Raw genomic sequence first — 70,246 nt, 5'->3', positions numbered from 1 at the left:
CCACGCGGGAGACCCGGGTTCGATTCCCGGCCAATGCAGGCTAATTTTTTTAACAATTCATTTCATAGCAAACACATCACATGAGCATAAATAATTTATTAGCTGTACCTGTGCAAGTGGATCAAGGGTATGAATGTTCTGCTCCTGTTGCTGTGCAACAGCTTTGAGGGGCTGAATGGCATCCTGTTCCTGTGTAACAGGCTCGATTCTTACTCTGACAGACATTGCATTGCTCACTTCCTCGTTAGTCTCGTTGTGAGTCTCCCCGCCTGACCGGGGTGAAATTCCCCGACGGGAAGGAATTTTAACATCCCCAATTTTAAACGTTTTGGCAGCACCTTAAAGCGCTCCTTCGAAAAGATCAACAGCGAAAGATTGAACCTAAAACAATTTTAAACGGTGAGGAACTGCATAAAAACCTCCTGCATCAATTGCTCGTTAGCATAGTGTTCTCTTTCTGTTTGTCGTTTGTGCGGGGCACTGCGGGACGAGAGAGGACAGGGAAATGCAGATAACAGCGGGAGAAAGCACGTCTGATCTTTCAAGTGCACAGCACTGGCACGATTGGCCGAATGGCCTCACACTGTACTGCACGCCTCCATGAATCATATGGATATCTGAGACATACTCACACAAAGTGAGCACACATCTGTGTTCGTGCATATGTTTGAGTATTTGTCTCTAGCAGTGCATTACTGTTTCCTCTGTATTGTCCTTGATATTTTGGTGCTGATTATTCAATATCCCGACGGCTTTTCTCTGACTGTGTATCTCTGAGAGAAGCACAGAAGCAAATAGATTTCAGGTGGACGCCTACACGCACTTGATGCTGTGGTTTCCTGAACATGTCCTTTGTGATCTCGCCTAAAAAATGTCATCTTGTCCGAAAAGTTTGCCTGGCGTGAAAGTGACCTGAATTTCAAAGCAGCAAGGAGGAAAGACTGCCTTGTTCTGCTTGCTGGCAGGCCGCTTCTCACAGCTTCCCTGGTGGTCTAGTGGATAGGATTCGGCGCTTTCACCGCCGCGGCTCGGGTTCGATTCCCGGTCAGGAAACCAGTGCGTTTTCTGGCTGTTTGAAATGCCAGCAATCAAAACACCCGCGCGAAACAATGCTTGCACCTCATCAACCTTTCAATTTTCCACACCGCTGCTGTTGCCTCAACAGTCAGCAGCGCATCATTCGGTACCGAGGTGCAGCATTCGCTTCCTTGCCTCGCAGTGTCAGAACAGTCACGGTTATTATCCGTCTTCCATGTATTATTTTGCCGACTGCATCTCCCTAACAAACTTAGCTGATCACAGCACGGCTATCAGTCAACTCATTGCCAGTGTGAAAAATGCCACATTAGCAACGTGTGCAAGACTCGAATGACAGAGTAACTGGGCCGTGATAACTTATCCTGATATTCATGAGCCTTAACTTTCGCTGCATAAGACAATTCTACCTCTGGTTACCATCCCTCCTGTCATTGGAAAGCGTTTGTCTTTATTTCCTCTATCAAAACCCATTGTAATTTTGCAAGCCTCTATTAAATTTCCTCTTAGCCTTCAGAGGAAAGCAATCCCAACTTCTCCACACTGTCCCTCGGGCCACACTGTAAGACGTCAAACGCGTTCTGTATGTCTGATAGACATATATTTCAGCTACAGGGGAGTCAAAGGTTATGGGGAACGGGCGGCAAAGTGGCGTTGTGTCGAAGATCTCATCAGGCCACGAACTTTTTAAATGGCGGGCTCGAGGGGCCGAATGGCCCAATCCTGCTCCTATTTTTTCTTTTGGGGAAGGTTAGTTTCTTAATTATGTAATTTTTGAGCAGCTAAACAACGTTGGAAGCAAACTCCCACGGGACGTAGAAAAGTGCAAAATCTTAGCTCTACCGAGAGCTCATGCACCTGAGAGGTTAACCCTGTGTTTCTCTGTCCACAGATCTTCCAGGACCTTCGAAGTGTTTCCAGCATTTAATCAACAATTCCAGATGCAGTATCTGCTGCATATTGCTTTTTATGTTAACGCAGTGTCCCCGCTTGTATTAACAAAAGTCAAAAATAAATTGTAGCTACCAGAAAATAGAATCGATTAAGTATGCGTGCATTGGTGGTTCAGGGTAGAATTCTCGCCTGCTACGCGGGGAGACCCGGGTTCGATTCCCGGCCAATGCAGGCTAGTTTTTTTAACAATTCATTTCATAGCAAACACATCACATGAGCATAAATAATGTATTAGCTGTACCTGTGCAAGTGGATCAAGGGTATGAATGTTCTGCTCCTGTTGCTGTGCAACAGCTTTGAGGGGCTGAATGGCATCCTGTTCCTGTGTAACAGGCTCGATTCTTACTCTGACAGACATTGCATTGCTCACTTCCTCGTTAGTCTCGTTGTGAGTATCCCCGCCTGACCGGGGTGAAATTCCCCGATGGGAAGGATTTTTAACATCCCCAATTTTAAACGTTTTGGCAGCACCTTAAAGCGCTCCTTGGAAAAGATCAACAGCGAAAGATTGAACCTAAAACAATTTTAAACGGTGAGGAACTGCATAAAAACCTCCTGCATCAATTCCTCGTTAGCATAGTGTTCTCCTTCTGTTTGTCTTTTGTGCGGGGCACTGCGGAACGAGAGAGGACAGGGAAATGCAGATAACAGCGGGAGAAAGCACGTCTGATCTTTCAAGTGGACAGCACTGGCACGATTGGCCGAATGGCCTCACACTGTACTGCACGCCTCCATGAATCATATGGATATCTGAGACATACTCACACAAAGTGAGCACACATCTGTGTTCGTGCATATGTTTGAGTCTTTGTCTCAAGCAGTGCATTACTGTTTCCTCTGTATTGTCCTTGATATTTTGGTGCTGATTATTCAATATCCCGACGGCTTTTCTCTGACTGTGTATCTCTGAGAGAAGCACAGAAGCAAATAGATTTGAGGTGGACGCCTACACGCACTTGATGCTGTGGTTTCCTGAACATGTCCTTTGTGATCTCGCCTAAAAAATGTCATCTTGTACGAAAAGTTTGCCTGGCGTGAAAGTGACCTGAATTTCAAAGCAGCAAGGAGGAAAGGCTGCCTTGTTCTGCTTGCTGGCAGGCCGCTTCTCACAGCTTCCCTGGCGGTCTAGTGGATAGGATTCGGCGCTTTCACCGCCGCGGTCCGGGTTCGATTCCCGGTCAGGAAACCAGTGCGTTTTCTGGCTGTTTGAAATGCCAGCAATCAAAGCACCCGCGCGAAACAATGCTTGCACCTCATCAATCTTTCAATTTTCCACACCTCTGCTGTTGCCTCAACAGTCACCAGCGCATCATTCGGTACCGAGGTGCAGCATTCGCTTCCTTGCCTCGCAGTGTCAGAACAGTCACGGTTATTATCCGTCTTCCATGTATTATTTTGCCGACTGCATCTCCCTTACAAACTTAGCTGATCACAGCACGGCAATCAGTCAACTCATTGCCAGTGTGAAAAATGCCACATTAGCAACGTGTGCAAGACTCGAATGACAGAGTAACTGGGCCGTGATAACTTATCCTGATATTCATGAGGCCTTAACATTCGCTGCATAAGACAATTCTCCCTCTGGTTACCATCCCTCCTGCCATTGGAAAGCGTTTGTCTTTATTTCCTCTACCAACACCCATTGTAATTTTGCAAGCCTCTATTAAATTTCCTCTTAGCCTCCAGAGGAAAGCAATCCCAGCTTCTCCACACTATCCCTCGGGCCACACTGTAAGACGTCAAACGGGTTCTGTATGTCTGATAGACATATATTTCAGCTACAGGGGAGTCAAAGGTTATGGGGAACGGGCGGCAAAGTTGCGTTGTGTCGAAGATCTCATCAGCCACGAACTTTTTAAATGGCGGGCTCGAGGGGCCGAATGGCCCAATCCTGCTCCTATTTTTTCTTTTGGGGAAGGTTAGTTTCTTAATTATGTAATTTTTGAGCAGCTAAACAACGTTGGAAGGAAACTCCCACGGGACGTAGAAAAGTGCAAAATCTTAGCTCTACCGAGAGCTCATGCACCTGAGAGGTTAACCCTGTGTTTCTCTGTCCACAGATCTTCCAGGACCTTCGAAGTGTTTCCAGCATTTAATCAACAATTCCAGATGCAGTATCTGCTGCATATTGCTTTTTATGTTAACGCAGTGTCCCCGCTTGTATTAACAAAAGTCAGAAATAAATTGTAGCTACCAGAAAATAGAATCGATTAAGTCGGCGTGCATTGGTGGTTCAGGGGTAGAATTCTCGCCTGCCACGCGGGAGACCCGGGTTCGATTCCCGGCCAATGTAGGCTAATTTTTTTAACAATTCATTTCATAGCAAACACATCACATGAGCATAAATAATTTATTAGCTGTACCTGTGCAAGTGGATCAAGGGTATGAATGTTCTGCTCCTGTTGCTGTGCAACAGCTTTGAGGGGCTGAATGGCATCCTGTTCCTGTGTAACAGGCTCGATTCTTACTCTGACAGACATTGCATTGCTCACTTCCTCGTTAGTCTCGTTGTGAGTATCCCCGCCTGTCACGCGGGAGACCGGGGTGAAATTCCCCGACGGGAAGGAATTTTAACATCCCCAATTTTAAACGTTTTGGCAGCACCTTAAAGCGCTCCTTGGAAAAGATCAACAGCGATAGATTGAACCTAAAACAATTTTAAACGGTGAGGAACTGCATAAAAACCTCCTGCTTCAATTCCTCGTTAGCATAGTGTTCTCCTTCTGTTTGTCTTTTGTGCGGGGCACTGCGGAACGAGAGAGGACAGGGAAATGCAGATAACAGCGGGAGAAAGCACGTCTGATCTTTCAAGTGGACAGCACTGGCACGATTGGCCGAATGGCCTCACACTGTACTGCACGCCTCCATGAATCATATGGATATCTGAGACATACTCACACAAAGTGAGCACACATCTGTGTTCGTGCATATGTTTGAGTCTTTGTCTCAAGCAGTGCATTACTGTTTCCTCTGTATTGTCCTTGATATTTTGGTGCTGATTATTCAATATCCCGACGGCTTTTCTCTGACTGTGTATCTCTGAGAGAAGCACAGAAGCAAATAGATTTCAGGTGGACGCCTACACGCACTTGATGCTGTGGTTTCGTGAACATGTCCTTTGTGATCTCGCCTAAAAAATGTCATCTTGTACGAAAAGTTTGCCTGGCGTGAAAGTGACCTGAATTTCAAAGCAGCAAGGAGGAAAGACTGCCTTGTTCTGCTTGCTGGCAGGCCGTTTCTCACAGCTTCTCTGGTGGTCTAGTGGATAGGATTCGGCGCTTTCACCGCCGCGGCCCGGGTTCGATTCCCGGTCAGGGAACCAATGCGTTTTCTGGCTGTTTGAAATGCCAGCAATCAAAGCACCCTCGCGAAACAATGCTTGCACCTCATCAACCTTTCAATTTTCCACACCTCTGCTGTTGCCTCAACAGTCAGCAGCGAATCATTCGGTACCGAGGTGCAGCATTCGCTTCCTTGCCTCGCAGTGTCAGAACAGTCATGGTTATTATCCGTCTTCCATGCATTATTTTGCCGACTGCATCTCCCTAACAAACTTAGCTGATCACAGCACGGCAATCAGTCAACTCATTGCCAGTGTGAAAAATGCCACATTAGCAACGTGTGCAATACTCGAATGACAGAGTAACTGGGCCGTGATAACTTATCCTGATATTCATGAGGCCTTAACATTCGCTGCATAAGACAATTCTACCTCTGGTTACCATCCCTCCTGCCATTGGAAAGCGTTTGTCTTTATTTCCTCTACCAACACCCATTGTAATTTTGCAAGCCTCTATTAAATTTCCTCTTAGCCTCCAGAGGAAAGCAATCCCAGCTTCTCCACACTATCCCTCGGGCCACACTGTAAGACGTCAAACGGGTTCTGTATGTCTGATAGACATATATTTCAGCTACAGGGGAGTCAAAGGTTATGGGGAACGGGCGGCAAAGTTGCGTTGTGTCGAAGATCTCATCAGCCACGAACTTTTTAAATGGCGGGCTCGAGGGGCCGAATGGCCCAATCCTGCTCCTATTTTTTCTTTTGGGGAAGGTTAGTTTCTTAATTATGTAATTTTTGAGCAGCTAAACAACGTTGGAAGGAAACTCCCACGGGACGTAGAAAAGTGCAAAATCTTAGCTCTACCGAGAGTTCATGCACCTGAGAGGTTAACCCTGTGTTTCTCTGTCCACAGATCTTCCAGGACCTTCGAAGTGTTTCCAGCATTTAATCAACAATTCCAGATGCAGTATCTGCTGCATATTGCTTTTTATGTTAACGCAGTGTCCCCGCTTGTATTAACAAAAGTCAGAAATAAATTGTAGCTACCAGAAAATTGAATCGATTAAGTCGGCGTGCATTGGTGGTTCAGGGGTAGAATTCTCGCCTGCCACGCGGGAGACCCGGGTTCGATTCCCGGCCAATGCAGGCTAATTTTTTTAACAATTCATTTCATAGCAAACACATCACATGAGCATAAATAATTTATTAGCTGTACCTGTGCAAGTGGATCAAGGGTATGAATGTTCTGCTCCTGTTGCTGTGCAACAGCTTTGAGGGGCTGAATGGCATCCTGTTCCTGTGTAACAGGCTCGATTCTTACTCTGACAGACATTGCATTGCTCACTTCCTCGTTAGTCTCGTTGTGAGTCTCCCCGCCTGACCGGGGTGAAATTCCCCGACGGGAAGGAATTTTAACATCCCCAATTTTAAACGTTTTGGCAGCACCTTAAAGCGCTCCTTCGAAAAGATCAACAGCGAAAGATTGAACCTAAAACAATTTTAAACGGTGAGGAACTGCATAAAAACCTCCTGCATCAATTGCTCGTTAGCATAGTGTTCTCTTTCTGTTTGTCGTTTGTGCGGGGCACTGCGGGACGAGAGAGGACAGGGAAATGCAGATAACAGCGGGAGAAAGCACGTCTGATCTTTCAAGTGCACAGCACTGGCACGATTGGCCGAATGGCCTCACACTGTACTGCACGCCTCCATGAATCATATGGATATCTGAGACATACTCACACAAAGTGAGCACACATCTGTGTTCGTGCATATGTTTGAGTATTTGTCTCTAGCAGTGCATTACTGTTTCCTCTGTATTGTCCTTGATATTTTGGTGCTGATTATTCAATATCCCGACGGCTTTTCTCTGACTGTGTATCTCTGAGAGAAGCACAGAAGCAAATAGATTTCAGGTGGACGCCTACACGCACTTGATGCTGTGGTTTCCTGAACATGTCCTTTGTGATCTCGCCTAAAAAATGTCATCTTGTCCGAAAAGTTTGCCTGGCGTGAAAGTGACCTGAATTTCAAAGCAGCAAGGAGGAAAGACTGCCTTGTTCTGCTTGCTGGCAGGCCGCTTCTCACAGCTTCCCTGGTGGTCTAGTGGATAGGATTCGGCGCTTTCACCGCCGCGGCTCGGGTTCGATTCCCGGTCAGGAAACCAGTGCGTTTTCTGGCTGTTTGAAATGCCAGCAATCAAAACACCCGCGCGAAACAATGCTTGCACCTCATCAACCTTTCAATTTTCCACACCGCTGCTGTTGCCTCAACAGTCAGCAGCGCATCATTCGGTACCGAGGTGCAGCATTCGCTTCCTTGCCTCGCAGTGTCAGAACAGTCACGGTTATTATCCGTCTTCCATGTATTATTTTGCCGACTGCATCTCCCTAACAAACTTAGCTGATCACAGCACGGCTATCAGTCAACTCATTGCCAGTGTGAAAAATGCCACATTAGCAACGTGTGCAAGACTCGAATGACAGAGTAACTGGGCCGTGATAACTTATCCTGATATTCATGAGCCTTAACTTTCGCTGCATAAGACAATTCTACCTCTGGTTACCATCCCTCCTGTCATTGGAAAGCGTTTGTCTTTATTTCCTCTATCAAAACCCATTGTAATTTTGCAAGCCTCTATTAAATTTCCTCTTAGCCTTCAGAGGAAAGCAATCCCAACTTCTCCACACTGTCCCTCGGGCCACACTGTAAGACGTCAAACGCGTTCTGTATGTCTGATAGACATATATTTCAGCTACAGGGGAGTCAAAGGTTATGGGGAACGGGCGGCAAAGTGGCGTTGTGTCGAAGATCTCATCAGGCCACGAACTTTTTAAATGGCGGGCTCGAGGGGCCGAATGGCCCAATCCTGCTCCTATTTTTTCTTTTGGGGAAGGTTAGTTTCTTAATTATGTAATTTTTGAGCAGCTAAACAACGTTGGAAGCAAACTCCCACGGGACGTAGAAAAGTGCAAAATCTTAGCTCTACCGAGAGCTCATGCACCTGAGAGGTTAACCCTGTGTTTCTCTGTCCACAGATCTTCCAGGACCTTCGAAGTGTTTCCAGCATTTAATCAACAATTCCAGATGCAGTATCTGCTGCATATTGCTTTTTATGTTAACGCAGTGTCCCCGCTTGTATTAACAAAAGTCAAAAATAAATTGTAGCTACCAGAAAATAGAATCGATTAAGTATGCGTGCATTGGTGGTTCAGGGTAGAATTCTCGCCTGCTACGCGGGGAGACCCGGGTTCGATTCCCGGCCAATGCAGGCTAGTTTTTTTAACAATTCATTTCATAGCAAACACATCACATGAGCATAAATAATGTATTAGCTGTACCTGTGCAAGTGGATCAAGGGTATGAATGTTCTGCTCCTGTTGCTGTGCAACAGCTTTGAGGGGCTGAATGGCATCCTGTTCCTGTGTAACAGGCTCGATTCTTACTCTGACAGACATTGCATTGCTCACTTCCTCGTTAGTCTCGTTGTGAGTATCCCCGCCTGACCGGGGTGAAATTCCCCGATGGGAAGGATTTTTAACATCCCCAATTTTAAACGTTTTGGCAGCACCTTAAAGCGCTCCTTGGAAAAGATCAACAGCGAAAGATTGAACCTAAAACAATTTTAAACGGTGAGGAACTGCATAAAAACCTCCTGCATCAATTCCTCGTTAGCATAGTGTTCTCCTTCTGTTTGTCTTTTGTGCGGGGCACTGCGGAACGAGAGAGGACAGGGAAATGCAGATAACAGCGGGAGAAAGCACGTCTGATCTTTCAAGTGGACAGCACTGGCACGATTGGCCGAATGGCCTCACACTGTACTGCACGCCTCCATGAATCATATGGATATCTGAGACATACTCACACAAAGTGAGCACACATCTGTGTTCGTGCATATGTTTGAGTCTTTGTCTCAAGCAGTGCATTACTGTTTCCTCTGTATTGTCCTTGATATTTTGGTGCTGATTATTCAATATCCCGACGGCTTTTCTCTGACTGTGTATCTCTGAGAGAAGCACAGAAGCAAATAGATTTGAGGTGGACGCCTACACGCACTTGATGCTGTGGTTTCCTGAACATGTCCTTTGTGATCTCGCCTAAAAAATGTCATCTTGTACGAAAAGTTTGCCTGGCGTGAAAGTGACCTGAATTTCAAAGCAGCAAGGAGGAAAGGCTGCCTTGTTCTGCTTGCTGGCAGGCCGCTTCTCACAGCTTCCCTGGCGGTCTAGTGGATAGGATTCGGCGCTTTCACCGCCGCGGTCCGGGTTCGATTCCCGGTCAGGAAACCAGTGCGTTTTCTGGCTGTTTGAAATGCCAGCAATCAAAGCACCCGCGCGAAACAATGCTTGCACCTCATCAATCTTTCAATTTTCCACACCTCTGCTGTTGCCTCAACAGTCACCAGCGCATCATTCGGTACCGAGGTGCAGCATTCGCTTCCTTGCCTCGCAGTGTCAGAACAGTCACGGTTATTATCCGTCTTCCATGTATTATTTTGCCGACTGCATCTCCCTTACAAACTTAGCTGATCACAGCACGGCAATCAGTCAACTCATTGCCAGTGTGAAAAATGCCACATTAGCAACGTGTGCAAGACTCGAATGACAGAGTAACTGGGCCGTGATAACTTATCCTGATATTCATGAGGCCTTAACATTCGCTGCATAAGACAATTCTCCCTCTGGTTACCATCCCTCCTGCCATTGGAAAGCGTTTGTCTTTATTTCCTCTACCAACACCCATTGTAATTTTGCAAGCCTCTATTAAATTTCCTCTTAGCCTCCAGAGGAAAGCAATCCCAGCTTCTCCACACTATCCCTCGGGCCACACTGTAAGACGTCAAACGGGTTCTGTATGTCTGATAGACATATATTTCAGCTACAGGGGAGTCAAAGGTTATGGGGAACGGGCGGCAAAGTTGCGTTGTGTCGAAGATCTCATCAGCCACGAACTTTTTAAATGGCGGGCTCGAGGGGCCGAATGGCCCAATCCTGCTCCTATTTTTTCTTTTGGGGAAGGTTAGTTTCTTAATTATGTAATTTTTGAGCAGCTAAACAACGTTGGAAGGAAACTCCCACGGGACGTAGAAAAGTGCAAAATCTTAGCTCTACCGAGAGCTCATGCACCTGAGAGGTTAACCCTGTGTTTCTCTGTCCACAGATCTTCCAGGACCTTCGAAGTGTTTCCAGCATTTAATCAACAATTCCAGATGCAGTATCTGCTGCATATTGCTTTTTATGTTAACGCAGTGTCCCCGCTTGTATTAACAAAAGTCAGAAATAAATTGTAGCTACCAGAAAATAGAATCGATTAAGTCGGCGTGCATTGGTGGTTCAGGGGTAGAATTCTCGCCTGCCACGCGGGAGACCCGGGTTCGATTCCCGGCCAATGTAGGCTAATTTTTTTAACAATTCATTTCATAGCAAACACATCACATGAGCATAAATAATTTATTAGCTGTACCTGTGCAAGTGGATCAAGGGTATGAATGTTCTGCTCCTGTTGCTGTGCAACAGCTTTGAGGGGCTGAATGGCATCCTGTTCCTGTGTAACAGGCTCGATTCTTACTCTGACAGACATTGCATTGCTCACTTCCTCGTTAGTCTCGTTGTGAGTATCCCCGCCTGTCACGCGGGAGACCGGGGTGAAATTCCCCGACGGGAAGGAATTTTAACATCCCCAATTTTAAACGTTTTGGCAGCACCTTAAAGCGCTCCTTGGAAAAGATCAACAGCGATAGATTGAACCTAAAACAATTTTAAACGGTGAGGAACTGCATAAAAACCTCCTGCTTCAATTCCTCGTTAGCATAGTGTTCTCCTTCTGTTTGTCTTTTGTGCGGGGCACTGCGGAACGAGAGAGGACAGGGAAATGCAGATAACAGCGGGAGAAAGCACGTCTGATCTTTCAAGTGGACAGCACTGGCACGATTGGCCGAATGGCCTCACACTGTACTGCACGCCTCCATGAATCATATGGATATCTGAGACATACTCACACAAAGTGAGCACACATCTGTGTTCGTGCATATGTTTGAGTCTTTGTCTCAAGCAGTGCATTACTGTTTCCTCTGTATTGTCCTTGATATTTTGGTGCTGATTATTCAATATCCCGACGGCTTTTCTCTGACTGTGTATCTCTGAGAGAAGCACAGAAGCAAATAGATTTCAGGTGGACGCCTACACGCACTTGATGCTGTGGTTTCGTGAACATGTCCTTTGTGATCTCGCCTAAAAAATGTCATCTTGTACGAAAAGTTTGCCTGGCGTGAAAGTGACCTGAATTTCAAAGCAGCAAGGAGGAAAGACTGCCTTGTTCTGCTTGCTGGCAGGCCGTTTCTCACAGCTTCTCTGGTGGTCTAGTGGATAGGATTCGGCGCTTTCACCGCCGCGGCCCGGGTTCGATTCCCGGTCAGGGAACCAATGCGTTTTCTGGCTGTTTGAAATGCCAGCAATCAAAGCACCCTCGCGAAACAATGCTTGCACCTCATCAACCTTTCAATTTTCCACACCTCTGCTGTTGCCTCAACAGTCAGCAGCGAATCATTCGGTACCGAGGTGCAGCATTCGCTTCCTTGCCTCGCAGTGTCAGAACAGTCATGGTTATTATCCGTCTTCCATGTATTATTTTGCCGACTGCATCTCCCTAACAAACTTAGCTGATCACAGCACGGCTATCAGTCAACTCATTGCCAGTGTGAAAAATGCCACATTAGCAACGTGTGCAAAACTCGAATGACAGAGTAACTGGGCCGTGATAACTTATCCTGCTATTCATGAGGCCTTAACATTCGCTGCATAAGACAATTCTACCTCTGGTTACCATCCCTCCTGCCATTGGAAAGCGTTTGTCTTTATTTCCTCTACCAAAACCCATTGTAATTTTGCAAGCCTCTATTAAATTTCCTCTTAGCCTCCAGAGGAAAGCAATCCCAGCTTCTCCACACTATCCCTCGGGCCACAGTGTAAGACGTCAAACGGGTTCTGTATGTCTGATAGACATATATTTCAGCTACAGGGGAGTCAAAGGTTATGGGGAACGGGCGGCAAAGTTGCGTTGTGTCGAAGATCTCATCAGCCACGAAGTTTTTAAATGGCGGGCTCGAGGGGCTGAATGGCCCAATCCTGCTCCTATTTTTTCTTTTGGGGAAGGTTAGTTTCTTAATTATGTAATTTTTGAGCAGCTAAACAACGTTGGAAGGAAACTCCCACGGGACGTAGAAAAGTGCAAAATCTTAGCTCTACCGAGAGCTCATGCACCTGAGAGGTTAACCCTGTGTTTCTCTGTCCACATATCTTCCAGGACCTTCGAAGTGTTTCCAGCATTTAATCAACAATTCCAGATGCAGTATCTGCTGCATATTGCTTTTTATGTTAACGCAGTGTCCCCGCTTGTATTAACAAAAGTCAGAAATAAATTGTAGCCACCAGAAAATAGAATCTATTAAGTCGGCGTGCATTGGTGGTTCAGGGGTAGAATTCTCGCCTGCCACGCGGGAGACCCGGGTTCGATTCCCGGCCAATGCAGGCTAATTTTTTTAACAATTCATTTCATAGCAAACACATCACATGAGCATAAATAAGTTATTAGCTGTACCTGTGCAAGTGGATCAAGGGTATGAATGTTCTGCTCCAACAGCTTTGAGGTGCTGAATGGCATCCTATTCCTGTGTAACAGGCTCGATTCTTACTCTGACAGACATTGCATTGCTCACTTCCTCGTTAGTCTCGTTGTGAGTCTCCCCGCCTGACCGGGGTGAAATTCCCCGACGGGAAGGAATTTTAACATCCCCAATTTTAAACGTTTTGGCAGCACCTTAAAGCGCTCCTTCGAAAAGATCAACAGCGAAAGATTGAACCTAAAACTATTTTAAACGGTGAGGAACTGCATAAAAACCTCCTGCATCAATTGCTCGTTAGCATAGTGTTCTCTTTCTGTTTGTCGTTTGTGCGGGGCACTGCGGGACGAGAGAGGACAGGGAAATGCAGATAACAGCGGGAGAAAGCACGTCTGATCTTTCAAGTGGACAGCACTGGCACGATTGGCCGAATGGCCTCACACTGTACTGCACGCCTCCATGAATCATATGGATATCTGAGACATACTCACACAAAGTGAGCACACATCTGTGTTCGTGCATATGTTTGAGTATTTGTCTCTAGCAGTGCATTACTGTTTCCTCTGTATTGTCCTTGATATTTTGGTGCTGATTATTCAATATCCCGACGGCTTTTCTCTGACTGTGTATCTCTGAGAGAAGCACAGAAGCAAATAGATTTCAGGTGGACGCCTACACGCACTTGATGCTGTGGTTTCCTGAACATGTCCTTTGTGATCTCGCCTAAAAAATGTCATCTTGTCCGAAAAGTTTGCCTGGCGTGAAAGTGACCTGAATTTCAAAGCAGCAAGGAGGAAAGACTGCCTTGTTCTGCTTGCTGGCAGGCCGCTTCTCACAGCTTCCCTGGTGGTCTAGTGGATAGGATTCGGCGCTTTCACCGCCGCGGCTCGGGTTCGATTCCCGGTCAGGAAACCAGTGCGTTTTCTGGCTGTTTGAAATGCCAGCAATCAAAACACCCGCGCGAAACAATGCTTGCACCTCATCAACCTTTCAATTTTCCACACCGCTGCTGTTGCCTCAACAGTCAGCAGCGCATCATTCGGTACCGAGGTGCAGCATTCGCTTCCTTGCCTCGCAGTGTCAGAACAGTCACGGTTATTATCCGTCTTCCATGTATTATTTTGCCGACTGCATCTCCCTAACAAACTTAGCTGATCACAGCACGGCTATCAGTCAACTCATTGCCAGTGTGAAAAATGCCACATTAGCAACGTGTGCAAGACTCGAATGACAGAGTAACTGGGCCGTGATAACTTATCCTGATATTCATGAGCCTTAACTTTCGCTGCATAAGACAATTCTACCTCTGGTTACCATCCCTCCTGTCATTGGAAAGCGTTTGTCTTTATTTCCTCTATCAAAACCCATTGTAATTTTGCAAGCCTCTATTAAATTTCCTCTTAGCCTTCAGAGGAAAGCAATCCCAACTTCTCCACACTGTCCCTCGGGCCACACTGTAAGACGTCAAACGCGTTCTGTATGTCTGATAGACATATATTTCAGCTACAGGGGAGTCAAAGGTTATGGGGAACGGGCGGCAAAGTGGCGTTGTGTCGAAGATCTCATCAGGCCACGAACTTTTTAAATGGCGGGCTCGAGGGGCCGAATGGCCCAATCCTGCTCCTATTTTTTCTTTTGGGGAAGGTTAGATTCTTAATTATGTAATTTTTGAGCAGCTAAACAACGTTGGAAGCAAACTCCCACGGGACGTAGAAAAGTGCAAAATCTTAGCTCTACCGAGAGCTCATGCACCTGAGAGGTTAACCCTGTGTTTCTCTGTCCACAGATCTTCCAGGACCTTCGAAGTGTTTCCAGCATTTAATCAACAATTCCAGATGCAGTATCTGCTGCATATTGCTTTTTATGTTAACGCAGTGTCCCCGCTTGTATTAACAAAAGTCAAAAATAAATTGTAGCTACCAGAAAATAGAATCGATTAAGTATGCGTGCATTGGTGGTTCAGGGGTAGAATTCTCGCCTGCTACGCGGGGAGACCCGGGTTCGATTCCCGGCCAATGCAGGCTAGTTTTTTTAACAATTAATTTCATAGCAAACACATCACATGAGCATAAATAATTTATTAGCTGTACCTGTGCAAGTGGATCAAGGGTATGAATGTTCTGCTCCTGTTGCTGTGCAACAGCTTTGAGGGGCTGAATGGCATCCTGTTCCTGTGTAACAGGCTCGATTCTTACTCTGACAGACATTGCATTGCTCACTTCCTCGTTAGTCTCGTTGTGAGTATCCCCGCCTGACCGGGGTGAAATTCCCCGATGGGAAGGATTTTTAACATCCCCAATTTTAAACGTTTTGGCAGCACCTTAAAGCGCTCCTTGGAAAAGATCAACAGCGAAAGATTGAACCTAAAACAATTTTAAACGGTGAGGAACTGCATAAAAACCTCCTGCATCAATTCCTCGTTAGCATAGTGTTCTCCTTCTGTTTGTCTTTTGTGCGGGGCACTGCGGAACGAGAGAGGACAGGGAAATGCAGATAACAGCGGGAGAAAGCACGTCTGATCTTTCAAGTGGACAGCACTGGCACGATTGGCCGAATGGCCTCACACTGTACTGCACGCCTCCATGAATCATATGGATATCTGAGACATACTCACACAAAGTGAGCACACATCTGTGTTCGTGCATATGTTTGAGTCTTTGTCTCAAGCAGTGCATTACTGTTTCCTCTGTATTGTCCTTGATATTTTGGTGCTGATTATTCAATATCCCGACGGCTTTTCTCTGACTGTGTATCTCTGAGAGAAGCACAGAAGCAAATAGATTTGAGGTGGACGCCTACACGCACTTGATGCTGTGGTTTCCTGAACATGTCCTTTGTGATCTCGCCTAAAAAATGTCATCTTGTACGAAAAGTTTGCCTGGCGTGAAAGTGACCTGAATTTCAAAGCAGCAAGGAGGAAAGGCTGCCTTGTTCTGCTTGCTGGCAGGCCGCTTCTCACAGCTTCCCTGGCGGTCTAGTGGATAGGATTCGGCGCTTTCACCGCCGCGGTCCGGGTTCGATTCCCGGTCAGGGAACCAGTGCGTTTTCTGGCTGTTTGAAATGCCAGCAATCAAAGCACCCGCGCGAAACAATGCTTGCACCTCATCAATCTTTCAATTTTCCACACCTCTGCTGTTGCCTCAACAGTCACCAGCGCATCATTCGGTACCGAGGTGCAGCATTCGCTTCCTTGCCTCGCAGTGTCAGAACAGTCACGGTTATTATCCGTCTTCCATGTATTATTTTGCCGACTGCATCTCCCTTACAAACTTAGCTGATCACAGCACGGCAATCAGTCAACTCATTGCCAGTGTGAAAAATGCCACATTAGCAACGTGTGCAAGACTCGAATGACAGAGTAACTGGGCCGTGATAACTTATCCTGATATTCATGAGGCCTTAACATTCGCTGCATAAGACAATTCTCCCTCTGGTTACCATCCCTCCTGCCATTGGAAAGCGTTTGTCTTTATTTCCTCTACCAACACCCATTGTAATTTTGCAAGCCTCTATTAAATTTCCTCTTAGCCTCCAGAGGAAAGCAATCCCAGCTTCTCCACACTATCCCTCGGGCCACACTGTAAGACGTCAAACGGGTTCTGTATGTCTGATAGACATATATTTCAGCTACAGGGGAGTCAAAGGTTATGGGGAACGGGCGGCAAAGTTGCGTTGTGTCGAAGATCTCATCAGCCACGAACTTTTTAAATGGCGGGCTCGAGGGGCCGAATGGCCCAATCCTGCTCCTATTTTTTCTTTTGGGGAAGGTTAGTTTCTTAATTATGTAATTTTTGAGCAGCTAAACAACGTTGGAAGGAAACTCCCACGGGACGTAGAAAAGTGCAAAATCTTAGCTCTACCGAGAGCTCATGCACCTGAGAGGTTAACCCTGTGTTTCTCTGTCCACAGATCTTCCAGGACCTTCGAAGTGTTTCCAGCATTTAATCAACAATTCCAGATGCAGTATCTGCTGCATATTGCTTTTTATGTTAACGCAGTGTCCCCGCTTGTATTAACAAAAGTCAGAAATAAATTGTAGCTACCAGAAAATGGAATTTGTTAACTCGGCGTGCATTGGTGGTTCAGGGGTAGAATTCTCGCCTGCCACGCGGGAGACCCGGGTTCGATTCCCGGCCAATGTAGGCTAATTTTTTTAACAATTCATTTCATAGCAAACACATCACATGAGCATAAATAATTTATTAGCTGTACCTGTGCAAGTGGATCAAGGGTATGAATGTTCTGCTCCTGTTGCTGTGCAACAGCTTTGAGGGGCTGAATGGCATCCTGTTCCTGTGTAACAGGCTCGATTCTTACTCTGACAGACATTGCATTGCTCACTTCCTCGTTAGTCTCGTTGTGAGTATCCCCGCCTGTCACGCGGGAGACCGGGGTGAAATTCCCCGACGGGAAGGAATTTTAACATCCCCAATTTTAAACGTTTTGGCAGCACCTTAAAGCGCTCCTTGGAAAAGATCAACAGCGATAGATTGAACCTAAAACAATTTTAAACGGTGAGGAACTGCATAAAAACCTCCTGCTTCAATTCCTCGTTAGCATAGTGTTCTCCTTCTGTTTGTCTTTTGTGCGGGGCACTGCGGAACGAGAGAGGACAGGGAAATGCAGATAACAGCGGGAGAAAGCACGTCTGATCTTTCAAGTGGACAGCACTGGCACGATTGGCCGAATGGCCTCACACTGTACTGCACGCCTCCATGAATCATATGGATATCTGAGACATACTCACACAAAGTGAGCACACATCTGTGTTCGTGCATATGTTTGAGTCTTTGTCTCAAGCAGTGCATTACTGTTTCCTCTGTATTGTCCTTGATATTTTGGTGCTGATTATTCAATATCCCGACGGCTTTTCTCTGACTGTGTATCTCTGAGAGAAGCACAGAAGCAAATAGATTTCAGGTGGACGCCTACACGCACTTGATGCTGTGGTTTCGTGAACATGTCCTTTGTGATCTCGCCTAAAAAATGTCATCTTGTACGAAAAGTTTGCCTGGCGTGAAAGTGACCTGAATTTCAAAGCAGCAAGGAGGAAAGACTGCCTTGTTCTGCTTGCTGGCAGGCCGTTTCTCACAGCTTCTCTGGTGGTCTAGTGGATAGGATTCGGCGCTTTCACCGCCGCGGCCCGGGTTCGATTCCCGGTCAGGGAACCAATGCGTTTTCTGGCTGTTTGAAATGCCAGCAATCAAAGCACCCTCGCGAAACAATGCTTGCACCTCATCAACCTTTCAATTTTCCACACCTCTGCTGTTGCCTCAACAGTCAGCAGCGAATCATTCGGTACCGAGGTGCAGCATTCGCTTCCTTGCCTCGCAGTGTCAGAACAGTCATGGTTATTATCCGTCTTCCATGTATTATTTTGCCGACTGCATCTCCCTAACAAACTTAGCTGATCACAGCACGGCTATCAGTCAACTCATTGCCAGTGTGAAAAATGCCACATTAGCAACGTGTGCAAAACTCGAATGACAGAGTAACTGGGCCGTGATAACTTATCCTGCTATTCATGAGGCCTTAACATTCGCTGCATAAGACAATTCTACCTCTGGTTACCATCCCTCCTGCCATTGGAAAGCGTTTGTCTTTATTTCCTCTACCAAAACCCATTGTAATTTTGCAAGCCTCTATTAAATTTCCTCTTAGCCTCCAGAGGAAAGCAATCCCAGCTTCTCCACACTATCCCTCGGGCCACAGTGTAAGACGTCAAACGGGTTCTGTATGTCTGATAGACATATATTTCAGCTACAGGGGAGTCAAAGGTTATGGGGAACGGGCGGCAAAGTTGCGTTGTGTCGAAGATCTCATCAGCCACGAAGTTTTTAAATGGCGGGCTCGAGGGGCTGAATGGCCCAATCCTGCTCCTATTTTTTCTTTTGGGGAAGGTTAGTTTCTTAATTATGTAATTTTTGAGCAGCTAAACAACGTTGGAAGGAAACTCCCACGGGACGTAGAAAAGTGCAAAATCTTAGCTCTACCGAGAGCTCATGCACCTGAGAGGTTAACCCTGTGTTTCTCTGTCCACATATCTTCCAGGACCTTCGAAGTGTTTCCAGCATTTAATCAACAATTCCAGATGCAGTATCTGCTGCATATTGCTTTTTATGTTAACGCAGTGTCCCCGCTTGTATTAACAAAAGTCAGAAATAAATTGTAGCCACCAGAAAATAGAATCTATTAAGTCGGCGTGCATTGGTGGTTCAGGGGTAGAATTCTCGCCTGCCACGCGGGAGACCCGGGTTCGATTCCCGGCCAATGCAGGCTAATTTTTTTAACAATTCATTTCATAGCAAACACATCACATGAGCATAAATAAGTTATTAGCTGTACCTGTGCAAGTGGATCAAGGGTATGAATGTTCTGCTCCAACAGCTTTGAGGTGCTGAATGGCATCCTATTCCTGTGTAACAGGCTCGATTCTTACTCTGACAGACATTGCATTGCTCACTTCCTCGTTAGTCTCGTTGTGAGTCTCCCCGCCTGACCGGGGTGAAATTCCCCGACGGGAAGGAATTTTAACATCCCCAATTTTAAACGTTTTGGCAGCACCTTAAAGCGCTCCTTCGAAAAGATCAACAGCGAAAGATTGAACCTAAAACTATTTTAAACGGTGAGGAACTGCATAAAAACCTCCTGCATCAATTGCTCGTTAGCATAGTGTTCTCTTTCTGTTTGTCGTTTGTGCGGGGCACTGCGGGACGAGAGAGGACAGGGAAATGCAGATAACAGCGGGAGAAAGCACGTCTGATCTTTCAAGTGGACAGCACTGGCACGATTGGCCGAATGGCCTCACACTGTACTGCACGCCTCCATGAATCATATGGATATCTGAGACATACTCACACAAAGTGAGCACACATCTGTGTTCGTGCATATGTTTGAGTATTTGTCTCTAGCAGTGCATTACTGTTTCCTCTGTATTGTCCTTGATATTTTGGTGCTGATTATTCAATATCCCGACGGCTTTTCTCTGACTGTGTATCTCTGAGAGAAGCACAGAAGCAAATAGATTTCAGGTGGACGCCTACACGCACTTGATGCTGTGGTTTCCTGAACATGTCCTTTGTGATCTCGCCTAAAAAATGTCATCTTGTCCGAAAAGTTTGCCTGGCGTGAAAGTGACCTGAATTTCAAAGCAGCAAGGAGGAAAGACTGCCTTGTTCTGCTTGCTGGCAGGCCGCTTCTCACAGCTTCCCTGGTGGTCTAGTGGATAGGATTCGGCGCTTTCACCGCGCGGCTCGGGTTCGATTCCCGGTCAGGAAACCAGTGCGTTTTCTGGCTGTTTGAAATGCCAGCAATCAAAACACCCGCGCGAAACAATGCTTGCACCTCATCAACCTTTCAATTTTCCACACCGCTGCTGTTGCCTCAACAGTCAGCAGCGCATCATTCGGTACCGAGGTGCAGCATTCGCTTCCTTGCCTCGCAGTGTCAGAACAGTCACGGTTATTATCCGTCTTCCATGTATTATTTTGCCGACTGCATCTCCCTAACAAACTTAGCTGATCACAGCACGGCTATCAGTCAACTCATTGCCAGTGTGAAAAATGCCACATTAGCAACGTGTGCAAGACTCGAATGACAGAGTAACTGGGCCGTGATAACTTATCCTGATATTCATGAGCCTTAACTTTCGCTGCATAAGACAATTCTACCTCTGGTTACCATCCCTCCTGTCATTGGAAAGCGTTTGTCTTTATTTCCTCTATCAAAACCCATTGTAATTTTGCAAGCCTCTATTAAATTTCCTCTTAGCCTTCAGAGGAAAGCAATCCCAACTTCTCCACACTGTCCCTCGGGCCACACTGTAAGACGTCAAACGCGTTCTGTATGTCTGATAGACATATATTTCAGCTACAGGGGAGTCAAAGGTTATGGGGAACGGGCGGCAAAGTGGCGTTGTGTCGAAGATCTCATCAGGCCACGAACTTTTTAAATGGCGGGCTCGAGGGGCCGAATGGCCCAATCCTGCTCCTATTTTTTCTTTTGGGGAAGGTTAGATTCTTAATTATGTAATTTTTGAGCAGCTAAACAACGTTGGAAGCAAACTCCCACGGGACGTAGAAAAGTGCAAAATCTTAGCTCTACCGAGAGCTCATGCACCTGAGAGGTTAACCCTGTGTTTCTCTGTCCACAGATCTTCCAGGACCTTCGAAGTGTTTCCAGCATTTAATCAACAATTCCAGATGCAGTATCTGCTGCATATTGCTTTTTATGTTAACGCAGTGTCCCCGCTTGTATTAACAAAAGTCAAAAATAAATTGTAGCTACCAGAAAATAGAATCGATTAAGTATGCGTGCATTGGTGGTTCAGGGGTAGAATTCTCGCCTGCTACGCGGGGAGACCCGGGTTCGATTCCCGGCCAATGCAGGCTAGTTTTTTTAACAATTAATTTCATAGCAAACACATCACATGAGCATAAATAATTTATTAGCTGTACCTGTGCAAGTGGATCAAGGGTATGAATGTTCTGCTCCTGTTGCTGTGCAACAGCTTTGAGGGGCTGAATGGCATCCTGTTCCTGTGTAACAGGCTCGATTCTTACTCTGACAGACATTGCATTGCTCACTTCCTCGTTAGTCTCGTTGTGAGTATCCCCGCCTGACCGGGGTGAAATTCCCCGATGGGAAGGATTTTTAACATCCCCAATTTTAAACGTTTTGGCAGCACCTTAAAGCGCTCCTTGGAAAAGATCAACAGCGAAAGATTGAACCTAAAACAATTTTAAACGGTGAGGAACTGCATAAAAACCTCCTGCATCAATTCCTCGTTAGCATAGTGTTCTCCTTCTGTTTGTCTTTTGTGCGGGGCACTGCGGAACGAGAGAGGACAGGGAAATGCAGATAACAGCGGGAGAAAGCACGTCTGATCTTTCAAGTGGACAGCACTGGCACGATTGGCCGAATGGCCTCACACTGTACTGCACGCCTCCATGAATCATATGGATATCTGAGACATACTCACACAAAGTGAGCACACATCTGTGTTCGTGCATATGTTTGAGTCTTTGTCTCAAGCAGTGCATTACTGTTTCCTCTGTATTGTCCTTGATATTTTGGTGCTGATTATTCAATATCCCGACGGCTTTTCTCTGACTGTGTATCTCTGAGAGAAGCACAGAAGCAAATAGATTTGAGGTGGACGCCTACACGCACTTGATGCTGTGGTTTCCTGAACATGTCCTTTGTGATCTCGCCTAAAAAATGTCATCTTGTACGAAAAGTTTGCCTGGCGTGAAAGTGACCTGAATTTCAAAGCAGCAAGGAGGAAAGGCTGCCTTGTTCTGCTTGCTGGCAGGCCGCTTCTCACAGCTTCCCTGGCGGTCTAGTGGATAGGATTCGGCGCTTTCACCGCCGCGGTCCGGGTTCGATTCCCGGTCAGGGAACCAGTGCGTTTTCTGGCTGTTTGAAATGCCAGCAATCAAAGCACCCGCGCGAAACAATGCTTGCACCTCATCAATCTTTCAATTTTCCACACCTCTGCTGTTGCCTCAACAGTCACCAGCGCATCATTCGGTACCGAGGTGCAGCATTCGCTTCCTTGCCTCGCAGTGTCAGAACAGTCACGGTTATTATCCGTCTTCCATGTATTATTTTGCCGACTGCATCTCCCTTACAAACTTAGCTGATCACAGCACGGCAATCAGTCAACTCATTGCCAGTGTGAAAAATGCCACATTAGCAACGTGTGCAAGACTCGAATGACAGAGTAACTGGGCCGTGATAACTTATCCTGATATTCATGAGGCCTTAACATTCGCTGCATAAGACAATTCTCCCTCTGGTTACCATCCCTCCTGCCATTGGAAAGCGTTTGTCTTTATTTCCTCTACCAACACCCATTGTAATTTTGCAAGCCTCTATTAAATTTCCTCTTAGCCTCCAGAGGAAAGCAATCCCAGCTTCTCCACACTATCCCTCGGGCCACACTGTAAGACGTCAAACGGGTTCTGTATGTCTGATAGACATATATTTCAGCTACAGGGGAGTCAAAGGTTATGGGGAACGGGCGGCAAAGTTGCGTTGTGTCGAAGATCTCATCAGCCACGAACTTTTTAAATGGCGGGCTCGAGGGGCCGAATGGCCCAATCCTGCTCCTATTTTTTCTTTTGGGGAAGGTTAGTTTCTTAATTATGTAATTTTTGAGCAGCTAAACAACGTTGGAAGGAAACTCCCACGGGACGTAGAAAAGTGCAAAATCTTAGCTCTACCGAGAGCTCATGCACCTGAGAGGTTAACCCTGTGTTTCTCTGTCCACAGATCTTCCAGGACCTTCGAAGTGTTTCCAGCATTTAATCAACAATTCCAGATGCAGTATCTGCTGCATATTGCTTTTTATGTTAACGCAGTGTCCCCGCTTGTATTAACAAAAGTCAGAAATAAATTGTAGCTACCAGAAAATAGAATCGATTAAGTCGGCGTGCATTGGTGGTTCAGGGGTAGAATTCTCGCCTGCCACGCGAGAGACCCGGGTTCGATTCCCGGCCAATGTAGGCTAATTTTTTTAACAATTCATTTCATAGCAAACACATCACATGAGCATAAATAATTTATTAGCTGTACCTGTGCAAGTGGATCAAGGGTATGAATGTTCTGCTCCTGTTGCTGTGCAACAGCTTTGAGGGGCTGAATGGCATCCTGTTCCTGTGTAACAGGCTCGATTCTTACTCTGACAGACATTGCATTGCTCACTTCCTCGCTAGTCTCGTTGTGAGTATCCCCGCCGGTCACGCGGGAGACCGGGGTGAAATTCCCCGACGGGAAGGAATTTTAACATCCCCAATTTTAAACGTTTTGGCAGCACCTTAAAGCGCTCCTTGGAAAAGATCAACAGCGATAGATTGAACCTAAAACAATTTTAAACGGTGAGGAACTGCATAAAAACCTCCTGCTTCAATTCCTCGTTAGCATAGTGTTCTCCTTCTGTTTGTCTTTTGTGCGGGGCACTGCGGAACGAGAGAGGACAGGGAAATGCAGATAACAGCGGGAGAAAGCACGTCTGATCTTTCAAGTGGACAGCACTGGCACGATTGGCCGAATGGCCTCACACTGTACTGCACGCCTCCATGAATCATATGGATATCTGAGACATACTCACACAAAGTGAGCACACATCTGTGTTCGTGCATATGTTTGAGTCTTTGTCTCAAGCAGTGCATTACTGTTTCCTCTGTATTGTCCTTGATATTTTGGTGCTGATTATTCAATATCCCGACGGCATTTCTCTGACTGTGTATCTCTGAGAGAAGCACAGAAGCAAATAGATTTCAGGTGGACGCCTACACGCACTTGATGCTGTGGTTTCGTGAACATGTCCTTTGTGATCTCGCCTAAAAAATGTCATCTTGTACGAAAAGTTTGCCTGGCGTGAAAGTGACCTGAATTTCAAAGCAGCAAGGAGGAAAGACTGCCTTGTTCTGCTTGCTGGCAGGCCGTTTCTCACAGCTTCTCTGGTGGTCTAGTGGATAGGATTCGGCGCTTTCACCGCCGCGGCCCGGGTTCGATTCCCGGTCAGGGAACCAATGCGTTTTCTGGCTGTTTGAAATGCCAGCAATCAAAGCACCCTCGCGAAACAATGCTTGCACCTCATCAACCTTTCAATTTTCCACACCTCTGCTGTTGCCTCAACAGTCAGCAGCGAATCATTCGGTACCGAGGTGCAGCATTCGCTTCCTTGCCTCGCAGTGTCAGAACAGTCATGGTTATTATCCGTCTTCCATGTATTATTTTGCCGACTGCATCTCCCTAACAAACTTAGCTGATCACAGCACGGCTATCAGTCAACTCATTGCCAGTGTGAAAAATGCCACATTAGCAACGTGTGCAAAACTCGAATGACAGAGTAACTGGGCCGTGATAACTTATCCTGCTATTCATGAGGCCTTAACATTCGCTGCATAAGACAATTCTACCTCTGGTTACCATCCCTCCTGCCATTGGAAAGCGTTTGTCTTTATTTCCTCTACCAAAACCCATTGTAATTTTGCAAGCCTCTATTAAATTTCCTCTTAGCCTCCAGAGGAAAGCAATCCCAGCTTCTCCACACTATCCCTCGGGCCACAGTGTAAGACGTCAAACGGGTTCTGTATGTCTGATAGACATATATTTCAGCTACAGGGGAGTCAAAGGTTATGGGGAACGGGCGGCAAAGTTGCGTTGTGTCGAAGATCTCATCAGCCACGAAGTTTTTAAATGGCGGGCTCTAGGGGCTGAATGGCCCAATCCTGCTCCTATTTTTTCTTTTGGGGAAGGTTAGTTTCTTAATTATGTAATTTTTGAGCAGCTAAACAACGTTGGAAGGAAACTCCCACGGGACGTAGAAAAGTGCAAAATCTTAGCTCTACCGAGAGCTCATGCACCTGAGAGGTTAACCCTGTGTTTCTCTGTCCACATATCTTCCAGGACCTTCGAAGTGTTTCCAGCATTTAATCAACAATTCCAGATGCAGTATCTGCTGCATATTGCTTTTTATGTTAACGCAGTGTCCCCGCTTGTATTAACAAAAGTCAGAAATAAATTGTAGCCACCAGAAAATAGAATCTATTAAGTCGGCGTGCATTGGTGGTTCAGGGGTAGAATTCTCGCCTGCCACGCGGGAGACCCGGGTTCGATTCCCGGCCAATGTAGGCTAATTTTTTTAACAATTCAATTCATAGCAAACACATCACATGAGCATAAATAATTTATTAGCTGTACCTGTGCAAGTGGATCAAGGGTATGAATGTTCTGCTCCTGTTGCTGTGCAACAGCTTTGAGGGGCTGAATGGCATCCTGTTCCTGTGTAACAGGCTCGATTCTTACTCTGACAGACATTGCATTGCTCACTTCCTCGTTAGTCTCGTTGTGAGTATCCCCGCCTGTCACGCGGGAGACCGGGGTGAAATTCCCCGACGGGAAGGAATTTTAACATCCCCAATTTTAAACGTTTTGGCAGCACCTTAAAGCGCTCCTTGGAAAAGATCAACAGCGATAGATTGAACCTAAAACAATTTTAAACGGTGAGGAACTGCATAAAAACCTCCTGCTTCAATTCCTCGTTAGCATAGTGTTCTCCTTCTGTTTGTCTTTTGTGCGGGGCACTGCGGAACGAGAGAGGACAGGGAAATGCAGATAACAGCGGGAGAAAGCACGTCTGATCTTTCAAGTGGACAGCACTGGCACGATTGGCCGAATGGCCTCACACTGTACTGCACGCCTCCATGAATCATATGGATATCTGAGACATACTCACACAAAGTGAGCACACATCTGTGTTCGTGCATATGTTTGAGTCTTTGTCTCAAGCAGTGCATTACTGTTTCCTCTGTATTGTCCTTGATATTTTGGTGCTGATTATTCAATATCCCGACGGCATTTCTCTGACTGTGTATCTCTGAGAGAAGCACAGAAGCAAATAGATTTCAGGTGGACGCCTACACGCACTTGATGCTGTGGTTTCGTGAACATGTCCTTTGTGATCTCGCCTAAAAAATGTCATCTTGTACGAAAAGTTTGCCTGGCGTGAAAGTGACCTGAATTTCAAAGCAGCAAGGAGGAAAGACTGCCTTGTTCTGCTTGCTGGCAGGCCGTTTCTCACAGCTTCTCTGGTGGTCTAGTGGATAGGATTCGGCGCTTTCACCGCCGCGGCCCGGGTTCGATTCCCGGTCAGGGAACCAATGCGTTTTCTGGCTGTTTGAAATGCCAGCAATCAAAGCACCCTCGCGAAACAATGCTTGCACCTCATCAACCTTTCAATTTTCCACACCTCTGCTGTTGCCTCAACAGTCAGCAGCGAATCATTCGGTACCGAGGTGCAGCATTCGCTTCCTTGCCTCGCAGTGTCAGAACAGTCATGGTTATTATCCGTCTTCCATGTATTATTTTGCCGACTGCATCTCCCTAACAAACTTAGCTGATCACAGCACGGCTATCAGTCAACTCATTGCCAGTGTGAAAAATGCCACATTAGCAACGTGTGCAAAACTCGAATGACAGAGTAACTGGGCCGTGATAACTTATCCTGCTATTCATGAGGCCTTAACATTCGCTGCATAAGACAATTCTACCTCTGGTTACCATCCCTCCTGCCATTGGAAAGCGTTTGTCTTTATTTCCTCTACCAAAACCCATTGTAATTTTGCAAGCCTCTATTAAATTTCCTCTTAGCCTCCAGAGGAAAGCAATCCCAGCTTCTCCACACTATCCCTCGGGCCACAGTGTAAGACGTCAAACGGGTTCTGTATGTCTGATAGACATATATTTCAGCTACAGGGGAGTCAAAGGTTATGGGGAACGGGCGGCAAAGTTGCGTTGTGTCGAAGATCTCATCAGCCACGAAGTTTTTAAATGGCGGGCTCTAGGGGCTGAATGGCCCAATCCTGCTCCTATTTTTTCTTTTGGGGAAGGTTAGTTTCTTAATTATGTAATTTTTGAGCAGCTAAACAACGTTGGAAGGAAACTCCCACGGGACGTAGAAAAGTGCAAAATCTTAGCTCTACCGAGAGCTCATGCACCTGAGAGGTTAACCCTGTGTTTCTCTGTCCAAATATCTTCCAGGACCTTCGAAGTGTTTCCAGCATTTAATCAACAATTCCAGATGCAGTATCTGCTGCATATTGCTTTTTATGTTAACGCAGTGTCCCCGCTTGTATTAACAAAAGTCAGAAATAAATTGTAGCCACCAGAAAATAGAATCTATTAAGTCGGCGTGCATTGGTGGTTCAGGGGTAGAATTCTCGCCTGCCACGCGGGAGACCCGGGTTCGATTCCCGGCCAATGCAGGCTAGTTTTTTTAACAATTCATTTCATAGCAAACACATCACATGAGCATAAATAATTTATTAGCTGTACCTGTGCAAGTGGATCAAGGGTATGAATGTTCTGCTCCTGTTGCTGTGCAACAGCTTTGAGGGGCTGAATGGCATCCTGTTCCTGTGTAACAGGCTCGATTCTTACTCTGACAGACATTGCATTGCTCACTTCCTCGTTAGTCTCGTTGTGAGTATCCCCGCCTGACCGGGGTGAAATTCCCCGATGGGAAGGATTTTTAACATCCCCAATTTTAAACGTTTTGGCAGCACCTTAAAGCGCTCCTTGGAAAAGATCAACAGCGAAAGATTGAACCTAAAACAATTTTAAACGGTGAGGAACTGCATAAAAACCTCCTGCATCAATTCCTCGTTAGCATAGTGTTCTCCTTCTGTTTGTCTTTTGTGCGGGGCACTGCGGAACGAGAGAGGACAGGGAAATGCAGATAACAGCGGGAGAAAGCACGTCTGATCTTTCAAGTGGACAGCACTGGCACGATTGGCCGAATGGCCTCACACTGTACTGCACGCCTCCATGAATCATATGGATATCTGAGACATACTCACACAAAGTGAGCACACATCTGTGTTCGTGCATATGTTTGAGTCTTTGTCTCAAGCAGTGCATTACTGTTTCCTCTGTATTGTCCTTGATATTTTGGTGCTGATTATTCAATATCCCGACGGCTTTTCTCTGACTGTGTATCTCTGAGAGAAGCACAGAAGCAAATAGATTTGAGGTGGACGCCTACACGCACTTGATGCTGTGGTTTCCTGAACATGTCCTTTGTGATCTCGCCTAAAAAATGTCATCTTGTACGAAAAGTTTGCCTGGCGTGAAAGTGACCTGAATTTCAAAGCAGCAAGGAGGAAAGACTGCCTTGTTCTGCTTGCTGGCAGGCCGCTTCTCACAGCTTCCCTGGCGGTCTAGTGGATAGGATTCGGCGCTTTCACCGCCGCGGTCCGGGTTCGATTCCCGGTCAGGGGAACCAGTGCGTTTTCTGGCTGTTTGAAATGCCAGCAATCAAAGCACCCGCGCGAAACAATGCTTGCACCTCATCAGTCTTTCAATTTTCCACACCTCTGCTGTTGCCTCAACAGTCACCAGCGCATCATTCGGTACCGAGGTGCAGCATTCGCTTCCTTGCCTCGCAGTGTCAGAACAGTCACGGTTATTATCCGTCTTCCATGTATTATTTTGCCGACTGCATCTCCCTTACAAACTTAGCTGATCACAGCACGGCAATCAGTCAACTCATTGCCAGTGTGAAAAATGCCACATTAGCAACGTGTGCAAGACTCGAATGACAGAGTAACTGGGCCGTGATAACTTATCCTGATATTCATGAGGCCTTAACATTCGCTGCATAAGACAATTCTCCCTCTGGTTACCATCCCTCCTGCCATTGGAAAGCGTTTGTCTTTATTTCCTCTACCAACACCCATTGTAATTTTGCAAGCCTCTATTAAATTTCCTCTTAGCCTCCAGAGGAAAGCAATCCCAGCTTCTCCACACTATCCCTCGGGCCACACTGTAAGACGTCAAACGGGTTCTGTATGTCTGATAGACATATATTTCAGCTACAGGGGAGTCAAAGGTTATGGGGAACGGGCGGCAAAGTTGCGTTGTGTCGAAGATCTCATCAGCCACGAACTTTTTAAATGGCGGGCTCGAGGGGCCGAATGGCCCAATCCTGCTCCTATTTTTTCTTTTGGGGAAGGTTAGTTTCTTAATTATGTAATTTTTGAGCAGCTAAACAACGTTGGAAGGAAACTCCCACGGGACGTAGAAAAGTGCAAAATCTTAGCTCTACCGAGAGCTCATGCACCTGAGAGGTTAACCCTGTGTTTCTCTGTCCACAGATCTTCCAGGACCTTCGAAGTGTTTCCAGCATTTAATCAACAATTCCAGATGCAGTATCTGCTGCATATTGCTTTTTATGTTAACGCAGTGTCCCCGCTTGTATTAACAAAAGTCAGAAATAAATTGTAGCTACCAGAAAATAGAATCGATTAAGTCGGCGTGCATTGGTGGTTCAGGGGTAGAATTCTCGCCTGCCACGCGGGAGACCCGGGTTCGATTCCCGGCCAATGTAGGCTAATTTTTTTAACAATTCAATTCATAGCAAACACATCACATGAGCATAAATAATTTATTAGCTGTACCTGTGCAAGTGGATCAAGGGTATGAATGTTCTGCTCCTGTTGCTGTGCAACAGCTTTGAGGGGCTGAATGGCATCCTGTTCCTGTGTAACAGGCTCGATTCTTACTCTGACAGACATTGCATTGCTCACTTCCTCGTTAGTCTCGTTGTGAGTATCCCCGCCTGTCACGCGGGAGACCGGGGTGAAATTCCCCGACGGGAAGGAATTTTAACATCCCCAATTTTAAACGTTTTGGCAGCACCTTAAAGCGCTCCTTGGAAAAGATCAACAGCGAAAGATTGAACCTAAAACAATTTTAAACGGTGAGGAACTGCATAAAAACCTCTTGCATCAATTCCTCGTTAGCATAGTGTTCTCCTTCTGTTTGTCTTTTGTGCGGGGCACTGCGGAACGAGATAGGACAGGGAAATGCAGATAACAGCGGGAGAAAGCACGTCTGATCTTTCAAGTGGACAGCACTGGCACGATTGGCCGAATGGCCTCACACTGTACTGCACGCCTCCATGAATCATATGGATATCTGAGACATACTCACACAAAGTGAGCACACATCTGTGTTCGTGCATATGTTTGAGTCTTTGTCTCAAGCAGTGCATTACTGTTTCCTCTGTATTGTCCTTGATATTTTGGTGCTGATTATTCAATATCCCGGCGGCTTTTCTCTGACTGTGTATCTCTGAGAGAAGCACAGAAGCAAATAAATTTCAGGTGGACGCCTACACGCACTTGATGCTGTGGTTTCCTGAACATGTCCTTTGTTATCTCGCCTAAAAAATGTCATCTTGTACGAAAAGTTTGCCTGGCGTGAAAGTGACCTGAATTTCAAAGCAGCAAGGAGGAAAGACTGCCTTGTTCTGCTTGCTGGCAGGCTGCTTCTCACAGCTTCCCTGGTGGTCTAGTAGATAGGATTCGGCGCTTTCACCGCCGCGGCCCGGGTTCGATTCCCGGTCAGGGAACCAGTGCGTTTTCTGGCTGTTTGAAATGCCAGCAATCAAAGCACCCACGCGAAACAATGCTTGCACCTCATCAACCTTTCAATTTTCCACACCGCTGCTGTTGCCTCAACAGTCAGCAGCGCATCATTCGGTACCGAGGTGCAGCATTCGCTTCCTTGCCTCGCAGTGTCAGAACAGTCACGGTTATTATCCGTCTTCCATGTATTATTTTGCCGACTGCATCTCCCTAACAAACTTAGCTGATCACAGCACGGCTATCAGTCAACTCATTGCCAGTGTGAAAAATGCCACATTAGCAACGTGTGCAAGACTCGAATGACAGAGTAACTGGGCCGTGATAACTTATCCTGATATTCATGAGGCCTTAACATTCGCTGCATAAGACAATTCTACCTCTGGTTACCATCCCTCCTGCCATTGGAAAGCGTTTGTCTTTATTTCCTCCATCAAAACCCATTGTAATTTTGCAAGCCTCTATTAAATTTCCTCTTAGCCTCCAGAGGAAAGCAATCCCAGCTTCTCCACACTATCCCTCGGGCCACACTGTAAGACGTCAAACGGGTTCTGTATGTCTGATAGACATATATTTCAGCTACAGGGGAGTCAAAGGTTATGGGGAACGGGCGGCAAAGTTGCGTTGTGTCGAAGATCTCATCAGCCACGAACTTTTTAAATGGCGGGCTCGAGGGGCCGAATGGCTCAATCCTGCTCCTATTTTTTCTTTTGGGGAAGGTTAGTTTCTTAATTATGTAATTTTTGAGCAGCTAAACAACGTTGGAAGGAAACTCCCACGGGACGTAAAAAAGTGCAAAATCTTAGCTCTACCGAGAGCTCATGCACCTGAGAGGTTAACCCTGTGTTTCTCTGTCCACAGATCTTCCAGGACCTTCGAAGTGTTTCCAGCATTTAATCAACAATTCCAGATGCAGTATCTGCTGCATATTGCTTTTTATGTTAACGCAGTGTCCCCGCTTGTATTAACAAAAGTCAAAAATAAATTGTAGCAACCAGAAAATAGAATCGATTAAGTCGGCGTGCATTGGTGGTTCAGGGGTAGCATTCTCGCCTGCCATGCGGGAGACCCGGGTTCGATTCCCGGCCAATGCAGGCTAATTTTTTTAACAATTCATTTCATAGCAAACACATCACATGAGCATAAATAATTTATTAGCTGTACCTGTGCAAGTGGATCAAGGGTATGAATGTTCTGCTCCTGTTGCTGTGCAACAGCTTTGAGGGGCTGAATGGCATCCTGTTCCTGTGTAACAGGCTCGATTCTTACTCTGACAGACATTGCATTGCTCACTTCCTCGTTAGTCTCGTTGTGAGTATCCCCTCCTGTCACGCGGGAGACCGGGGTGAAATTCCCCGACGGGAAGGAATTTTAACATCCCCAATTTTAAACGTTTTGGCAGCACCTTAAAGCGCTCCTTGGAAAAGATCAACAGCGAAAGATTGAACCTAAAACAATTTTAAACGGTGAGGAACTGCATAAAAACCTCCTGCATCAATTCCTCGTTCGCATAGTGTTCTCCTTCTGTTTGTCTTTTGTGCGGGGCACTGCGGAACGAGAGAGGACAGGGAAATGCAGATAACAGCGGGAGAAAGCACGTCTGATCTTTCAAGTGGACAGAACTGGCACGATTGGCCGAATGGCCTCACACTGTACTGCACGCCTCCATGAATCATATGGATATCTGAGACATACTCACACAAAGTGAGCACACATCTGTGTTCGTGCATATGTTTGAGTCTTTGTCTCAAGCAGTGCATTACTGTTTCCTCTGTATTGTCCTTGATATTTTGGTGCTGATTATTCAATATCCCGACGGCTTTTCTCTGACTGTGTATCTCTGAGAAAAGCACAGAAGCAAATAGATTTCAGGTGGACGCCTACACGCACTTGATGCTGTGGTTTCCTGAACATGTCCTTTGTGATCTCGCCTAAAAAATGTCATCTTGTACGAAAAGTTTGCCTGGCGTTAAAGTGACCTGAATTTCAAAGCAGCAAGGAGGAAAGACTGCCTTGTTCTGCTTGCTGGCAGGCCGCTTCTCACAGCTTCCCTGGTGGTCTAGTGGATAGGATTCGGCGCTTTCACCGCCGCGGCCCGGGTTCGATTCCCGGTCAGGGAACCAGTGCGTTTTCTGGCTGTTTGAAATGTCAGCAATCAAAGCACCCGCGCGAAACAATGCTTGCACCTCATCAACCTTTCAATTTTCCACACCGCTGCTGTTGCCTCAACAGTCAGCAGCGCATCATTCGGTACCGAGGTGCAGCATTCGCTTCCTTGCCTCGCAGTGTCAGAACAGTCACGGTTATTATCCGTCTTCCACGTATTATTTTGCCGACTGCATCTCCCGAACAAACTTAGCTGATCACAGCACGGCTATCAGTCAACTCATTGCCAGTGTGAAAAATGCCACATTAGCAACGTGTGCAAGACACGAATGACAGAGTAACTGGGCCGTGATAACTTATCCTGATATTCATGAGGACTTAACATTCGCTGCATAAGACAATTCTACCTCTGGTTACCATCCCTCCTGCCATTGGAAAGCGTTTGTCTTTATTTCCTCTATCAAAACCCATTGTAATTTTGCAAGCCTCTATTAAATTTCCTCTTAGCCTCCAGAGGAAAGCAATCCCAGCTTCTCCACACTATCCCTCGGGCCACACTGTAAGACGTCAAACGGGTTCTGTATGTCTGATAGACATATATTTCAGCTACAGGGGAGTCAAAGGTTATGGGGAACGGGCGGCAAAGTTGCGTTGTGTCGAAGATCTCATCAGCCACGAACTTTTTAAATGGCGGGCTGGAGGGGCCGAATGGCCCAATCCTGCTCCTATTTTTACTTTTGGGGAATGTTAGTTTCTTAATTATGTAATTTTTGAGCAGCTAAACAACGTTGGAAGGAAACTCCCACGGGACGTAGAAAAGTGCAAAATCTTAGCTCTACCGAGAGCTCATGCACCTGATAGGTTAACCCTGTGTTTCTCTGTCCACAGATCTTCCAGGACCTTCGAAGTGTTTCCAGCATTTAATCAACAATTCCAGATGCAGTATCTGCTGCATATTGCTTTTTATGTTAACGCAGTGTCCCCGCTTGTATTAACAAAAGTCAAAAATAAATTGTAGCTACCAGAAAATAGAATCGATTAAGTCGGTGTGCATTGGTGGTTCAGGGGTAGAATTCTCGCCTGCCACGCGGGAGACCCGGGTTCGATTCCCGGCGAATGCAGGCTAATTTTTTTAACAATTCATTTCATAGCAAACACATCACATGAGCATAAATAATTTATTAGCTGTACCTGTGCAAGTGGATCAAGGGTATGAATGTTCTGCTCCTGTTGCTGTGCAACAGCTTTGAGGGGCTGAATGGCATCCTGTTCCTGTGTAACAGGCTCGATTCTTACTCTGACAGACATTGCATTGCTCACTTCCTCGTTAGTCTCGTTGTGAGTATCCCCGCCTGTCACGCGGGAGACCGGGGTGAAATTCCCCGACGGGAAGGAATTTTAACATCCCCAATTTTAAACGTTTTGGCAGCACCTTAAAGCGCTCCTTGGAAAAGATCAACAGCGAAAGATTGAACCTAAAACAATTTTAAACGGTGAGGAACTGCATAAAAACCTCCTGCATCAATTCCTCGTTAGCATAGTGTTCTCCTTCTGTTTGTCTTCTTTGCGGGGCACTGCGGAACGAGAGAGGACAGGGAAATGCAGATAACAGCGGGAGAAAGCACGTCTGATCTTTCAAGTGGACAGCACTGGCACGATTGGCCGAATGGCCTCACACTGTACTGCACGCCTCCATGAATCATATGGATATCTGAGACATACTCACACAAAGTGAGCACACATCTGTGTTCGTGCATATGTTTGAGTCTTTGTCTCAAGCAGTGCATTACTGTTTCCTCTGTATTGTCCTTGATATTTTGGTGCTGATTATTCAATATCCCGACGGCTTTTCTCTGACTGTGTATCTCTGAGAAAAGCACAGAAGCAAATAGATTTCAGGTGGACGCCTACACGCAATTGATGCTGTGGTTTCCTGAACATGTCCTTTGTGATCTCGCCTAAAAAATGTCATCTTGTCCGAAAAGTTGGCCTGGCGTGAAAGTGACCTGAATTTCAAAGCAGCAAGGAGGAAAGACTGCCTTGTTCTGCTTGCTGGCAGGCCGCTTCTCACAGCTTCCCTGGTGGTCTAGTGGATAGGATTCGGCGCTTTCACCGCCGCGGCCCGGGTTCGATTCCTGGTCAGGAAACCAATGCGTTTTCTGGCTGTTTGAAATGCCAGCAATCAAAGCACCCGCGCGAAACAATGCTTGCACCTCATCAACCTTTCAATTTTCCACACTGCTGCTGTTGCCTCAACAGTCAGCAGCGCATCATTCGGTACCGAGGTGCAGCATTCGCTTCCTTGCCTCGCAGTGTCAGAACAGTCACGGTTATTATCCGTCTTCCATGTATTATTTTGCCGACTGCATCTCCCTAACAAACTTAGCTGATCACAGCACGGCTATCAGTCAACTCATTGCCAGTGTGAAAAATGCCACATTAGCAACGTGTGCAAGACTCGAATGACAGAGTAACTGGGCCGTGATAAATTATCCTGATATTCATGAGGACTTAACATTCGCTGCATAAGACAATTCTACCTCTGGTTACCATCCCTCCTGCCATTGGAAAGCGTTTGTCTTTATTTCCTCTATCAAAACCCATTGTAATTTTGCAAGCCTCTATTAAATTTCCTCTTAGCCTCCAGAGGAAAGCAATCCCAGCTTCTCCACACTATCCCTCGGGCCACACTGTAAGACGTCAAACGGGTTCTGTATGTCTGATAGACATATATTTCAGCTACAGGGGAGTCAAAGGTTATGGGAAACGGGCGGCAAAGTTGCGTTGTGTCGAAGATCTCATCAGCCACGAACTTTTTAAATGGCGGGCTCGAGGGGCCGAATGGCCCAATCCTGCTCCTATTTTTTCTTTTGGGGAAGGTTAGTTTCTTAATTATGTAATTTTTGAGCAGCTAAACAACGTTGGAAGGAAACTCCCACGGGACGTAGAAAAGTGCAAAATCTTAGCTCTACCGAGAGCTCATGCACCTGAGAGGTTAACCCTGTGTTTCTCTGTCCACAGATCTTCCAGGACCTTCGAAGTGTTTCCAGCATTTAATCAACAATTCCAGATGCAGTATCTGCTGCATATTGCTTTTTATGTTAACGCAGTGTCCCCGCTTGTATTAACAAAAGTCAAAAATAAATTGTAGCTACCAGAAAATAGAATCGATTAAGTCGGCGTGCATTGGTGGTTCAGGGGTATAATTCTCGCCTGCCACGCGGGAGACCCGGGTTCGATTCCCGGCCAATGCAGACTAATTTTTTTAACAATTCATTTCATAGCAAACACATGAGCATAAATAATTTATTAGCTGTACCTGTGCAAGTGGATCAAGGGTATGAATGTTCTGCTCCTGTTGCTGTGCAACAGCTTTGAGCGGCTGAATGGCATCCTGTTCCTGTGTAACAGGCTCGATTTTTACTCTGACAGACATTGCATTGCTCACTTCCTCGTTAGTCTCGTTGTGAGTATCCCCGCCTGTCACGCGGGAGACCGGGGTGAAATTCCCCGACGGGAAGGAATTTTAACATCCCCAATTTTAAACGTTTTGGCAGCACCTTAAAGCGCTCCTTGGAAAAGATCAACAGCGAAAGATTGAACCTAAAACAATTTTAAACGGTGAGGAACTGCATAAAAACCTCCTGCATCAATTCCTCGTTAGCATAGTGTTCTCCTTCTGTTTGTCTTTTGTGCGGGGCACTGCGGAACGAGAGAGGACAGGGAAATGCAGATAACAGCGGGAGAAAATACGTCTGATCTTTCAAGTGGACAGCACTGGCACGATTGGCCGAATGGCCTCACACTGTACTGCACGCCTCCATGAATCATATGGATATCTGAGACATACTCACACAAAGTGAGCACACATCTGTGTTCGTGCATATGTTTGAGTCTTTGTCTCAAGCAGTGCATTACTGTTTCCTCTGTATTGTCCTTGATATTTTGGTGCTGATTATTCAATATCCCGACGGCTTTCTCTGACTGTGTATCTCTGAGAGAAGCACAGAAGCAAATAGATTTCAGGTGGACGCCTACACGCACTTGATGCTGTGGTTTCCTGAACATGTCCTTTGTGATCTCGCCTAAAAAATGTCATCTTGTACGAAAAGTTTGCCTGGCGTGAAAGTGACCTGAATTTCAAAGCAGCAAGGAGGAAAAACTGCCTTGTTCTGCTTGCTGGCAGGCAGCTTCTCACAGCTTCCCTGGTGGTCTAGTGGATAGGATTCGGCGCTTTCACCGCCACGGCCCGGGTTCGATTCCCGGTCAGGGAACCAGTGCGTTTGTCTGGCTGTTTGAAATGCCAGCAATCAAAGCACCCGCGCGAAACAATGCTTGCACCTCATCAACCTTTCAATTTTCCACACCGCTGCTGTTGCCTCAACAGTCAGCAGCGCATCATTCGGTACCGAGGTGCAGCATTCGCTTCCTTGCCTCGCAGTGTCAGAACAGTCACGGTTATTATCCGTCTTCCATGTATTATTTTGCCGACTGCATCTCCCTAACAAACTTAGCTGATCACAGCACGGCTATCAGTCAACTCATTGCCAGTGTGAAAAATGCCACATTAGCAACGTGTGCAAGACTCGAATGACAGAGTAACTGGGCCGTGATAACTTATCCTGATATTCATGAGGCCTTAACATTCGCTGCATAAGACAATTCTACCTCTGGTTACCATCCCTCCTGCCATTGGAAAGCGTTTGTCTTTATTTCCTCTATCAAAACCCATTGTAATTTTGCAAGCCTCTATTAAATTTCCTCTTAGCCTCCAGAGGAAAGCAATCCCAGCTTCTCCACACTATCCCTCGGGCCACACTGTAAGACCTCAAACGGGTTTTTTATGTCTGATAGGCATATATTTCAGCTACAGGGGAGTCAAAGGTTATGGGGAACGGGCGGCAAAGTTGCGTTGTGTCGAAGATCTCATCAGCCACGAACTTTTTAAATGGCGGACTCGAGGGGCCGAATGGCCCAATCCTGCTCCTATTTTTTCTTTTGGGGAAGGTTAGTTTCTTAATTATGTAATTTTTGAGCAGCTAAACAACGTTGGAAGGAAACTCCCACGGGACGTAGAAAAGTGCAAAATCTTAGCTCTACCGAGAGCTCATGCACCTGAGTGGTTAACCCTGTGTTTCTCTGTCCACAGATCTTCCAGGACCTTCGAAGTGTTTCCAGCATTTAATCAACAATTCCAGATGCAGTATCTGCTGCATCTTGCTTTTTATGTTAACGCAGTGTCCCCGCTTGTATTAACAAAAGTCAAAAATAAATTGTAGCTACCAGAAAATAGAATCGATTAAGTCGGCGTGCATTGGTGGTTCAGGGGTAGAATTCTCGCCTGCCACGCGGAAGACCCGGGTTCGATTCCCGGCCAATGCAGGCTAATTTTTTTAACAATCACATGAGCATAAATAATTTATTAGCTGTACCTGTGCAAGTGGATCAAGGGTATGAATGTTCTGCTCCTGTTGCTGTGCAACAGCTTTGAGGGGCTGAATGGCATCCTGTTCCTGTGTAACAGGCTCGATTCTTACTCTGACAGACATTACATTGCTCACTTCCTCGTTAGTCTCGTTGTGAGTATCCCCGCCTGTCACGCGGGAGACCGGGGTGAATTTCCCCGACGGGAAGGAATTTTAACATCCCCAATTTTAAACGTTTTGGCAGCACCTTAAAGCGCTCCTTGGAAAAGATCAACAGCGAAAGATTGAACTTAAAACAATTTTAAACGGTGAGGAACTGCATAAAAACCTCCTGCATCAATTCCTCGTTAACATAGTGTTCTCCTTCTGTTTGTCTTTTGTGCGGGGCACTGCGGAACGAGAGAGGACAGGGAAATGCAGATAACAGCGGGAGAAAGCACGTCTGATCTTTCAAGTGGACAGCACTGGCACGATTGGCCGAATGGCCTCACACTGTACTGCACGCCTCCATGAATCATATGGATATCTGAGACATACTCACACAAAGTGAGCACACATCTGTGTTCGTGCATATGTTTGAGTCTTTGTCTCAAGCAGTGCATTACTGTTTCCTCTGTATTGTGCTTGATATTTTGGTGCTGATTATTCAATATCCCGACGGCTTTTCTCTGACTGTGTATCTCTGAGAGAAGCACAGAAGCAAATAGATTTCAGGTGGACGCCTACACGCACTTGATGCTGTGGTTTCCTGAACATGTCCTTTGTGATCTCGCCTAAAAAATGTCATCTTGTACGAAAAGTTTGCCTGGCGTGAAAGTGACCTGAATTTCAAAGCAGCAAGGAGGAAAGACTGCCTTGTTCTGCTTGCTGGCAGGCCGCTTCTCACAACTTCCCTGGTGGTCTAGTGGATAGGATTCGGCGCTTTCACCGCCGCGGCCCGGGTTCGATTCCCGGTCAGGGAACCAGTGCGTTTTCTGGCTGTTTGAAATGCCAGCAATCAAAGCACCCGCGCGAAACAATGCTTGCACCTCATCAACCTTTCAATTTTCCACACCGCTGCTGTTGCGTCAACAGTCAGCAGCGCATCATTCGGTACCGAGGAGCAGCATTCGCTTCATTGCCTCGCAGTGTCAGAACAGTCACGGTTATTATCCGTCTTCCATGTATTATTTTGCCGACTGCATCTCCCTAACAAACTTAGCTGATCACAGCACGGCTATCAGTCAACTCATTGCCAGTGTGAAAAATGCCACATTAGCAACGTGTGCAAGACTCGAATGACAGAGTAACTGGGCCGTGATAACTTATCCTGATATTCATGAGGCCTTAACATTCGCTGCATAAGACAATTCTACCTCTGGTTACCATCCCTCCTGCCATTGGAAAGCGTTTGTCTTTATTTCTTCTATCAAAACCCATTGTAATTTTGCAAGCCTCTATTAAATTTCCTCTTAGCCTCCAGAGGAAAGCAATCCCAGCTTCTCCACACTATCCCTCGGGCCACACTGTAAGACGTCAAACGGGTTCTGTATGTCTGATAGACATATATTTCAGCTACAGGGGAGTCAAAGGTTATGGGGAACGGGCGGCAAAGTTGCGTTGTGTCGAAGATCTCATCAGCCACGAACTTTTTAAAGGGCGGGCTCGAGGGGCCGAATGGCCCAATCCTGCTCCTATTTTTTCTTTTGGGGAAGGTTAGTTTCTTAATTATGTAATTTTTGAGCAGCTAAACAACGTTGGAAGGAAACTCCCACGGGACGTAGAAAAGTGCAAAATCTTAGCTCTACCGAGAGCTCATGCACCTGAGAGGTTAACCCTGTGTTTCTCTGTCCACAGATCTTCCAGGACCTTCGAAGTGTTTCCAGCATTTAATCAACAATTCCAGATGCAGTATCTGCTGCATCTTGCTTTTTATGTTAACGCAGTGTCCCCGCTTGTATTAACAAAAGTCAAAAATAAATTGTAGCTACCAGAAAATAGAATCGATTAAGTCGGCGTGCATTGGTGGTTCAGGGGTAGAATTCTCGCCTGCCACGCGGGAGACCCGTGTTCGATTCCCGGCCAATGCAGGCTAATTTTTTTAACAATCACATGAGCATAAATAATTTATTAGCTGTACCTGTGCAAGTGGATCAAGGGTATGAATGTTCTGCTCCTGTTGCTGTGCAACAGCTTTGAGGGGCTGAATGGCATCCTGTTCCTGTGTAACAGGCTCGATTCTTACTCTGACAGACATTGCATTGCTCACTTCCTCGTTAGTCTCGTTGTGAGTATCCCCGCCTGTCACGCGGGGGACCGGGGTGAAATTCCCCGACGGGAAGGAATTTTAACATCCCCAATTTTAAACGTTTTGGCAGCACCTTAAAGCGCTCCTTGGAAAAGATCAACAGCGAAAGATTGAACCTAAAACAATTTTAAACGGTGAGGAACTGCATAAAAACCTCCTGCATCAATTCCTCGTTAGCATAGTGTTATCCTTCTGTTTGTCTTTTGTGCGGGGCACTGCGGAACGAGAGAGGACAGGGAAATGCAGATAACAGCGGGAGAAAGCACGTCTGATCTTTCAAGTGGACAGCACTGGCACGATTGGCCGAATGGCCTCACACTGTACTGCACGCCTCCATGAATCATATGGATATCTGAGACATACTCACACAAAGTGAGCACACATCTGTGTTCGTGCATATGTTTGGGTATTTGTCTCAAGCAGTGCATTACTGTTTCCTCTGTATTGTCCTTGATATTTTGGTGCTGATTATTCAATATCCCGACGGCTTTCTCTGACTGTGTATCTCTGAGAGAAGCACAGAAGCAAAAAGATTTCAGGTGGACGCCTACACGCACTTGATGCTGTGGTTTCCTGAACATGTCCTTTGTGATCTCGCCTAAAAAATGTCATCTTGTACGAAAAGTTTGCCTGGCGTGAAAGTGACCTGAATTTCAAAGCAGCAAGGAGGAAAGACTGCCTTGTTCTGCTTGCTGGCAGGCCGCTTCTCACAGCTTCCCTGGTGGTCTAGTGGATAGGATTCGGCGCTTTCACCGCCGCGGCCCGGGTTCGATTCCTGGTCAGGAAACCAGTGCGTTTTCTGGCTGTTTGAAATGCCAGCAATCAAAACACCCACGCGAAACAATGCTTGCACCTCACCAACCTTTCAATTTTCCACACCGCTGCTGTTGCCTCAACAGTCAGCAGCGCATCATTCGGTACCGAGGTGCAGCATTCGCTTCCTTGCCTCGCAGTGTCAGAACAGTCACGGTTATTATCCGTCTTCCATGTATTATTTTGCCGACTGCATCTCCCTAACAAACTTAGCTGATCACAGCACGGCTATCAGTCAACTCATTGCCAGTGTGAAAAATGCCACATTAGCAACGTGTGCAAGACTCGAATGACAGAGTAACTGGGCCGTGATAACTTATCCTGATATTCATGAGGCCTTAACATTCGCTGCATAAGACAATTCTACCTCTGGTTACCATCCCTCCTGCCATTGGAAAGCGTTTGTCTTTATTTCCTCTATCAAAACCCATTGTAATTTTGCAAGCCTCTATTAAATTTCCTCTTAGCCTCCAGAGGAAAGCAATCCCAGCTTCTCCACACTATCCCTCGGGCCACACTGTAAGACGTCAAACGGGTTCTGTATGTCTGATAGACATATATTTCAGCTACAGGGGAGTCAAAGGTTATGGGGAACGGGCGGCAAAGTTGCGTTGTGTCGAAGATCTCATCAGCCACGAACTTTTTAAATGGCGGGCTCGAGGGGCCGAATGGCCCAATCCTGCTCCTATTTTTTCTTTTGGGGAAGGTTAGTTTCTTAATTATGTAATTTTTGAGCAGCTAAACAACGTTGGAAGGAAACTCCCACGGGACGTAGAAAAGTGCAAAATCTTAGCTCTACCGAGAGCTCATGCACCTGAGAGGTTAACCCTGTGTTTCTCTGTCCACAGATCTTCCAGGACCTTCGAAGTGTTTCCAGCATTTAATCAACAATTCCAGATGCAGTATCTGCTGCATATTGCTTTTTATGTTAACGCAGTGTCCCCGCTTGTATTAACAAAAGTCAAAAATAAATTGTAGCTACCAGAAAATAGAATCGATTAAGTCGGCGTGAATTGGTGGTTCAGGGGTAGAATTCTCGCCTGCCACGCGGGAGAACCGGGTTCGATTCCCGGCCAATGCAGCCTAATTTTTTTAACAATTCATTTCATAGCAAACACATGAGCATAAATAATTTATTAGCTGTACCTGTGCAAGTGGATCAAGGGTATGAATGTTCTGCTCCTGTTGCTGTGCAACAGCTTTGAGGGGCTGAATGGCATCCTGTTCCTGTGTAACAGGCTCGATTCTTACTCTGACAGACATTGCATTGCTCACTTCCTCGTTAGTCTCGTTGTGAGTATCCCCGCCTGTCACGCGGGAGACCGGGGTGAAATTCCCCGACGGGAAGGAATTTTAACATCCCCAACTTTAAACGTTTTGGCAGCACCTTAAAGCGCTCCTTGGAAAAGATCAACAGCGAAAGATTGAACCTAAAACAATTTTAAACGGTGAGGAACTGCATAAAAACCTCCTGCATCAATTCCTATTTAGCATTGTGTTCTCCTTCTATTTGTCTTTTGTGCGGGGCACTGCGGAACGAGAGAGGACAGGGAAATGCAGATAACAGCGGGAGAAAGCACGTCTGATCTTTCAAGTGGACAGCACTGGCACGATTGGCCGAATGGCCTCACACTGTACTGCACGCCTCCATGAATCATATGGATATCTGAGACATACTCACACAAAGTGAGCACACATCTGTGTTCGTGCATATGTTTGAGTCTTTGTCTCAAGCAGTGCATTACTGTTTCCTCTGTATTCTGCTTGATATTTTAGTGCTGATTATTCAATATCCCGACGGCTTTTCTCTGACTGTGTATCTCTGAGAGAAGCACAGAAGCAAATAGATTTCAGGTGGACGCCTACACGCACTTGATGCTGTGGTTTCCTGAACATGTCCTTTGTGATCTCGCCTAAAAAATGTCATCTTGTACGAAAAGTTTGCCTGGCGTGAAAGTGACCTGAATTTCAAAGCAGCAAGGAGGAAAGACTGCCTTGTTCTGCTTGCTGGCAGGCCGCTTCTCACAACTTCCCTGGTGGTCTAGTGGATAGGATTCGGCGCTTTCACCGCCGCGGCCCGGGTTCGATTCGCGGTCAGGGAACCAGTGCGTTTTCTGGCTGTTTGAAATGCCAGCAATCAAAGCACCCGCGCGAAACAATGCTTGCACCTCATCAACCATTCAATTTCCCACACCGCTGCTGTTGCGTCAACAGTCAGCAGCGCATCATTCAGTACCGAGGAGCAGCATTCGCTTCCTTGCCTCGCAGTGTCAGAACAGTCACGGTTATTATCCGTCTTCCATGTATTATTTTGCCGACTGCATCTCCCTAACAAACTTAGCTGATCACAGCACGGCTATCAGTCAACTCATTGCCAGTGTGAAAAATGCCACATTAGCAACGTGTGCAAGACTCGAATGACAGAGTAACTGGGCCGTGATAACTTATCCTGATATTCATGAGGCCTTAACATTCGCTGCATAAGACAATTCTACCTCTGGTTACCATCCCTCCTGCCATTGGAAAGCGTTTGTCTTTATTTCCTCTATCAAAACCCATTGTAATTTTGCAAGCCTCTATTAAATTTCCTCTTAGCCTCCAGAGGAAAGCAATCCCAGCTTCTCCACACTATCCCTCGGGCCACACTGTAAGACGTCAAACGGGTTCTGTATGTCTGATAGACATATATTTCAGCTACAGGGGAGTCAAAGGTTATGGGGAACGGGCGGCAAAGTTGCGTTGTGTCGAAGATCTCATCAGCCACGAACTTTTTAAATGGCGGGCTCGAGGGGCCGAATGGCCCAATCCTGCTCCTATTTTTTCTTTTGGGGAAGGTTAGTTTCTTAATTATGTAATTTTTGAGCAGCTAAACAACGTTGGAAGGAAACTCCCACGGGACGTAGAAAAGTGCAAAATCTTAGCTCTACCGAGAGCTCATGCACCTGAGAGGTTAACCCTGTGTTTCTCTGTCCACAGATCTTCCAGGACCTTCGAAGTGTTTCCAGCATTTAATCAACAATTCCAGATGCAGTATCTGCTGCATCTTGCTTTTTATGTTAACGCAGTGTCCCCGCTTGTATTAACAAAAGTCAAAAATAAATTGTAGCTACCAGAAAATAGAATCGATTAAGTCGGCGTGCATTGGTGGTTCAGGGGTAGAATTCTCGCCTGCCACGCGGGAGACCCGGGTTCGATTCCCGGCCAATGCAGGCTAATTTTTTTAACAATCACATGAGCATAAATAATTTATTAGCTGTACCTGTGCAAGTGGATCAAGGGTATGAATGTTCTGCTCCTGTTGCTGTGCAACAGCTTTGAGGGGCTGAATGGCATCCTGTTCCTGTGTAACAGGCTCGATTCTTACTCTGACAGACATTGCTCACTTCCTCGTTAGTCTCGTTGTGAGTATCCCCGCCTGTCACGCGGGAGACCGGGGTGAATTTCCCCGACGGGAAGGAATTTTAACATCCCCAATTTTAAACGTTTTGGCAGCACCTTAAAGCGCTCCTTGGAAAAGATCAACAGCGAAAGATTGAACTTAAAACAATTTTAAACGGTGAGGAACTGCATAAAAACCTCCTGCATCAATTCCTCGTTAGCATAGTGTTCTCCTTCTGTTTGTCTTTTGTGCGGGGCACTGCGGAACGAGAGAGGACAGGGAAATGCAGATAACAGCGGGAGAAAGCACGTCTGATCTTTCAAGTGGACAGCACTGGCACGATTGGCCGAATGACCTCACACTGTACTGCACGCCTCCATGAATCATATGGATATCTGAGACATACTCACACAAAGTGAGCACACATCTGTGTTCGTGCATATGTTTGAGTCTTTGTCTCAAGCAGTGCATTACTGTTTCCTCTGTATTGTGCTTGATATTTTGGTGCTGATTATTCAATATCCCGACGGCTTTTCTCTGACTGTGTATCTCTGAGAGAAGCACAGAAGCAAATAGATTTCAGGTGGACGCCTACACGCACTTGATGCTGTGGTTTCCTGAACATGTCCTTTGTGATCTCGCCTAAAAAATGTCATCTTGTACGAAAAGTTTGCCTGGCGTGAAAGTGACCTGAATTTCAAAGCAGCAAGGAGGAAAGACTGCCTTGTTCTGCTTGCTGGCAGGCCGCTTCTCACAACTTACCTGGTGGTCTAGTGGATAGGATTCGGCGCTTTCACCGCCGCGGCCCGGGTTCGATTCCCGGTCAGGGAACCAGTGCGTTTTCTGGCTGTTTGAAATGCCAGCAATCAAAGCACCCGCGCGAAACAATGCTTGCACCTCATCAACCTTTCAATTTTCCACACCGCTGCTGTTGCGTCAACAGTCAGCAGCGCATCATTCGGTACCGAGGAGCAGCATTCGCTTCATTGCCTCGCAGTGTCAGAACAGTCACGGTTATTATCCGTCTTCCATGTATTATTTTGCCGACTGCATCTCCCTAACAAACTTAGCTGATCACAGCACGGCTATCAGTCAACTCATTGCCAGTGTGAAAAATGCCACATTAGCAACGTGTGCAAGACTCGAATGACAGAGTAACTGGGCCGTGATAACTTATCCTGATATTCATGAGGCCTTAACATTCGCTGCATAAGACAATTCTACCTCTGGTTACCATCCCTCCTGCCATTGGAAAGCGTTTGTCTTTATTTCCTCTATCAAAACCCATTGTAATTTTGCAAGCCTCTATTAAATTTCCTCTTAGCCTCCAGAGGAAAGCAATCCCAGCTTCTCCACACTATCCCTCGGGCCACACTGTAAGACGTCAAACGGGTTCTGTATGTCTGATAGACATATATTTCAGCTACAGGGGAGTCAAAGGTTATGGGGAACGGGCGGCAAAGTTGCGTTGTGTCGAAGATCTCATCAGCCACGAACTTTTTAAAGGGCGGGCTCGAGGGGCCGAATGGCCCAATCCTGCTCCTATTTTTTCTTTTGGGGAAGGTTAGTTTCTTAATTATGTAATTTTTGAGCAGCTAAACAACGTTGGAAGGAAACTCCCACGGGACGTAGAAAAGTGCAAAATCTTAGCTCTACCGAGAGCTCATGCACCTGAGAGGTTAACCCTGTGTTTCTCTGTCCACAGATCTTCCAGGACCTTCGAAGTGTTTCCAGCATTTAATCAACAATTCCAGATGCAGTATCTGCTGCATCTTGCTTTTTATGTTAACGCAGTGTCCCCGCTTGTATTAACAAAAGTCAAAAATAAATTGTAGCTACCAGAAAATAGAATCGATTAAGTCGGCGTGCATTGGTGGTTCAGGGGTAGAATTCTCGCCTGCCACGCGGGAGACCCGGGTTCGATTCCCGGCCAATGCAGGCTAATATTTTTAACAATCACATGAGCATAAATAATTTATTAGCTGTACCTGTGCAAGTGGATCAAGGGTATGAATGTTCTGCTCCTGTTGCTGTGCAACAGCTTTGAGGGGCTGAATGGCATCCTGTTCCTGTGTAACAGGCTCGATTCTTACTCTGACAGACATTGCTCACTTCCTCGTTAGTCTCGTTGTGAGTATCCCCGCCTGTCACGCGGGAGACCGGGGTGAATTTCCCCGACGGGAAGGAATTTTAACATCCCCAATTTTAAACGTTTTGGCAGCACCTTAAAGCGCTCCTTGGAAAAGATCAACAGCGAAAGATTGAACTTAAAACAATTTTAAACGGTGAGGAACTGCATAAAAACCTCCTGCATCAATTCCTCGTTAGCATAGTGTTCTCCTTCTGTTTGTCTTTTGTGCGGGGCACTGCGGAACGAGAGAGGACAGGGAAATGCAGATAACAGCGGGAGAAAGCACGTCTGATCTTTCAAGTGGACAGCACTGGCACGATTGGCCGAATGGCCTCACACTGTACTGCACGCCTCCATGAATCATATGGATATCTGAGACATACTCACACAAAGTGAGCACACATCTGTGTTCGTGCATATGTTTGAGTCTTTGTCTCAAGCAGTGCATTACTGTTTCCTCTGTATTGTGCTTGATATTTTGGTGCTGATTATTCAATATCCCGACGGCTTTTCTCTGACTGTGTATCTCTGAGAGAAGCACAGAAGCAAATAGATTTCAGGTGGACGCCTACACGCACTTGATGCTGTGGTTTCCTGAACATGTCCTTTGTGATCTCGCCTAAAAAATGTCATCTTGTACGAAAAGTTTGCCTGGCGTGAAAGTGACCTGAATTTCAAAGCAGCAAGGAGGAAAGACTGCCTTGTTCTGCTTGCTGGCAGGCCGCTTCTCACAACTTACCTGGTGGTCTAGTGGATAGGATTCGACGCTTTCACCGCCGCGGCCCGGGTTCGATTCCCGGTCAGGGAACCAGTGCGTTTTCTGGCTGTTTGAAATGCCAGCAATCAAAGCACCCGCGCGAAACAATGCTTGCACCTCATCAACCTTTCAATTTTCCACACCGCTGCTGTTGCGTCAACAGTCAGCAGCGCATCATTCGGTACCGAGGAGCAGCATTCGCTTCATTGCCTCGCAGTGTCAGAACAGTCACGGTTATTATCCGTCTTCCATGTATTATTTTGCCGACTGCATCTCCCTAACAAACTTAGCTGATCACAGCACGGCTATCAGTCAACTCATTGCCAGTGTGAAAAATGCCACATTAGCAACGTGTGCAAGACTCGAATGACAGAGTAACTGGGCCGTGATAACTTATCCTGATATTCATGAGGCCTTAACATTCGCTGCATAAGACAATTCTACCTCTGGTTACCATCCCTCCTGCCATTGGAAAGCGTTTGTCTTTATTTCCTCTATCAAAACCCATTGTAATTTTGCAAGCCTCTATTAAATTTCCTCTTAGCCTCCAGAGGAAAGCAATCCCAGCTTCTCCACACTATCCCTCGGGCCACACTGTAAGACGTCAAACGGGTTCTGTATGTCTGATAGACATATATTTCAGCTGCAGGGGAGTCAAAGGTTATGGGGAACGGGCGGCAAAGTTGCGTTGTGTCGAAGATCTCATCAGCCACGAACTTTTTAAAGGGCGGGCTCGAGGGGCCGAATGGCCCAATCCTGCTCCTATTTTTTCTTTTGGGGAAGGTTAGTTTCTTAATTATGTAATTTTTGAGCAGCTAAACAACGTTGGAAGGAAACTCCCACGGGACGTAGAAAAGTGCAAAATCTTAGCTCTACCGAGAGCTCATGCACCTGAGAGGTTAACCCTGTGTTTCTCTGTCCACAGATCTTCCAGGACCTTCGAAGTGTTTCCAGCATTTAATCAACAATTCCAGATGCAGTATCTGCTGCATCTTGCTTTTTATGTTAACGCAGTGTCCCCGCTTGTATTAACAAAAGTCAAAAATAAATTGTAGCTACCAGAAAATAGAATCGATTAAGTCGGCGTGCATTGGTGGTTCAGGGGTAGAATTCTCGCCTGCCACGCGGGAGACCCGGGTTCGATTCCCGGCCAATGCAGGCTAATATTTTTAACAATCACATGAGCATAAATAATTTATTAGCTGTACCTGTGCAAGTGGATCAAGGGTATGAATGTTCTGCTCCTGTTGCTGTGCAACAGCTTTGAGGGGCTGAATGGCATCCTGTTCCTGTGTAACAGGCTCGATTCTTACTCTGACAGACATTACATTGCTCACTTCCTCGTTAGTCTCGTTGTGAGTATCCCCGCCTGTCACGCGGGAGACCGGGGTGAATTTCCCCGACGGGAAGGAATTTTAACATCCCCAATTTTAAACGTTTTGGCAGCACCTTAAAGCGCTCCTTGGAAAAGATCAACAGCGAAAGATTGAACCTAAAACAATTTTAAACGGTGAGGAACTGCATAAAAACCTCCTGCATCAATTCCTCGTTAGCATAGTGTTCTCCTTCTGTTTGTCTTTTGTGCGGGGCACTGCGGAACGAGAGAGGACAGGGAAATGCAGATAACAGCGGGAGAAAGCACGTCTGATCTTTCAAGTGGACAGCACTGGCACGATTGGCCGAATGGCCTCACACTGTACTGCACGCCTCCATGAATCATATGGATATCTGAGACATACTCACACAAAGTGAGCACACATCTGTGTTCGTGCATATGTTTGAGTCTTTGTCTCAAGCAGTGCATTACTGTTTCCTCTGTATTGTGCTTGATATTTTGGTGCTGATTATTCAATATCCCGACGGCTTTTCTCTGACTGTGTATCTCTGAGAGAAGCACAGAAGCAAATAGATTTCAGGTGGACGCCTACACGCACTTGATGCTGTGGTTTCCTGAACATGTCCTTTGTGATCTCGCCTAAAAAATGTCATCTTGTACGAAAAGTTTGCCTGGCGTGAAAGTGACCTGAATTTCAAAGCAGCAAGGAGGAAAGACTGCCTTCTTCTGCTTGCTGGCAGGCCGCTTCTCACAACTTCCCTGGTGGTCTAGTGGATAGGATTCGGCGCTTTCACCGCCGCGGCCCGGGTTCGATTCCCGGTCAGGGAACCAGTGCGTTTTCTGGCTGTTTGAAATGCCAGCAATCAAAGCACCCGCGCGAAACAATGCTTGCACCTCATCAGCCTTTCAATTTTCCACACCGCTGCTGTTGCCTCAACAGTCAGCAGCGCATCATTCGGTACCGAGGTGCAGCATTCGCTTCCTTGCCTCGCAGTCTCAGAACAGTCACGGTTATTATCCGTCTTCCATGTATTATTTTGCCGACTGCATCTCCCTAACAAACTTACCTGATCACAGCACGGCTATCAGGCAACTCATTGCCAGTGTGAAAAATGCCACATTAGCAACGTGTGCAAGACTCGAATGACAGAGTAACTGGGCCGTGATAACTTATCCTGATATTCATGAGGCCTTAACATTCGCTGCATAAGACAATTCTACCTCTGGTTACCATCCCTCCTGCCATTGGAAAGCGTTTGTCTTTATTTCCTCTATCAAAACCCATTGTAATTTTGCAAGCCTCTATTAAATTTCCTCTTAGCCTCCAGAGGAAAGCAATCCCAGCTTCTCCACACTATCCCTCGGGCCAAGACGTCAAACGGGTTCTGTATGTCTGATAGACATATATTTCAGCTACAGGGGAGTCAAAGGTTATGGGGAACGGGCGGCAAAGTTGCGTTGTGTCGAAGATCTCATCAGCCACGAACTTTTTAAAGGGCGGGCTCGAGGGGCCGAATGGCCCAATCCTGCTCCTATTTTTTCTTTTGGGGAAGGTTAGTTTCTTAATTATGTAATTTTTGAGCAGCTAAACAACGTTGGAAGGAAACTCCCACGGGACGTAGAAAAGTGCAAAATCTTAGCTCTACCGAGAGCTCATGCACCTGAGAGGTTAACCCTGTGTTTCTCTGTCCACAGATCTTCCAGGACCTTCGAAGTGTTTCCAGCATTTAATCAACAATTCCAGATGCAGTATCTGCTGCATCTTGCTTTTTATGTTAACGCAGTGTCCCCGCTTGTATTAACAAAAGTCAAAAATAAATTGTAGCTACCAGAAAATAGAATCGATTAAGTCGGCGTGCATTGGTGGTTCAGGGGTAGAATTCTCGCCTGCCACGCGGGAGACCCGGGTTCGATTCCCGGCCAATGCAGGCTAATTTTTTTAACAATCACATGAGCATAAATAATTTATTAGCTGTACCTGTGCAAGTGGATCAAGGGTATGAATGTTCTGCTCCTGTTGCTGTGCAACAGCTTTGAGGGGCTGAATGGCATCCTGTTCCTGTGTAACAGGCTCGATTCTTACTCTGACAGACATTGCTCACTTCCTCGTTAGTCTCGTTGTGAGTATCCCCGCCTGTCACGCGGGAGACCGGGGTGAATTTCCCCGACGGGAAGGAATTTTAACATCCCCAATTTTAAACGTTTTGGCAGCACCTTAAAGCGCTCCTTGGAAAAGATCAACAGCGAAAGATTGAACTTAAAACAATTTTAAACGGTGAGGAACTGCATAAAAACCTCCTGCATCAATTCCTCGTTAGCATAGTGTTCTCCTTCTGTTTGTCTTTTGTGCGGGGCACTGCGGAACGAGAGAGGACAGGGAAATGCAGATAACAGCGGGAGAAAGCACGTCTGATCTTTCAAGTGGACAGCACTGGCACGATTGGCCGAATGGCCTCACACTGTACTGCACGCCTCCATGAATCATATGGATATCTGAGACATACTCACACAAAGTGAGCACACATCTGTGTTCGTGCATATGTTTGAGTCTTTGTCTCAAGCAGTGCATTACTGTTTCCTCTGTATTGTGCTTGATATTTTGGTGCTGATTATTCAATATCCCGACGGCTTTTCTCTGACTGTGTATCTCTGAGAGAAGCACAGAAGCAAATAGATTTCAGGTGGACGCCTACACGCACTTGATGCTGTGGTTTCCTGAACATGTCCTTTGTGATCTCGCCTAAAAAATGTCATCTTGTACGAAAAGTTTGCCTGGCGTGAAAGTGACCTGAATTTCAAAGCAGCAAGGAGGAAAGACTGCCTTGTTCTGCTTGCTGGCAGGCCGCTTCTCACAACTTACCTGGTGGTCTAGTGGATAGGATTCGGCGCTTTCACCGCCGCGGCCCGGGTTCGATTCCCGGTCAGGGAACCAGTGCGTTTTCTGGCTGTTTGAAATGCCAGCAATCAAAGCACCCGCGCGAAACAATGCTTGCACCTCATCAACCTTTCAATTTTCCACACCGCTGCTGTTGCGTCAACAGTCAGCAGCGCATCATTCGGTACCGAGGAGCAGCATTCGCTTCATTGCCTCGCAGTGTCAGAACAGTCACGGTTATTATCCGTCTTCCATGTATTATTTTGCCGACTGCATCTCCCTAACAAACTTAGCTGATCACAGCACGGCTATCAGTCAACTCATTGCCAGTGTGAAAAATGCCACATTAGCAACGTGTGCAAGACTCGAATGACAGAGTAACTGGGCCGTGAAAACTTATCCTGATATTCATGAGGCCTTAACATTCGCTGCATAAGACAATTCTACCTCTGGTTACCATCCCTCCTGCCATTGGAAAGCGTTTGTCTTTATTTCCTCTATCAAAACCCATTGTAATTTTGCAAGCCTCTATTAAATTTCCTCTTAGCCTCCAGAGGAAAGCAATCCCAGCTTCTCCACACTATCCCTCGGGCCACACTGTAAGACGTCAAACGGGTTCTGTATGTCTGATAGACATATATTTCAGCTACAGGGGAGTCAAAGGTTATGGGGAACGGGCGGCAAAGTTGCGTTGTGTCGAAGATCTCATCAGCCACGAACTTTTTAAAGGGCGGGCTCGAGGGGCCGAATGGCCCAATCCTGCTCCTATTTTTTCTTTTGGGGAAGGTTAGTTTCTTAATTATGTAATTTTTGAGCAGCTAAACAACGTTGGAAGGAAACTCCCACGGGACGTAGAAAAGTGCAAAATCTTAGCTCTACCGAGAGCTCATGCACCTGAGAGGTTAACCCTGTGTTTCTCTGTCCACAGATCTTCCAGGACCTTCGAAGTGTTTCCAGCATTTAATCAACAATTCCAGATGCAGTATCTGCTGCATCTTGCTTTTTATGTTAACGCAGTGTCCCCGCTTGTATTAACAAAAGTCAAAAATAAATTGTAGCTACCAGAAAATAGAATCGATTAAGTCGGCGTGCATTGGTGGTTCAGGGGTAGAATTCTCGCCTGCCACGCGGGAGACCCGGGTTCGATTCCCGGCCAATGCAGGCTAATATTTTTAACAATCACATGAGCATAAATAATTTATTAGCTGTACCTGTGCAAGTGGATCAAGGGTATGAATGTTCTGCTCCTGTTGCTGTGCAACAGCTTTGAGGGGCTGAATGGCATCCTGTTCCTGTGTAACAGGCTCGATTCTTACTCTGACAGACATTACATTGCTCACTTCCTCGTTAGTCTCGTTGTGAGTATCCCCGCCTGTCACGCGGGAGACCGGGGTGAATTTCCCCGACGGGAAGGAATTTTAACATCCCCAATTTTAAACGTTTTGGCAGCACCTTAAAGCGCTCCTTGGAAAAGATCAACAGCGAAAGATTGAACCTAAAACAATTTTAAACGGTGAGGAACTGCATAAAAACCTCCTGCATCAATTCCTCGTTAGCATAGTGTTCTCCTTCTGTTTGTCTTTTGTGCGGGGCACTGCGGAACGAGAGAGGACAGGGAAATGCAGATAACAGCGGGAGAAAGCACGTCTGATCTTTCAAGTGGACAGCACTGGCACGATTGGCCGAATGGCCTCACACTGTACTGCACGCCTCCATGAATCATATGGATATCTGAGACATACTCACACAAAGTGAGCACACATCTGTGTTCGTGCATATGTTTGAGTCTTTGTCTCAAGCAGTGCATTACTGTTTCCTCTGTATTGTGCTTGATATTTTGGTGCTGATTATTCAATATCCCGACGGCTTTTCTCTGACTGTGTATCTCTGAGAGAAGCACAGAAGCAAATAGATTTCAGGTGGACGCCTACACGCACTTGATGCTGTGGTTTCCTGAACATGTCCTTTGTGATCTCGCCTAAAAAATGTCATCTTGTACGAAAAGTTTGCCTGGCGTGAAAGTGACCTGAATTTCAAAGCAGCAAGGAGGAAAGACTGCCTTGTTCTGCTTGCTGGCAGGCCGCTTCTCACAACTTACCTGGTGGTCTAGTGGATAGGATTCGGCGCTTTCACCGCCGCGGCCCGGGTTCGATTCCCGGTCAGGGAACCAGTGCGTTTTCTGGCTGTTTGAAATGCCAGCAATCAAAGCACCCGCGCGAAACAATGCTTGCACCTCATCAACCTTTCAATTTTCCACACCGCTGCTGTTGCGTCAACAGTCAGCAGCGCATCATTCGGTACCGAGGAGCAGCATTCGCTTCATTGCCTCGCAGTGTCAGAACAGTCACGGTTATTATCCGTCTTCCATGTATTATTTTGCCGACTGCATCTCCCTAACAAACTTAGCTGATCACAGCACGGCTATCAGTCAACTCATTGCCAGTGTGAAAAATGCCACATTAGCAACGTGTGCAAGACTCGAATGACAGAGTAACTGGGCCGTGAAAACTTATCCTGATATTCATGAGGCCTTAACATTCGCTGCATAAGACAATTCTACCTCTGGTTACCATCCCTCCTGCCATTGGAAAGCGTTTGTCTTTATTTCCTCTATCAAAACCCATTGTAATTTTGCAAGCCTCTATTAAATTTCCTCTTAGCCTCCAGAGGAAAGCAATCCCAGCTTCTCCACACTATCCCTCGGGCCACACTGTAAGACGTCAAACGGGTTCTGTATGTCTGATAGACATATATTTCAGCTACAGGGGAGTCAAAGGTTATGGGGAACGGGCGGCAAAGTTGCGTTGTGTCGAAGATCTCATCAGCCACGAACTTTTTAAAGGGCGGGCTCGAGGGGCCGAATGGCCCAATCCTGCTCCTATTTTTTCTTTTGGGGAAGGTTAGTTTCTTAATTATGTAATTTTTGAGCAGCTAAACAACGTTGGAAGGAAACTCCCACGGGACGTAGAAAAGTGCAAAATCTTAGCTCTACCGAGAGCTCATGCACCTGAGAGGTTAACCCTGTGTTTCTCTGTCCACAGATCTTCCAGGACCTTCGAAGTGTTTCCAGCATTTAATCAACAATTCCAGATGCAGTATCTGCTGCATCTTGCTTTTTATGTTAACGCAGTGTCCCCGCTTGTATTAACAAAAGTCAAAAATAAATTGTAGCTACCAGAAAATAGAATCGATTAAGTCGGCGTGCATTGGTGGTTCAGGGGTAGAATTCTCGCCTGCCACGCGGGAGACCCGGGTTCGATTCCCGGCCAATGCAGGCTAATATTTTTAACAATCACATGAGCATAAATAATTTATTAGCTGTACCTGTGCAAGTGGATCAAGGGTATGAATGTTCTGCTCCTGTTGCTGTGCAACAGCTTTGAGGGGCTGAATGGCATCCTGTTCCTGTGTAACAGGCTCGATTCTTACTCTGACAGACATTACATTGCTCACTTCCTCGTTAGTCTCGTTGTGAGTATCCCCGCCTGTCACGCGGGAGACCGGGGTGAATTTCCCCGACGGGAAGGAATTTTAACATCCCCAATTTTAAACGTTTTGGCAGCACCTTAAAGCGCTCCTTGGAAAAGATCAACAGCGAAAGATTGAACCTAAAACAATTTTAAACGGTGAGGAACTGCATAAAAACCTCCTGCATCAATTCCTCGTTAGCATAGTGTTCTCCTTCTGTTTGTCTTTTGTGCGGGGCACTGCGGAACGAGAGAGGACAGGGAAATGCAGATAACAGCGGGAGAAAGCACGTCTGATCTTTCAAGTGGACAGCACTGGCACGATTGGCCGAATGGCCTCACACTGTACTGCACGCCTCCATGAATCATATGGATATCTGAGACATACTCACACAAAGTGAGCACACATCTGTGTTCGTGCATATGTTTGAGTCTTTGTCTCAAGCAGTGCATTACTGTTTCCTCTGTATTGTGCTTGATATTTTGGTGCTGATTATTCAATATCCCGACGGCTTTTCTCTGACTGTGTATCTCTGAGAGAAGCACAGAAGCAAATAGATTTCAGGTGGACGCCTACACGCACTTGATGCTGTGGTTTCCTGAACATGTCCTTTGTGATCTCGCCTAAAAAATGTCATCTTGTACGAAAAGTTTGCCTGGCGTGAAAGTGACCTGAATTTCAAAGCAGCAAGGAGGAAAGACTGCCTTCTTCTGCTTGCTGGCAGGCCGCTTCTCACAACTTCCCTGGTGGTCTAGTGGATAGGATTCGGCGCTTTCACCGCCGCGGCCCGGGTTCGATTCCCGGTCAGGGAACCAGTGCGTTTTCTGGCTGTTTGAAATGCCAGCAATCAAAGCACCCGCGCGAAACAATGCTTGCACCTCATCAGCCTTTCAATTTTCCACACCGCTGCTGTTGCCTCAACAGTCAGCAGCGCATCATTCGGTACCGAGGTGCAGCATTCGCTTCCTTGCCTCGCAGTCTCAGAACAGTCACGGTTATTATCCGTCTTCCATGTATTATTTTGCCGACTGCATCTCCCTAACAAACTTACCTGATCACAGCACGGCTATCAGGCAACTCATTGCCAGTGTGAAAAATGCCACATTAGCAACGTGTGCAAGACTCGAATGACAGAGTAACTGGGCCGTGATAACTTATCCTGATATTCATGAGGCCTTAACATTCGCTGCATAAGACAATTCTACCTCTGGTTACCATCCCTCCTGCCATTGGAAAGCGTTTGTCTTTATTTCCTCTATCAAAACCCATTGTAATTTTGCAAGCCTCTATTAAATTTCCTCTTAGCCTCCAGAGGAAAGCAATCCCAGCTTCTCCACACTATCCCTCGGGCCAAGACGTCAAACGGGTTCTGTATGTCTGATAGACATATATTTCAGCTACAGGGGAGTCAAAGGTTATGGGGAACGGGCGGCAAAGTTGCGTTGTGTCGAAGATCTCATCAGCCACGAACTTTTTAAAGGGCGGGCTCGAGGGGCCGAATGGCCCAATCCTGCTCCTATTTTTTCTTTTGGGGAAGGTTAGTTTCTTAATTATGTAATTTTTGAGCAGCTAAACAACGTTGGAAGGAAACTCCCACGGGACGTAGAAAAGTGCAAAATCTTAGCTCTACCGAGAGCTCATGCACCTGAGAGGTTAACCCTGTGTTTCTCTGTCCACAGATCTTCCAGGACCTTCGAAGTGTTTCCAGCATTTAATCAACAATTCCAGATGCAGTATCTGCTGCATCTTGCTTTTTATGTTAACGCAGTGTCCCCGCTTGTATTAACAAAAGTCAAAAATAAATTGTAGCTACCAGAAAATAGAATCGATTAAGTCGGCGTGCATTGGTGGTTCAGGGGTAGAATTCTCGCCTGCCACGCGGGAGACCCGGGTTCGATTCCCGGCCAATGCAGCCTAATTTTTTTAACAATTCATTTCATAGCAAACACATCACATGAGCATAAATAATTTATTAGCTGTACCTGTGCAAGTGGATCAAGGGTATGAATGTTCTGCTCCTGTTGCTGTGCAACAGCTTTGAGGGGCTGAATGGCATCCTGTTCCTGTGTAACAGGCTCGATTCTTACTCTGACAGACATTGCATTGCTCACTTCCTCGTTAGTCTCGTTGTGAGTATCCCCGCCTGTCACGCGGGGGACCGGGGTGAAATTCCCCGACGGGAAGGAATTTTAACATCCCCAATTTTAAACGTTTTGGCAGCACCTTAAAGCGCTCCTTGGAAAAGATCAACAGCGAAAGATTGAACCTAAAACAATTTTAAACGGTGAGGAACTGCATAAAAACCTCCTGCATCAATTCCTCGTTAGCATAGTGTTCTCCTTCTGTTTGTCTTTTGTGCGGGGCACTGCGGAACGAGAGAGGACAGGGAAATGCAGATAACAGCGGGAGAAAGCACGTCTGATCTTTCAAGTGGACAGCACTGGCACGATTGGCCGAATGGCCTCACACTGTACTGCACGCCTCCATGAATCATATGGATATCTGAGACATACTCACACAAAGTGAGCACACATCTGTGTTCGTGCATATGTTTGAGTCTTTGTCTCAAGCAGTGCATTACTGTTTCCTCTGTATTGTCCTTGATATTTTGGTGCTGATTATTCAATATCCCGACGGCTTTCTCTGACTGTGTATCTCTGAGAGAAGCACAGAAGCAAATAGATTTCAGGTGGACGCCTACACGCACTTGATGCTGTGGTTTCCTGAACATGTCCTTTGTGATCTCGCCTAAAAAATGTCATCTTGTACGAAAAGTTTGCCTGGCGTGAAAGTGACCTGAATTTCAAAGCAGCAAGGAGGAAAGACAGCCTTGTTCTGCTTGCTGGCAGGCCGCTTCTCACAGCTTCCCTGGTGGTCTAGTGGATAGGATTCGGCGCTTTCACCGCCGCGGCCCGGGTCAGGGAACCAGTGCGTTTTCTGGCTGTTTGAAATGCCAGCAATCAAAGCACCCGCGCGAAACAATGCTTGCACCTCATCAACCTTTCAATTTTCCACACCGCTGCTGTTGCCTCAACAGTCAGCAGCGCATCATTCGGTACCGAGGTGCAGCATTCTCTTCCTTGCCTCGCAGTGTCAGAACAGTCACGGTTATTATCCGTCTTCCATGTATTATTTTGCCGACTGCATCTCCCTAACAAACTTAGCTGATCACAGCACGGCTATCAGTCAACTCATTGCCAGTGTGAAAAATGCCACATTAGCAACGTGTGCAAGACTCGAATGACAGAGTAACTGGGCCGTGATAACTTATCCTGATATTCATGAGGCCTTAACATTCGCTGCATAAGACAATTCTACCTCTGGTTACCATCCCTCCTGCCATTGGAAAGCGTTTGTCTTTATTTCCTCTATCAAAACCCATTGTAATTTTGCAAGCCTCTATTAAATTTCCTCTTAGCCTCCAGAGGAAAGCAATCCCAGCTTCTCCACACTATCCCTCCGGCCACACTGTAAGACGTCAAACGGGTTCTGTATGTCTGATAGACATATATTTCAGCTACAGTGGAGTCAAAGGTTATGGGGAACGGGCGGCAAAGTTGCGTTGTGTCGAAGATCTCATCAGCCACGAACTTTTTAAATGGCGGGCTCCAGGGGCCGAATGGCCCAATCCTGCTCCTATTTTTTCTTTTGGGGAAGGTTAGTTTCTTAATTATGTAATTTTTGAGCAGCTAAACAACGTTGGAAGGAAACTCCCACGGGACGTAGAAAAGTGCAAAATCTTAGCTCTACCGAGAGCTCATGCACCTGAGAGGTTAACCCTGTGTTTCTCTGTCCACAGATCTTCCAGGACCTTCGAAGTGTTTCCAGCATTTAATCAACAATTCCAGATGCAGTATCTGCTGCATCTTGCTTTTTATGTTAACGCAGTGTCCCCGCTTGTATTAACAAAAGTCAAAAATAAATTGTAGCTACCAGAAAATAGAATTGATTAAGTCGGCGTGCATTGGTGGTTCAGGGGTAGAATTCTCGCCTGCCACGCGGGAGACCCGGGTTCGATTCCCGGCCAATGCAGCCTAATTTTTTTAACAATTCATTTCATAGCAAACACATCACATGAGCATAAATAATTTATTAGCTGTACCTGTGCAACTGGATCAAGGGTATGAATGTTCTGCTCCTGTTGCTGTGCAACAGCTTTGAGGGGCTGAATGGCATCCTGTTCCTGTGTAACAGGCTCGATTCTTACTCTGACAGACATTGCATTGCTCACTTCCTCGTTAGTCTCGTTGTGAGTATCCCCGCCTGTCACGCGGGAGATTGGGGTGAAATTCCCCGACGGGAAGGAATTTTAACATCCCCAATTTTAAACGTTTTGGCAGCACCTTAAAGCGCTCCTTGGAAAAGATCAACAGCGAATGATTGAACCTAAAACAATTTTAAACGGTGAGGAACTGCATAAAAACCTCCTGCATCAATTCCTCGTTAGCATAGTGTTCTCCTTCTGTTTGTCTTTTGTGCGGGGCACTGCGGAACGAGAGAGGACAGGGAAATGCAGATAACAGAGGGAGAAAGCACGTCTGATCTTTCAAGTGGACAGCACTGGCACGATTGGCCGAATGGCCTCACACTGTACTGCACGCCTCCATGAATCATATGGATATCTGAGACATACTCACACAAAGTGAGCACACATCTGTGTTCGTGCATATGTTTGGGTATTTGTCTCAAGCAGTGCATTACTGTTTCCTCTGTATTGTCCTTGATATTTTGGTGCTGATTATTCAATATCCCGACGGCTTTCTCTGACTGTGTATCTCTGAGAGAAGCACAGAAGCAAAAAGATTTCAGGTGGACGCCTACACGCACTTGATGCTGTGGTTTCCTGAACATGTCCTTTGTGATCTCGCCTAAAAAATGTCATCTTGTACGAAAAGTTTGCCTGGCGTGAAAGTGACCTGAATTTCAAAGCAGCAAGGAGGAAAGACTGCCTTGTTCTGCTTGCTGGCAGGCCGCTTCTCACAGCTTCCCTGGTGGTCTAGTGGATAGGATTCGGCGCTTTCACCGCCGCGGCCCGGGTTCGATTCCCGGTCAGGGAACCTGTGCGTTTTCTGGCTGTTTGAAATGCCAGCAATCAAAGCACCCGCGCGAAACAATGCTTGCACCTCATCAACCTTTCAATTTTCCACACCGCTGCTGTTGCCTCAACAGTCAGCAGCGCATCATTCGGTACCGAGGTGCAGCATTCGCTTCCTTGCCTCGCAGTGTCAGAACAGTCACGGTTATTATCCGTCTTCCATGTATTATTTTGCCGACTGCATCTCCCTAACAAACTTAGCTTATCACAGCACGGCTATCAGTCAACTCATTGCCAGTGTGAAAAATGCCACATTAGCAACGTGTGCAAGACTCGAATGACAGAGTAACTGGGCCGTGATAACTTATCCTGATATTCATGAGGCCTTAACATTCGCTGCATAAGACAATTCTACCTCTGGTTACCATCCCTCCTGCCATTGGAAAGCGTTTGTCTTTATTTCCTCTATCAAAACCCATTGTAATTTTGCAAGCCTCTATTAAATTTCCTCTTAGCCTCCAGAGGAAAGCAATCCCAGCTTCTCCACACTATCCCTCGGGCCACACTGTAAGACGTCAAACGGGTTCTGTATGTCTGATAGACATATATTTCAGCTACAGGGGAGTCAAAGGTTATGGGGAACGGGCGGCAAAGTTGCGTTGTGTCGAAGATCTCATCAGCCACGAACTTTTTAAATGGCGGGCTCGAGGGGCCGAATGGCCCAATCCTGCTCCTATTTTTTCTTTTGGGGAAGGTTAGTTTCTTAATTATGTAATTTTTGAGCAGCTAAACAACGTTGGAAGGAAACTCCCACGGGACGTAGAAAAGTGCAAAATCTTAGCTCTACCGAGAGCTCATGCACCTGAGAGGTTAACCCTGTGTTTCTCTGTCCACAGATCTTCCAGGACCTTCGAAGTGTTTCCAGCATTTAATCAACAATTCCAGATGCAGTATCTGCTGCATATTGCTTTTTATGTCAACGCAGTGTCCCCGCTTGTATTAACAAAAGTCAAAAATAAATTGTAGCTACCAGAAAATAGAATCGATTAAGTCGGCGTGCATTGGTGGTTCAGGGGTAGAATTCTCGCCTGCCACGCGGGAGACCCGGGTTCGATTCCCGGCCAATGTAGGCTAATTTTTTTAACAATTCATTTCATAGCAAACACATGAGCATAAATAATTTATTAGCTGTACCTGTGCAAGTGGATCAAGGGTATGAATGTTCTGCTCCTGTTGCTGTGCAACAGCTTTGAGGGGCTGAATGGCATCCTGTTCCTGTGTAACAGGCTCGATTCTTACTCTGACAGACATTGCTTTGCTCACTTCCTCGTTAGTCTCGTTGTGAGTATCCCCGCCTGTCACGCGGGAGACCGGGGTGAAATTCCCCGACGGGAAGGAATTTTAACATCCCCAATTTTAAACGTTTTGGCAGCACCTTAAAGCGCTCCTTGGAAAAGATCAACAGCGAAAGATTGAACCTAAAACAATTTTAAACGGTGAGGAACTGCATAAAAACCTCCTGCATCAATTACTCGTTAGCATAGTGATCTCCTTCTATTTGTCTTTTGTGCGGGGCACTGCGGAACGAGAGAGGACAGGGAAATGCAGATAACAGCGGGAGAAAGCACGTCTGATCTTTCAAGTGGACAGCACTGGCACGATTGGCCGAATGGCCTCACACTGTACTGCACGCCTCCATGAATCATATGGATATCTGAGACATACTCACACAAAGTGAGCACACATCTGTGTTCGTGCATATGTTTGAGTCTTTGTCTCAAGCAGTGCATTACTGTTTCCTCTGTATTGTCCTTGATATTTTGGTGCTGATTATTCAATATCCCGACGGCTTTTCTCTGACTGTGTATCTCTGAGAGAAGCACAGAAGCAAATAGATTTCAGGTGGACGCCTACACGCACTTGATGCTGTGGTTTCCTGAACATGTCCTTTGTGATCTCGCCTAAAAAATGTCATCTTGTACGAAAAGTTTGCCTGGCGTGAAAGTGACCTGAATTTCAAAGCAGCAAGGAGGAAAGACTGCCTTGTTCTGCTTGCTGGCAGGCCGCTTCTCACAGCTTCCCTGATGGTCTAGTGGATAGGATTCGGCGCTTTCACAGCCGCGGCCCGGGTTCGATTCCCGGTCAGAGAACCAGTGCGTTTTCTGGCTGTTTGAAATGCCAGCAATCAAAGCACCCGCGCGAAACAATACTTGCACCTCATCAACCTTTCAATTTTCCACACCGCTGCTGTTGCCTCAACAGTCAGCAGCGCATCATTCGGTACCGAGGTTGCAGCATTCGCTTCCTTGCCTCGCAGTGTCAGAACAGTCACGGTTATTATCCGTCTTCCATGTTTTATCTTACCGACTGCATCTCCCTAACAAACTTAGCTGATCACAGCACGGCTATCAGTCAACTCATTGCCAGTGTGAAAAATTAGCATCGTGTGTAAGACTGGAATGAGAGAATACCTTGGCCGTGATAACTTATTCAGATATTTATTATGCCTTAACACTTGCTACATAAGACAATTCTCCCTCTGCTTACCATCTCTCCTGCCACTGGAAAGCGTTTCCCTTTATTTCATCTATCAAAACCCCTTGTAATTTTGCAAGCCTCTATTACATTTCCTCTTAGCCTTCAGAGGAAAGCAGTCCCAGCTTCGCCACACTATCAACATAACTGAAGTTGCTTATCCCTCGGGCCACTCTGTAAGTCGTCAAACGGGCTCTGTATGTCTGGCGGAGATAGATATATATTTCAGCCACAGGGGAGTCAAGCTTTATGGGGAGCGGGTAGCAAAGTGGCGTTGTGTTGGAGATCTCATCAGCCATGAAATTATTAAATGGCGAGTTAGGCTCGAGGGGCCGAATGGCCCAATCCTGCACCTATTTATTATTTTGGGGAAGGTTAGTTTCTTAATTATCTAATTTTTGAGCAGCTTAACAACTTTGGATGGAAACTCACACGGGAACTACAAAACCGCAAAATTTTATCTCTGCCGAGAGCTCATGGTCCTGAAAGATTAACACTGTGTTTCTCTGTCCACAGATGTTCCAGGACCGTCGGAGTGTTTCCAGCATTTAATCAACAATTCCAGATCCAGCATCTGCTGCATCTTGCTTTTTATGTTAACGCAGTGTCCTCGCTTGTATTAACAAAAGTCAAAATTAAATTGTAGCTACCAGAAAATGGAATCGGCTGATCCTGTGTGCATTGGTGGTGCAGGGGTAGAATTCTCGCCTGCCAGCGTAGCAAAACCTGGGTTCGAATCTTGGTCAATGCAGCGTAATTTTTTAACAATTTATATCATAGCAAACACATCACATGAAGCATTAATAATATATTAGCTGTACCTGTGCAACTGGGTCAAGGTTATGAATGTTCTGCTCCTGTTCCTGTGCAACTGGTTTGAGGGGCTGAATGGCATCCTGTTGCTGTGTAACTGGCTCGATCCCAATTTTAAACCTTTGGGCAGCACATTAAAGTGCTCCTTCGAAAAGAATAACAGAATAAAAATGAACCTAAAATAATTTTAAACGGTGGAGATCTGTATAACAACTTCCTGCATCAATTCCTCGTTCGTGTTTTCTTTCTGTTTGTCTTTTGTGCGGGGCACTGCGGAAGGAGAGAGGACAGGGAAATGTAGATAACAGCGGAAGAAAGCACGTCTGCTCTTTCAAGGAGACAGCACTGGCACGATTGGCCGAACGGCCTCACACTATGCTGCAAGCCTCCATGAACCATAAGGATATCTGAGACATACCCACACAAAGTGGGCACACATCTGTGTTCGTGTATGTGTTTGAGTCTTTGCCTCAAGCACTGCATTACTATTTCCTCTATTTTGTCCTTGATATTTTAGTCCTGATTATTCAATATCCCGAAGGGTTTTCTCTGACTGTGTGTCTCTGAGAAAAGCACAGAAGCAAATAGATTTCAGGTGGACGCCTCCCCGCACTTGATGCTGTGGTTTCGTGAACATGTCCTTTGTGATCTCGCCTAAAAAATGTCATCGTGTACGAAAAGTTTGCCTGGCATGAATGTGACCTGAATTTCAAAGCAGCAAGGAGGAAAGACTGCATTGTTCTGCTTGCTGGCAGGACGCTTCCTGGTCTAGTGGTTAGGATTCGGCGCTTAAACCGCCGCGGCATGGGTTCCATTCGCAGTCAGAGAACAGTGCATTTTTCGGCTGTTTGTAATAGCAGCATTCAAAGCAGCCACGAGAAAAATTGCGTGCACCTCTGAACCTTTCAACTTTCCACACCGCTGCTGTTGCCTCAACAATCAGCAGCGCATCATTCGGTACAGAGGTACAAAATGAGTGCGATTAGCAGAGAGTGCTGTGAAAGTTTGGGTAAATGACATAGTTCTTTAATGGTTATTTCTCTTTGAATCATTTGGAGTGGTGCAAATTTTTAGTGGCATTTACCAGCAGTATCTTGATAAGATTACTTAAACAGTTTAAGTAAAGGGGAAAAGTTAAATATTTGAGATTCTGTTGATTTAAGAAGAGTAATGCAAGGTAACAGTGCAGTCAGAGTTAATTGGCAGGCAGTAAAAACCAGTTCTCTAACCAATCAGCAGGGGTGATTCAATTGGTTACAAACAAACAGTATAAAAAGATCAGTGCGAGTAGCAGAGCGTGCTGTGAGAGTTTGGGTAAGTGAGAGAGTTAGGGTAATTGGGGTGTGAGGTGCTGTTTCTGTTTTGTTTCTGGCCTTGTTTTCCTGCCAGTCTCAGGATTAGCAGACATCGTGGAGGCGGAGCAGCGAGGCGAGGCCCAGTCGAGGCTGCTGGTAGCAACAGTGGGTGTTGAGTCGAGTCAGAGCAGCGAGGCGAAGCAGCCTAAAAAGGCTCCAAAGGCAACATACCAAGGGGACGTCAGAATTCAAAAGTGACATCACAGAAAAGCTGGTAGGTGATTGGCTGGTTCGTGAGTACTTTTCCTTCCCTTTGAAACCTTTATAAGTTGATAAGTTCAATTAAATAGAGATGCGATATTCATCAACTAGAATCGGGGCAGAGGGTATTTAAAAATAATATTAATAAATGTAATTCATTACATAGGATGGGAGAGCAGGTGATGTGTTACTGCTGCAATATGTGGGAGCTGGTGGACAGCATTGATATTCAAAATGATCACATTTGCAGTAAGTGCTGGCTGCTCGAGGAACTCTGGCTCCGTGTTGATGAGCTGGAGACCGAGCTTCAAACACTGCGACAAATCAGGGAGGGGTAGAGTTACCTGGACTCTCTGTTTCTGGAAGTAGTCACACCAATTCAGATGTAGTCCGTGGTCAGGGCAGGATGGTGTGACTATTATTGAGGCAGGGACGGGGAAGCAGGAGGTAGTGCTGGACGAGCCACAGTCCTTGCTCTTGTCCAACAGGTTCGAGGCTTTTACTCCCTGTGAGGACGGGAACGGGGACTGCAGGGATGATGAGCAACCTGGCCACAGCACCGTGGAACGAGGGGCCATTCAAGTTGGGGGAGTAAATAGAAATGTTGTAGTGGTAGGGGGTAGCATCATTAGGAGGATAGATAGGGTTCTTTGCAGCCGAGAGTGAGAGTCCCAAAGGCTGTGTTGCCTGCCCAGTGCCACGGTTAAGGACATCTCCTCTAGGCTGGAGAGAAACTTGGAGTGGGAGGGGGAGAATCCAGTTGTCGTGGTCCATGTTGGTACAAACGACATAAATAGGACAAGGAAAGAGGTTCTTCTGAGGGAGTATGAGCAGCTAGGTGCCAAATTAAAAAGCAGAACCAGAAGGGTAATAATCTCTGGATTACTACCTGAGCCACGAGCAAATTTGGCTTGGGTAAATAAAATCAGAGAGTTAAATGCGTGGCTACAAGACTGGTGTGGGAGAAATGGGTTTTGCTTCTTAGGACACTGGCACCAGTACTGGGACAGGAGAGAGCTTTTCCATTGTGAAGGACTTCACTTGTCCAGTGCTGGGACTAGAATCCTGGCGAATCGAAAAACTGGGGCTGTAGAGAGGGCTTTAAAATAATTAGTGGGGGGAGGGAGGTTTCAAGAGAGTGAAAAATAAAAATGTCAACGGAGAAGGCAATAGAGCAAGGTAGCAGTGGGGGAATTAAAAACCAAGGTAGCAGTGGGGGAATTAAAAACCAGATCGTGTCAGGAAGGGACAGAATATATAAAAATAAAGGTAAAGTAGTAAAGGGGGTAAAAGCAGGAATTAATTGTCACAAAGCATATTTAAACGTTCTTTATCTGAATGCATGCAGCATTCGTAATAAAATAGACGAGTTGACGGTACAAATAATTACACATGGGTATGTTCTGCTGGCCTTTACGGAGACATGGCTGCAGGGTGACCAGGACTGGGAACTAAACATCCAGGGGCACTTGACTTTTAGGAAGGACAGACAGGAAGGAAAGGGAGGTTGGGTGGCTGTGTTAATAAAGATGGAATCACTGCAATAGTGAGAAATTATATTCGGTCAAATGTTCAGGATAGTGGAACGGTTTGGGTGGAGATAAGGAATAATAAGGGGAAAAAGTCACTAGTGGGCGTAGTCTATAGGCCTCCTAATAGTGGGAACTCTATTGGTCGGAGTATAAATCAGGAAATAGTTTGGGCTTGTAATAAGGGAACAGCTATAATCATGGGAGATTTTAACTTTCATAATGATTGGACAAGTGAAATTGGGCAGCGCACCCTTGAGGAAGATTTCATAGAGTGTATTAGGGACGGGTTCCTTGAGCAGTATGTTACTGAAACAACCAGTGGACAGGCAATCTTAGATCTGGTCTTGTGTAATGAGACAGGATTAATAAAAAATGTCCTAGTAAAGGATCCCCTTGGAATGACTGACCATAACATGGTTGAATTCCAAATTCAGTTGGAGGGTGAGACATTTGGAGCTCAAACCAGCGTACTATGCTTAAGTAAAGGAGATTATGAAGGTATGAAAGCAGAGTTGACTAAAGTGGACTGGGAAGATAGATTAAGGTGTAAGACGGTACGTGAGCAGTGGTGTACATTCAAGGAGATATTACACAACTTTCAAGAAAAATATATTCCATTGAGGAAAAAGGGGCATAAAAGAAAAGACAGCCATCCATGGCTAAGGAAAGGAATAAAGGATAGTATCCGACTGTAAACAAGGGCATATAAAGTAGCCAAATCTCCTGGGAGGAGAGAAGATTGGGAAGCATTTAAAAGCCAGCAAAGAATAACTAAAAGATTAATTAAGAAAGGGAAGATAAATTATGAAAGTAAACTAACAAATAATAGATTACAAGTGTTTCTACAGTTATATAAAAAGAAAAAGTGTGGCTAAAGTGAATGTTGGTCCCTTAGAGGACAAGACCGGGAAATTACTGCTGGGGAACATGGAGATGGCAGAAACGCTGATCAAATATTTTGTATCAATCGTTACAGTAGAGGAAACTAAAACTATCCCAACACTGGACAAACAGGGGGCTATAGGGGTGGAGGAGCTAAACACGATTAAAGTCACTAAGGAGATGGTACTCGGTAAGATAATGGGACTTAAGGCGGACAAATCCCCTGGACTTGATGGTTTACATCCTCGGGTCTTTAGAGAAGCAGTGGTAGGGATTGCGGATGCATTGGTGGTAATATCCAAAACTCCCTGGATTCAGGAAAGGTCCCAGCAGATTGGAAAACTGCTAATGTAAAGCCCTTATTTAAAAGGGAGGCAGACATAAGGCTGGAAGGTATAGAGCAGTTAGCCTAACATCTGTGGTTGGTAAAATGTTGGAGTCCATTATTAAGGAAGCAGTAACAGGACATTTGGATAAGCATAATTTAATCGGACAGAGTCAGCATGGTTTCATGAAGGGGAAGTCATGTTTGACAAATTTGCTTGAATTCTTTCAGGTGTAACAAACAGTGTGGATAAAGGGGAACCAGTGGTTGTGGTGTATTTGGAATTCCAAAAGGCATTTGACAAGGTGCCACACAAAAGGTTACTGCACATGATAAAATACCACGGGATTTGAGGTTTTCTCCTGCATGGGTCGAATATTGGCTATCTAACAGAAAACAGAGAGTTGGGAAAATGTTTCATTCTCAGGTTGGCAATCAGTAACTAGTGGTGTTTCGCGGGGATCAGTCCTGGGACCACAACTCTTTACAATCTATATTAACGATTTGGAGGAGGGGACCAGTTGCAACATATCCAAGTTTGCCGATGATACAAAGATGCGAGGGCAGGCAGTGAGTGAGGAGGACATAAAAATCCTGCAAAAAGGACATAGACAGGCTAAGTAAGTGGGCAGACATTTGCCAGATGGAATATAATGTTGGAAATTGTGAGGTTATGCACTTTGGCAGAAAAAAATCAAAGAGGAGGTTATTATCTAAATGGAGAGCAACTGTAAAGTGCTACAGTACAAAGGGATCTAGGGGTCCTGGCACAGGAAACAGAGAATGTTGGTATGCAGGTACAGCAGGTGATCAGGAAGGCCAATGGAATCTTGGCTTTTATTGCAAGGGGGATGGAGTATAAAAGCAGCGAAGTCTTGCTTCAGTTATACAGGGTACTGGCGAGGCCACACCTGGAATATTGCGTACAGTTTTGGTTTCCATATTTAAGAAAAGATATACTTGCTCTCAATGCAGTTCAGAGAAGGTTCACTAGGTTGATTCCGGAGGTTGACTTATGAGGAAAGGTTGAGTAGGTTGGGCCTCTACTCATTGGAATGCAGAAGAATGAGTGGCGATCTTATCGAAACATATAAGATTGAAAGGTAGCTTGATCGGGTGGATGGGGGGAGGATGTTTCCGCTGATGGGTGAGAATAGAACTAGGGTACATCATCTATATATATAAACGGATCGTTCTTTCTGTCTGTCTGTCCTTCTGTCTGTCGTTCTGTCCGTACTTCTGTCTGTCATTATGTCTGTCCATCTGTCTGTCCTCGGGTGTGCGTCTGTCCGGCTATGCGCTCGAAAGTTACAGAGCGTACCTATGCGTGCGTTACGTCAAAAGAAAGCTCACCGTTCCAAAACGATGGTAAGCATATTTACGTTTCGGCCGGACAAAAATTGTGCTCGCGGTATCCGAAAAACCTTCAACATTCCGCTCATTATCCACTCATTACCTTAGAGTGACCAACCCGATGGTCGGCCAATCAATGCGTGGCGGGGGCGGGTTCGTCGCATGTGAAGCCGGGCCCTCCTAGTGTCGAATGACAGGGCGATTGACCAATCCTATGCTTCGGTGACATGACAATCGACCAATCAGTGCTACTGTGGCGGGCCTTATCGTTCTGAACTGAGGTGAGTGGCCGCCATCTTTATTCTCACCTTCTGTGTGTTTATTGTCTGGGTGGGGCCTAATCCTTCATAGACTATCAGTACATTAGCTTAGCCTTCTTTCATCAACAAAGAGACGGACACTGGCCTGAGTACACGTGAGTCACTTGCAGGATTAAGAAGTGAGTGAAATTTCTGTTGTTTTGTTAGGAGCGATTTTTTTTTTTAAATGTGTAAAACGTAAAAACACAATGTCTAAAACGTTTAAACACAATGAAGATGGTGTCCCATCTTATTAATAGTCGTTTAAAAAAAAATAACTTTTGATGTTTTCAGCAAGAATGCGCGTTCCTTCTCCGTGGCAGCTTTCTAAAAAAAAAATTAAAAATTTCTGTTGGTTTCACAGACTGCGCGTTCCTTCTCCATGGCAGCTTTTTAAAAACACTAAAAAACTTTCAAGATGGCCTCCCATCTTCTTACACCCGTTTATAAAAAAATTAAAAAAAATTCTGTTGTTTTCACAGACTGCGCGTTCCTTCTCCGTGGCAGCTTTTTAAAAA

General features: G+C 46.0%; 19 non-coding genes across 19 annotated transcripts in view; all 19 read left to right on the top strand.

The window, feature by feature from the left end:
• The window catches only part of trnag-gcc (transfer RNA glycine (anticodon GCC)), a 71-nt gene extending 33 nt beyond the window's left edge, over positions 1-38 (top strand). The window contains exon 1 of the tRNA in view: positions 1-38. This exon is cut by the window's left edge and continues 33 nt beyond it. This is a non-coding gene — a tRNA (tRNA-Gly).
• Positions 39-6,344: 6,306 nt separating this feature from the next.
• Positions 6,345-6,415, top strand: trnag-gcc (transfer RNA glycine (anticodon GCC)). Its single transcript has one exon. It is a non-coding gene; the product is annotated as a tRNA-Gly (tRNA).
• Positions 6,416-12,721: 6,306 nt separating this feature from the next.
• trnag-gcc (transfer RNA glycine (anticodon GCC)) lies at positions 12,722-12,792 on the top strand. The gene has a single exon. It is a non-coding gene; the product is annotated as a tRNA-Gly (tRNA).
• Positions 12,793-19,088: 6,296 nt separating this feature from the next.
• On the top strand, positions 19,089-19,159 carry trnag-gcc (transfer RNA glycine (anticodon GCC)). Its single transcript has one exon. It is a non-coding gene; the product is annotated as a tRNA-Gly (tRNA).
• Positions 19,160-23,321: 4,162 nt separating this feature from the next.
• trnag-gcc (transfer RNA glycine (anticodon GCC)) lies at positions 23,322-23,392 on the top strand. The gene has a single exon. It is a non-coding gene; the product is annotated as a tRNA-Gly (tRNA).
• A 4,195-nt stretch (positions 23,393-27,587) lies between these two features.
• On the top strand, positions 27,588-27,658 carry trnag-gcc (transfer RNA glycine (anticodon GCC)). The gene has a single exon. It is a non-coding gene; the product is annotated as a tRNA-Gly (tRNA).
• Positions 27,659-32,868: 5,210 nt separating this feature from the next.
• trnae-uuc (transfer RNA glutamic acid (anticodon UUC)) lies at positions 32,869-32,940 on the top strand. The gene has a single exon. It is a non-coding gene; the product is annotated as a tRNA-Glu (tRNA).
• A 6,302-nt stretch (positions 32,941-39,242) lies between these two features.
• On the top strand, positions 39,243-39,314 carry trnae-uuc (transfer RNA glutamic acid (anticodon UUC)). The gene has a single exon. It is a non-coding gene; the product is annotated as a tRNA-Glu (tRNA).
• A 5,276-nt stretch (positions 39,315-44,590) lies between these two features.
• On the top strand, positions 44,591-44,661 carry trnag-gcc (transfer RNA glycine (anticodon GCC)). Its single transcript has one exon. It is a non-coding gene; the product is annotated as a tRNA-Gly (tRNA).
• A 2,037-nt stretch (positions 44,662-46,698) lies between these two features.
• On the top strand, positions 46,699-46,769 carry trnag-gcc (transfer RNA glycine (anticodon GCC)). The gene has a single exon. It is a non-coding gene; the product is annotated as a tRNA-Gly (tRNA).
• A 2,037-nt stretch (positions 46,770-48,806) lies between these two features.
• Positions 48,807-48,877, top strand: trnag-gcc (transfer RNA glycine (anticodon GCC)). The gene has a single exon. It is a non-coding gene; the product is annotated as a tRNA-Gly (tRNA).
• A 934-nt stretch (positions 48,878-49,811) lies between these two features.
• On the top strand, positions 49,812-49,883 carry trnae-uuc (transfer RNA glutamic acid (anticodon UUC)). The gene has a single exon. It is a non-coding gene; the product is annotated as a tRNA-Glu (tRNA).
• A 1,029-nt stretch (positions 49,884-50,912) lies between these two features.
• On the top strand, positions 50,913-50,983 carry trnag-gcc (transfer RNA glycine (anticodon GCC)). The gene has a single exon. It is a non-coding gene; the product is annotated as a tRNA-Gly (tRNA).
• Positions 50,984-53,020: 2,037 nt separating this feature from the next.
• trnag-gcc (transfer RNA glycine (anticodon GCC)) lies at positions 53,021-53,091 on the top strand. Its single transcript has one exon. It is a non-coding gene; the product is annotated as a tRNA-Gly (tRNA).
• A 2,042-nt stretch (positions 53,092-55,133) lies between these two features.
• trnag-gcc (transfer RNA glycine (anticodon GCC)) lies at positions 55,134-55,204 on the top strand. The gene has a single exon. It is a non-coding gene; the product is annotated as a tRNA-Gly (tRNA).
• Positions 55,205-56,138: 934 nt separating this feature from the next.
• trnae-uuc (transfer RNA glutamic acid (anticodon UUC)) lies at positions 56,139-56,210 on the top strand. Its single transcript has one exon. It is a non-coding gene; the product is annotated as a tRNA-Glu (tRNA).
• Positions 56,211-57,239: 1,029 nt separating this feature from the next.
• On the top strand, positions 57,240-57,310 carry trnag-gcc (transfer RNA glycine (anticodon GCC)). Its single transcript has one exon. It is a non-coding gene; the product is annotated as a tRNA-Gly (tRNA).
• Positions 57,311-59,359: 2,049 nt separating this feature from the next.
• On the top strand, positions 59,360-59,430 carry trnag-gcc (transfer RNA glycine (anticodon GCC)). The gene has a single exon. It is a non-coding gene; the product is annotated as a tRNA-Gly (tRNA).
• A 953-nt stretch (positions 59,431-60,383) lies between these two features.
• trnae-uuc (transfer RNA glutamic acid (anticodon UUC)) lies at positions 60,384-60,455 on the top strand. Its single transcript has one exon. It is a non-coding gene; the product is annotated as a tRNA-Glu (tRNA).
• The last annotated feature ends 9,791 nt before the right edge of the window (positions 60,456-70,246 follow it).

Source organism: Somniosus microcephalus, unplaced genomic scaffold, assembly GCF_052327205.1.
Source record: "Somniosus microcephalus isolate GS21.2 unplaced genomic scaffold, FLI_Smic_1.0 unresolved_chr8, whole genome shotgun sequence".
Classification (NCBI taxonomy): domain Eukaryota; kingdom Metazoa; phylum Chordata; class Chondrichthyes; order Squaliformes; family Somniosidae; genus Somniosus; species Somniosus microcephalus.
This window is presented reverse-complemented; position numbering and strand designations above follow the sequence as displayed.